Source organism: Hemicordylus capensis, chromosome 6 (genome assembly GCF_027244095.1).
Source record: "Hemicordylus capensis ecotype Gifberg chromosome 6, rHemCap1.1.pri, whole genome shotgun sequence".
In the NCBI taxonomy this organism is placed as follows: domain Eukaryota; kingdom Metazoa; phylum Chordata; class Lepidosauria; order Squamata; family Cordylidae; genus Hemicordylus; species Hemicordylus capensis.
In genome coordinates, this window is record NC_069662.1 from 102,756,155 (window position 1) to 102,827,839 (window position 71,685).

Below are 71,685 nucleotides of genomic sequence, written 5' to 3' on the forward strand. Positions count from 1 at the left end.
AAATTAACCATAGAAATATGCCAATAGTAAATGCCTGGTATTTAATTGTAATAACAGCCACATGCTGGGACCACGGATGTTCAGTAGGAGAAAGAAATTGATCTTGAGAAAACAAGAGCCTGGCAACCGCAGCTGGAAAATCATCTGTGGAGTTTCAAGGATGGTGCAGAGTTTTCAGGGATCATGGGCCAAGGTGGAAAGTAATGAAGGAAGACAGAAGGTGGCTGGTGCAGGGGGGAAAATGGGGGCTTGAAAAAATGGCATTTGGGGGCTGTTATTGCAAGTGGATGGAGAAGCAGCAAGTTGATTCAGTTGTGCTACATGTTTGCATTTTGAGACTATGGGCTGAAGCTAACCCAGAACCTAACCCTACCTCCAGCCCTAACTTCAACCCTAAGCCCAAGCCCAACCTCAACACTCACACTAACCCTAACCCCAACACAAAGCTCAACCCTTGTTGGAAGTGAAGGACTTTGCGCTTTCTCTTGTCTCAATGACAGTGGAGGACAGACTAGTGAGTCAGAGGGCTAGAGGGTCAAGACACTGGTCATCCCTTCTCTACTGCTCTGACACTATCCTTTTGGAATGTAGATTGCTACTCTTAGGGACACTTCCTTCCTGCCTGCCTTGTCACTTCCTCTCTCCCTTTTTCTTCCCTTCTTTCTACCTTGCAACATGGAAGCTCCTCTCCCCTGCACCATGTGTGCAGAGATGCAGAATCCATCTGCATCCAGCTAGACAGATAGATTAGAGATCCTATCTCCTCACTTTCCTATCTAGAGTGGAGTTCTCTAATAAATACCATTTATATTGATTTGAAACTATGAATTGGCTCCAAGTTACTTTACTCTCAGCATACATGCATGGCTAACTAAATACCGCTGTGATGTGCCTCTGTGCACTTTGCTATAATGAATAAGGGTTTCTCCTACCAGAGAGAATTCCCAACAACCCTTACGTTAACATGAAGCAAAATGGGGCAGAAATGACGTACTAAAGTCCTGAGGTGATAGAATGAGCCATACTACTTCAGATGGCAAGACGAACTGCATTTTTGAATGATTCCCAATGTAAAAAAAACAACCCACATTTTTCCCCTGCAAGTACAAACTGGTACAGCAGGGAGTAGGCTCAGCCAGAACCTTCCTCCCTGATGTTACAGGCTTGTTCCTGCAGATAGTTTTTTTAAAATGTCGGGGGAAGCATTCACAAAAATGACAAATTCTTGCTCTCTACAACCTTAGAATCCTACCACCTTATTTGGCTGCAGGTTTAAACCAGACCTGGGCTACCTCGAAACCCCAAGATGGGGTCTTGCTTATTTGAAAGTGCCATGTCAGAAACCCTATTCACAGATTAAAGCCTACTCATGAGCAGCCTAACTCAGGTTAGGGCAGCCCAGCCTAGGTTAGGCTGCTCGTGTGTAGCACCAGGATCTACACGGATCCCGGTGCTGCCCACCCGTCTGACCCAGCTTTTTACACCAGTCTTTTATTGAGGTTAAAGGTGCAAGTGACAGGCACCTAGAGCGACCATCTCATGGGGGTATCCCCTATTGCACTGTGTTCATTGTGCAGTGCATTGTGGGATACATGGAGGCTGAGACATGTCGTCCTGGCCTCTGGATCTGTGCTGCGTGCAGCAGTGCGGATCACCTGGAAGTGCGGTCCATGCTCCCAGCAGCTTTTCCTGGATCATCTGGGGGGAAGGTAAGTTCTGCACAGTCTTTCCCCCGCCTACCCGCCTGCCCTCCCCACTTCCTGGCCGTGTGACTAACCTTATTATGTCCAATGCATTTACAATGAATGTGCAGTGTACACAAGTACAGATCTGTACACACATACAGCTTATTCATACATTATGCTCAACCATGTACAGTAGAATGCTTCCGATCTATGCATTTGAAATGGCCTGTACCTAGGTTCATTGTTTAAATGAAAGTGGCACAGCCAGGAAATACTTGACTAACAGGCAGAAGGTTGCCGGTTCAAATCACCGCTGGTACTATATCGGGCAGTAGCAATATAGGAAGATCCTGAAAGGCATCATCTCATACTGCATGGAAGGAGGCAATGGTAAACTCCTCCTGTGTACTACCAAAGGAAACCACAGGGCTCTGTGGGCGCCAGGAGTCGAAATCAACTTGACAGCACACTTTACCTTACATTCATTCTCACAAAAATATGTGTATGTGCACAGACACCTGTATGCACATACAATGTAGTGTCAGGATGGGACTAGAGACTCAGTGCATGTAGAAACCTAAGACCTCAGCAGTCTTTGGAGTTAGCCATACAGCAAGTTTGAAAATTCTGCACAGATTATTGGTCCATTTCATTCTGGGTTCTGGCATCACTGGGCAGCTGCTGCAGGTCCAGAGTCCTCAGAAGGACCCTTTGCTGATCCTTGAGACCACATCTGCTCCATAGCCTTTGAGTGGCAGCAACAGAATGACTCTCTTGAGACCCACCCAGGTAGGAAGGGCCCATGGAGGTCAGTTTCCTGAGGGCCCCTTGAAAAACTTGAAGCCAGCCCTGTGAAGGCACTTGATGCAGCAACCTTGCTGAAGGAAAACAGGTTTGTGTTTAGCCAGTGCCTGGATGGGAGAATCCCAGGAAACCTCAGGTACACTACCTTGCATTCCATCATGAAAGAAAGGCAGGCCATAAATGCTATATATTGATATCTGTATATATAGTTCTGGACACAGTTCAAGGAGGAGCTGATTTTGTCCTTTAAAACCCATAAGAACAGACCTGCTGGATCAGGCCCAAGGCCCATCTGGTCCAGCATCATGTTTCACACAGTGGCTCAGATGCCTCTAGAGAACCCATAGTCAAGAGGTATGTGCATGCCCTCTCTCCTGCTGTTGCTCCCCTGCAACTGGTATTGAGTGGCATCGTGCCTCTGAGACTGGCCCATAGTCACCAGACTAGAAGCCATTGGTGGACCTATACTCCATTAATTTGTCTAAACCCCTCTGAAAGCTGTCCAAACTGGTGACCATCATCATATCCCATGGCAAAGAATTCCAAATATTAATTGTGCTGTGTGAAAAAGTACTTCCTCTTGTTAGTCCTAAATTTCCTGACCTTAAGTTTCATGGGGTTACCCCTGGTTTTAGTATTGTGAGAGCGGGAGAAAAATTTCTCTCTGTCTACTCTCTCCACACCATGCATAATTTTATACACTTCAATCATGTCTCCCCTTAATCGCCTCTTTTTCAAAGTAAAGAGCCCCAGATGCTGTAGTCTTGCTTTGTAAGGAAGGTGCTCCACGCCCTTGGTTATCATGGTTGCCCTCTTCTGCACCTTTTCCAGTTCTACAATATCCTGAAGATATGATGACCAAAACTGTACGCAGTACTCCAGATGTGGCCACACCATAGATTTATACAAGGACATGATAATATTAGCATTTTTATTTTCAATCCCCTTCCTAATGATTCCTAGCGTAGAATTGGCCTTTTTCATAGCCATGCACTGAGTCGACACTTTCAATGAGCTATATTGTGAGAGAGGGAGTACCACAACCCCAAGATCTCTCTCCTGGAAGCTTTACAGACAGGACTTTTATTTCAAATCCACTCTCGATTGAAGTGTGCCAGTCCACATCTTAGTTGGATTTACCCTGAAGTCCCTGCAGGCTATCAGGGACTAGGACAGACAGGACTTTGTCCCCCCCCCCCCCGCAAAAAAAGAAGGCTGCACATTCTGGCTTAGCTTGGAGTATGTCTGGCTTTAAAAAAAACCTCTAGTTTCAAAGGCTTTTGGGTGTGTGTGTGAAATCGGGGCTTCTCTTATGCCCCACAGTTTCTCTGTTATGTGTGGTGTGGTCATGCCAGTAAATTGGCATTTTTTCAAAACTCAGTAAAGGGGAGTTTGACAGCTGTTTTGGGTATGGTTTGCTCTAAGTGATTTGCAGTTGTAAGCATTGGGGGGTGGGAAGGTGTTGTTGCAGATCGGTGATACTCTGTGGAGGGAGTTCAGATGGGGAGGGGGAGGGAGAAATCCCTGAGTTTAACACAAGCACAAACTGCAAAATGTGTGTCTTCCTATGTTTTACATAGGCTTTAGATATGCAGAATGGATGTAACCTGAGCCCCTTTTTGTCTGAGCTGATTCCATTAGGTGTGTGTGGGGGGGGGACATGAGGTGATGAAGACAGTCACTCACAAAGGCAAGGGTTAAGCATCCTGCTGTTTGATCCAGCTTGGCAACTCATCATGCTGTCCTTCTGCTCTTAGCTGTCAAACTAAAAAAAAACCCAAAACCACTCTCTTGCCCCTTTCTCTGTGGCGTGATTTGTGATTGATTGGAGGAAAAACACAGAGCAAGTAGGTGGGAACACACAGGAAAAAGATCTGCCAGGGAGTGCGGGGAGGAGTCGACAGCTATGTGAACTGTCAACAATTTAATCCACCGAATTAAATATCTTGTGAATCTGCTGTGAAGCAGATTCGCTCTCCATTTACCCCGTGGCATGAAGGCATGTGTGAATAACTTCCTGGTCAGTCACTGACAGCTCAGATCCCATTAGCGTATATGTGAAGTTGCCCCCCCTCCAATATGCATCACTTGCTTACATTGAACCACATTTGCCCACTTTGCCAGTTTGGAGAGATCTTTTTTGAGTTCCTCACAATCTTTTGTGGATTTCACCATCCTAAATAGTTTAGTGTCATCTGCAAATTTGGCCACTGCTGCTTACCCCAACTTCTAGGTCATTTATGAACAAGTTAAAGATCAAATTATGAACAACCCTAAATGGTCTGGGTTGTGCCTACTCCCACATGAGGGCTCCCTCCTTTCTGGTGCTCTGAGTAACCAATGAAGTCCATTGCAATCCTATTATGACATTATAGCTCTATTCAGACATTATGTTGTACAAGTGTACAGATGTCTGTACACTCATACACATTTTTGTGTGAATGACTGTACCTGAGTACATTTTAAGTGAACCTGTGTTTAGTCCCCTCAAATTTATGGCAGAGAAAGGAACTACTTGTGTTCAGCATAACATGTGAAAAACTGTACCTGTGTACAAATCTGTATCTGTATGCACTGTACACTTATTATACAAGTGTTGAGCATAACGTGAGATTAGGGCTTCAGGATCCCATAATGTAAAGAACCAGATGCGGCAGGGCTTTCTCAGTAGTGACCCCATAGAGAACTCTGCAAAAACTGGTTGCCTGGCTCACTCACTCCTCATATTTAAAAAACTAGTGTTAAAAAAAAAAAGTATTCCTGGAAGCTCTGGAGCTGGGCTGGTATAAGTGCATTTAATTTATCAACTGTATCGCAGTTGCGGTTGATATTTATTGTTTTGCTAACATTTTTTTTTTGTTTTAATTGTTTTTAATGACACTATTTATTTGGGTAAGCTGCCTCCAGCAGGACCTGTTTGGTTGAAAGGTGGCCTATCCATTTATAAATGAAACAATCAAGAAATAAATTAACCAGCTTGTGTTGACGTGTTAGTGTTCCACATGGAGGGAGACGTCGAGGTAGATGCCTCAAAACAACCCGACCTTCAACGTACACACAAACAGCCCTGCATTCCAGAAGTGGTACAGTCCCATCAGGCTACTACCACAGTGCCTCCCTTCAGGGCTGAATCATTTCCCGTGTCTGGGAAATGCCATGTATGAAACGAGGCAGAGGAAAAAGAGGGGACATCTCAATATAGCTCCAGCCGGTTTCCCCTGATTAAGGCGAACTGAAGCCTGGCAAAAAGTGTATGAGGTGGTATGGGCGGTACCAGGCGTCCAAACAACTGTCGCAGCACGCACTAGCAATAAATAAGAAAATAAAAATGGGGGCGGGGGTGCACATGTGCATTGCCACATTAGGTTAGATTTCTGAAGCAGAAATGGGGTGGGGGGAAGTAGTCTGAGAGGGGCGCTTCTTGCCCTTGCCTCCCTCCCGCCCCCCCCCCCGGCCTGGCTGGTGCCACTCAAGCGACGAGGGCAATCCTTCGCAAAAAGCAGAGAGCAGCAAGCAGAGCAGCAGAGTATAGGGGGCAGCGAGGGATCCTGCCTTCCCGCCTTCTTCCCTCACTGCAGATCTCTAAGTTCAGGCTCCCTTTCAGGCCCGCAGCAGCCTTGCCTGCCTGGAAGAAAGGCGGCTCCGAGGGCTGATCGGCTGGTCCATGAGCGCAGGGCAAGCGGGGTGGTATAGCCTCCCTCCCGTTGCTCTCCTCTTCCCCTGCAGCCTCAGCGGCAGGCACGAGGGGCAGGGGCCGGGCGCCTGCTGCCCGCCCGCGCCCATCCCCACCCCCCGCTCAGATCTCTTGGCGACGGCAGCCACTCCGGGAAGCTGCGGAGGGAGGGGCCAGCTGGAGCCCGGGGCGAATTTATAGCAGGCGGCAGGGCAGCTTTGCGCCGAACGTTGGAAGCCCTGCCGGCTGGGCGCTGCTGGGGGCAGCCACGCCAGTCTCCTTGTTTGTACTGCCCCCGCTCCGGTGCCTGCATTCCTGGCTTGGCGATGAGGATGAGGAGGAGTCTCAGCTCGGAGCAGGGAAAGCTCCCTTCCAGGAGGAGGACGAGGACATAATCGGGATCGAGAGAGGGAGCTTTCCTTGGAGGTTTGGCACGGCGGGATCCAGGGGCACTCATGTAGGTAACTGGCCCTGGGGCAGCCGAGGCTCTCCGTGCCAGAGAGGCAGTTGCTTTTAATGTGGTTTGGGGTTATGAATTGTTTGCATGAGATGCGCAGTGCTGGGTTCGAGTGGGGCTACATGTGGGCATGTTTGCCGTGCTGCAGGATTCCTAATCCGTATCATATTGGCTGGAGAGAGGTGTAAGGTGCTGCACGTTTAGACATCAAGGGGCGGGCAGGGGATTCTTTCCATGGATGGAAAGAACGGAGCAGAGAGATTTCCGTGGGCACAGCTGAGCATGGGTGTAAGGAGGGAGTATTCATCTGCAGCCTGCCTGCCTGTACTCCTTTGAGTGTGTCCATTCAATCTGAGGAATTCAGGCTCTCTCCCTAGTGCTAGGGAAAGCCTCCCTGAGTGGCTGGGTGGGCTACCCGCTAGGGTGGGCGGGCTACCCGCTACCCTTATGAGAGGGTTAGAACAGTCATCTCAAAGGATGTGCCTGCCGACAGAGAACAGAGGCCAGGAACATATGAGCCAGAGACCCTGAAAAACCTTCTCAGTGAGGCTGAGTAGTGGTCATGTAGCTTTACACAGAGAACATTCTAGATAACTTTAGGTTATTGAACATGTTTTAAATGAGCGTGCACTTGGGTGGATCTTGACACTTTAAAAAAACCAAGAGCTGTGTTTTTGTCTTTTGCATCTTTTGGTTTAGACTGAGATAGCATCGTGGCTTAAATGCTTTCAGCTCTGTCTGTGCTATATTTTACAAGTTACAGAACTCGGGTGTAGGCATTGTTTGAGCACTGTTGAGAGCGCTTTGAGCAAGAACTAAGTCCCTTTGAGCAGAGTGCTGGGGCAGCAGGGCTGCAGCAGGGGGGTTGTACTGGTCCTGCTGCCTAGGACAGTCAAAGCCTGATGGTGCCCTTCTTGCCACCTGAAAGGAAGTCCAGAGTCTAGTGCTTTGCAGAAACAATCACATACCTAGGGCTGCAGAAAGGTAATCTGAGGCCTGGGAAAACATAGCTTTAGGGACCTCCTCCTGCACTCCCCATGCTGTCAGTATGATGAACCAATGTATTGGGGACCCACATCTTTTTGGGATCCTGGGGCACTTGGTCCCATGTGTCCCCGTCTTTGCACCCCTGCACACACCCATATATCTTTATTTCTTACACCCCCACCCCCACTCACTGACTCTCCACATATAATGTGTACAGAGATATTTCTAGGCATGCCCTCTCCTCATCACATGACCTATGTTCTCTTTCTTCTCGACAGTTCCCACAAACAATATGCATAATTAGGACCTGAGATTATAGACATGTTCAGACACTCTGTATTTAGCTTATTTCCATACAAACTTCCAAAGGCATGAATATGCACACAGTGAATGTGTGTCTCTGTCTCTGCTGTTTCATACATATTCTATGCATATCTTTTGTGCTTCTTTCTGTCCCCCAGCCCCCGCCACACCTCTGTGAATGCTCTCTGTCACCTCCCTACGGCTAATCTTCTACCCCTTCTACAAAAAAAAAAAAAAAAAAGAATGAATTCTCACGTTATATTTTGCACTTGGGTATGGATACCTGAGCACCAATGTGTGCATCTCTTGTTGCATCACGTGTATACACATAACAATTGAATGTTTCACACATGTCTTTAAAATGCCAGGTATGGTGACTGAGCAGAGGTGGCTTGCTGCCTTTTGGCGCATGATGTGCTGATGCTACTACCTCTCATCCCCCTTTCCAACCTCACATTTCTGGACACGTGCTCTGTCCTCAGGTTGGTGCCAGTACATGCTGCTTCAGGCAGCAGTGTCCAGCTGGCCCCAGTGTCCTACTGCTGCTTCTTCCAAGAACTGTCTCTCGCTTTCCCGTTGTCACTTCCCTCCAGCTCCAAGCTTGGCCACTTCATCTCCTGGACACAAAGCAAGTATGTGCTTGGTGCTAGAAGGAACAGACAGACCGCGGGAGAGAGCAAGCCTGGTGCACTCAGCACCTGAGGCTGTCACCTCACCAGGCCTCATGGGAGCACCACCCCAGTGAGAGAAAGGATTAGGCCCCTCGTTCTGAGTATTTTCAGGAGCACACTTCTGACAAGCACACGTTCACTTCATGTTTGATGAGAATTGCCTGCAATTTTGACTTATTTATTTATTGCATATATTTGTATACCGCCCAAAACGCAAGTCTCTGCGTGGTTTACAACAAAACAATAAAAACAATAAGTAAAAAGCTGAAAACATTACAACACAATTTAAAACTTAAAACAACGTTAAAACTATTTAAAATGATCAAACTATAAAAACAGTATCTAATTAAAAGCCTGGGTGAACAAATGTGCCTTGACTGCCTTTTTAAAAGTTGTAAGAGATGGGGAGGCTCTTATTTCATCAGGGAGCACATTCCGAAGCCTCGGGGCAGTAATGGAGAAGGCCCATCCCCGAGTAGCCACCAGACGAGCCAGTGGCAATTGCAGATGAACCTCTCCTGATAATTTCAGTGGGCCCAAGCTGTTTAGTGCTTTATGGGTTATAACCAAGACCTTGTATTTTGCCCGGAAACTTATTGGCAACCAGTGTAGATCTTTTAATATAGGAATGATATGGTCTCTCCGAGATGACCCAGAGACCAACCTTCAAATGTGCTCTATGTTATAATCTGTCGGATTCGAGTCAAGTCTTCCTCCACTTGCACTTCAGTCGTCTACTTTGCTGCTTCAGCCCTCATAGTTCTTCCGTGTACCAATTTTGAAGTGGGTCAGAGGATGCTTAGGAGCTATCATGTCTACTGCCATGGTGAGCTTACTGTCCCAATTCTCCACCAGGGCATCAACAGGATCACCAACACTAAATCCCTCCAAAGCTTCTTGGAACCCTACTGGATCCAATAACCTTCTTGGGCAGACCATTCTAATGGTCCCCTTGCCCCTGCGAAGATGGAGTGTGACTGTGAGTCCAACCTAAACAAGATGGTGGTCCATCCATGACAATGGGGAAATCACAGGAGTCCTCACCCATGGAACACCACCCTGAGCAGAGTGAAAGGCCTGATCAAGCATGTGACAAGCAACGTGCATCGGTCCCAAGACCCCTTGAGATAGGCCCATAGTTGTCATAGCCACTATGAACTCCTTAACCACCCTGGACATATTGGTCCCAAAGTGGACATTTAAGTCCCCCAGCACCACAAGTCTAGGGGACTCCAATGCCAAACCTGAGACCAATCCGTCAGCTCAGTTAGGACTCAGGACTCCATTGGGCAGCGTGGCAGTCAGTGCACCAACAGAAGTCCCAGTCTATCCCTGGTCCTCAAACTTAGGTACACACATTCAATATGGTCAGACACTTCAACAGGGATCTTATTCAGGGAGAGTTTATTCTTGTAGATCACAGCCATTCCCTCTCCCCGCCCACATCCCCGCAACTGCTTCTCAACAGAGTACCCTGGACGGAGAAGCTGGGACCAAACTGGGCCACCAGCCTCCCCCAACTAGGTATCTGTGATATATACCAGGTCAGCCTCTTCATCCATAATCAGACCATGGATGATTTCCTATTCATTCTGGACAGGCCTGGTATTACAGAGGAGCAGGGCGAGGGTCTGTGGGAGGTTGGCACTACTCCCCATGGCCAAAGAGCTCCCCATGGCCAAAGAGCTTGCTGAGTGTCCGAGCCTGTCTGTCCGGTGTTCATCAAGGTGGCTGTCAAGGTTGGAGGCAGCTTCTTAAAGTCCTCCCCGGTCTGCAAGAAAACACAAGAGAACACTTTACTGGAAGTATCTGGTTCAGACAGTCTCCCCCACCAACTCAGTCCACTCACCAGATAGCACAGTTCCAGAGCAAAAGGAGTGTAAGGTGTCAGGACTTGGTCAGGTTAGCAGAGTAGCAGCAGGAAAAGCCTAGGTCTCTAGAGGCCAACATGAAGCTGGGGTTTCCTCTGAGTCAGAGGCTCAGCTGTAGCAGGCTCAAAGAGACCTGTTGCTTCCAGCATCTAACTGCAGCCGTCAAGCTCGATTTATAGCCGGACTTAATTGCTCTCCACCTCTGGCCAGCTGACACAGATTCTGGATTTATTTGGTTTGTAAAGCAGCCGTCTGCTTCTTCTGAGTTCTTCCACCTGTCCTGTTGTCTGCGTCTAATCAGTCTCATCTCGTGAGGATGCAAAGGTGCCTCAGTGTTCTGCTTTCCATTCCCTGTCTCTGCTACCTCTGATGGTCCCGGTTGTCCTGAAGCGTCAACTGGACCTGCCTCAGGTATCTGTTGTGGGCTGATAGCTGGGCTTTGCCCTTCAGGTTCCCCTGCAGCTGCTGGCAGACTACCAGCTTCCCCTTCCTCTTCGCTACCTGAGGACGGGGGCATGACACTTGATCAGGCCCAAGGCCCATCTAGTCCAGCATCCTGTTTCACATAGTGGCCCACCAGATGCCACTGGAAGCCTACAGCTGGAGTTGAGGGTATGTCCTCTCTTCTGCTGTTACTCCCCTGCAACTGGAAGGGGAGCTGGCAGGATAGCCAGAAGGGGAAACAGCTAATAGATTTCTGACTTCCCTTCCCCTGTAATTACTTGCTGACCTGCCAGCTATACTTCTTCTATTCCCCATCACCACCAGAATAGCCACCCCATAATCAGTGGACAAGCCCCCTTTCTCCCCATTCCCAGACAAACCAAAACACATCTGAAACACCCAGTACCTAAACAACAGAAGCCAAAATAATGCCACCTGACCCTCGCCCTCATTGTCCCCCAAAGGGGCAACCCCATTTGGTGTCATCCCTTCGGTGATGACCCTGCCAGTGGTGGGCCCGCTGCCACAGGGCAGCAGCCCTTTTATAAGCCCAGAAAGATGGCTGTTCTGGGCAGATGGTCCTCAGGAACTGCTGACTCACTCCCCTGGCCCTGATCCCACACAGACTCACCCACAGGGCAGCAGCCACAGCCCCACAAGTTAGGGGGCACACAGGCTGGCAGGCTGACAACAGCAGACAATAGGCTGGCAGGCTGGGCAGCAGCTAAATCTGGGAAGCAGATGTTAAGGCGTCTTCCTCCCTGCAAGGCTACATTTTGACTTGGCTGTGCACTTCCAAAATGTAAACTGAGAATGGGTTCTTGGCAGCTGGTAGAAGGTTCATTGACAGGCAGTGAAGCCCCTCTCTTCCCTGTGTGGTATATCTCTGTAAAAGCTGGCTAAGAATTTAGAGGTGTTGCACTGTGAAGTGGACACCCTGATAGCTTCACCTCTCTCTCTCTCTCTCTCTCCTGTGTTTCATAACATTGGTGACGTGTTCCTCCTCTCCCCCCCCCTCCACTTTTTGTGAAACTATGCTTGGCTTTCAGCTTCTTGCAGGCCTAAAGATGTGTTACAATCTAAAACTGTATCTTGTATGACATGTATTGTTTTTCATAAACTAATCTCATGTAGAATGTACATTTCTCCTACTGTATAGTTTGAACAGAAAGAGATGTTTACTGCACTGTCCCGCCAGTCTTGCGAACAAACAGGTTAGTATTTACAATTATTCAAATGTTCAACAAGATATATTTCCATTTTTGCTACACATTTTATTTAAGGAGATGTATAGTTAAGAAATATGCCACAGACTAGTACTTGGTAGGGTTGCAATGAAGGCCTTGGAAAGGATATTTAGAGGCCGTGACGTGTCTACACCTACAAAGAATAGAATCGTTCGGACAATGGTTTTCCCCATGACACTCTATGGATGTGAAAGCTGAACTCTGAAGAATCAACATAGAAAAAGCATTGATGCTTTTGAACTTTGGTGCTGGAGAAGACTCTTGAAGATACCATGGACAGCCAGGAAAACAAACAAATGGATCATAGAACAAATCAATCCAGAATTTTCACTCGAGGCACAAATGACCAGGCTCAAACGATCATACTTCAGACACATTATGCGAAGATCCTGCTCCCTTGAGAAGTCCATAATGCTGGTAAAAGTTGAAGGAAAGAGAAGATGACCAGCAGCAAGGTGAATGGACTCGATTATGACAGCAATGAATGCACCACTGAGAGACATAAAGGCCAAGTTGAAGACAGATCATCCTGGAGAGAATCTATCTGTGTGGTCACTAAGAGTCGACACCGACTTGATGGCACTTAATCAATAAATCAGTAGTTAAGATGGCTTGCTGAACATTGGTGTTATGAGGAGAGTTATTTGCTGAGCCAACTTTATTTGAAGTGTCTCTTAATTTCCAGTAAGCTATTGGAAACAAATAATCCTGTGTGGTCTATCGCATGTAACTGAATTAGGACTTGTTTGCTGATTGTATTTATTTTATCCCTTGCTCTGGAATGATGATGTTCTAATAGTGAAATGCAACTGCAGTTTTTCATTTCCTCAATGTCTTCTTTTTTTAAAAGTAGCTGTTGGTTTTTTTCCTAGCTTCCATGAAGTAAGGCAGATGGCTATTAAGTTAAATAGCCTGAAAAACCTGTCCTTCATTCCATAACCCCTTCTGTGGCCTCTTGCAGTGTCTGCCAGGAACACCTTAGTTCTTCCATCTGTGTCCTTCCAATGAGAGTAGGCAAAGAAATGATCTGAGGCTGCCCCACAAGTGTGTCACTCCCACTGGAGGCTCCTCCTAAATCTGTGCTTGAGAAGCCTTGAAAATAAGTCCAAAAAAGTTACTACACAAAGTTTTTTACTTGCTTTCCTGTGTTAGTCACTTGTTAGTCCACCAATGGACTAAAGAACCAACACCCTTCTGGTCTACAAAGTCTACTCCCTAAATACCCTGGAGGCAACTCTTACTTGCCTCAGATTATTTGGCAAAGAACTATGTACATGCCTACGCTTGAATACATTTCCGGTGACTTTATTGTTTGGCCTAGGTTTTATTGGCCAGGGTTAAGCTGGTATGAGGCCTTTCAAATCTAAGGTAGTATTTTAAATCTGCTTGTTGTGTTTTCAAAATGTTGTCCTCTATTAAACCCTTAGAATGGATTGAGTTAGAAATCAAAACTGAGTCCAATTCTGTTCATATCCATAGAACTTCATCAAAGAGATGGGGCCCTACTCACTTTGATGTGATGTCAACAAGGTCACTAAATGGGGTAAAAGCTGTTCTCTTTCATGCAAGGGTAGAAGACCATGACCTTGTTGGATATAAACTAGGAGACCACGTTGCCCTGTGGTTTTACTCCAGTGTCATGAACCTTTCGTAATCCAATTACCATGTAGTTAAAATGTTCATCTGATACGAGGGCATGGGGTGTCAAAAAGCTCGTTGCTGGACCTAGACTTAAACAGGATGTGACGAAATTATAGCTGGCAGATCTAGATTCAATGATTAATGCTATCAGGATGAGTTGCTTGCATGATATATACTTCCTATTTAAGAGGCTGCATTAAAGTTCCTGGATGTTTGCCCTTGCTGCTGTTCTGGCAGCAGTAAGACGATTTCATGCATGACACTAAGGTTTCATTTTGATGTTACTTTTTGGGCTAGTTTGGATGATGCTTGTCTGATTAGCCTGAGCACATGTCATAAAGGCTTGTGTGTGCTGTGAACATGCATAGCCTTTTCCCCTCCCAGGACATTTGTCTCTAGTTGCATGAGGAGAATGGTTCATTTGAAATATAAATTAGTGTGCATAGCATATGTAAAGTAGTATTTCTACCGCATGTAAAGGACTGGTTTGCCCTCGTGACTAGGGAAAGGTGTCCTGGGCACTTTCCAGATTAGACCCTGCAACAGGGTCACAACGTATCTCCAAAGTGTGCTTCCACACTTCCTGTGTTGTGAAACCACAGTCCATATGCTGACAGCAGGGTGCAGTTCACATTTCCTATGCCTTGTTTCAGATTTAATTGCTGCGATTTATTGCTTTAGTGTTGTATGTCCGGCATAAAAAGGTCGCTGTATTTTCCGGTTGTTAGTTTTCGCAAGACACTGCGATGCTTACAGTTTGCACATATCCTTATAGCATGTGCTTAGGCCAGTTAGTTAGTTTTTGTTTGTTTATCTATCAAATTTGTACACTGCTCCAAACTTTCATCTCTGGGCAGTTAACAATAGTATAAACCCAGTTGAAAACATATACAACAAACTTAAAAACAATTTAACAATTTAAAAATAAACCAGAGATTGAAACTCCAAAAATGTAGGAAGCTGAGAAAGCTTGGGCGAAAAGATGGGTTTTCAGATGTTTTTGAAAATTGTCAGAGATGGGGAGGATCGTATCTCAGCAGGAAGCACATTCCACAATCTCGGAGCAGCAACCGAGAAGGCCTTTCTCTGTGTAGCCACCAAAAGAGTTGGCGGTAACTGGAGACGGACCTCCTCAGATGACCTCAGTGGGCGTTGGGGCTCGTAGTGAAGAAGATGCTCTCTTAGATACACAGGGCCTAAGCTGTTTAGGGCTTTGTAAGTTATAACTAGCACTTTGTATTTTGCCTGGAAACCTATTGGCAGCCAGTGTAGCTCCATCAGTAAAGGAGTAACATGGTCTCTCCAAGATGACCCAGAGACCAACCTGGCTGCCGCATTCTGAAACAACTGAAGTTTCCGGACTATGTACAAAGGCAGCCCCACATAGAGTGCATTGCAGAAGTCAAGTCTGCAGGTTACGAACAAATGTACCACTGTTTTGAGGTCACTGATCTTGAGAAACAGGTGCAGCTGACGTATCAGCCGGAGCTGATAAAAAGCAGCCCTGGCCACCGCCTCAACCTGAGAAACCAAGGAGAGGTGTGAATCCAGAAGTACTCCCAGACTGCGAACCTGTTCCTTTTGGGGAAGTGTGACCCCATCTAGAACAGATAGATTAAACTCGTCTCTAGAGTTCTGACCCCGCACAATAAGTACCTCCGTCTTATCTGGATTCAGCTTCAGTTTATTCTCCCTCATCCAGGCCATTACTGCTTCCAGGCAGGCATTTAGGAAGGATATGCCAGCTCCTGAAGAAGTTGACATGGAGAAGTAGATCTGGGTGTCATCAGCATACTGGTAACACCCAGCTCCAAATCCCCTGATGATCATTCCCAGCTGTTTCATGTACAGTGAGGGAAATAAGTATTTGATCCCCTGCTGATTTTGTCCGTTTGCCCTCTGACACAGAAATGACCAGGCTATAATTGGAATGGTAGGTTTATTGTAGCTGTGAGAGACAGAATAACAACAAACAAACCCTCAAAAGCCCAGTGCCCAAAAGTCAGCAATGGATTTGCATTGTAGTGAGGGAAATAAGTATTCGATCCCCTATCAACCAGCAAGATTTCAGGCTCCCAGGTGTCTTTTCACTATATGCAGGTAACGAGCTGAGATGAGGAACACCCTCTGTAAGGGAGTGCTCCTAATCCCAGCTTGTTACAGTACCTGTATAAAAGACACCTGTCCATAGAAGCAAGCAATCACTCAGCTTCCAAACTCACCACCATGCCCAAGACCAAAGAGCTGTCGAAGGATGTCAGGGACAAGGTTGTAGACCTGCACAAGGCTGGACTGGGCTACAAGACTATCGCCAAGCAGCTTGGTGAGAAGGTGACTACAGTTGGCACGATAACTTGCAATTGGAAGAAACACAAAATAACTGTCAATCTCCCTCGGTCTGGGGCTCCATGCAAGCTCTCACCTCGTGGAGTTGCAATGATCATGAGAACGGTGACAAAGCAGCCCAGAACTACACGGGGGGAACTTGTCAATGATCTCAGGGCAGCTGGAACCATAGTCACCAAGAAAACAATTGGTAACACACTACGCCATGAAGGACTGAAATCTTGCAGTGCCTGCAAGGCCCCCCTGCTCAAGGCAGCACATGTACAGGCCCGTCTGCAGTTTGCCAATGCACATCTGAATGATCCAGAGGAAAACTGGGTGTTGTGGTCAGCTGAGTCCAAAATCAAGCTCTTTGGCATCAACTCAACTCGCCGTGTGTGGAGGAGGAGGAATGCTGCCTATGAGCCCAAGAACACCATCCCCACCGTCAAACATGGAGGTGGACACATTATGCTTTGGGGGTGTTTTTCTGCTAAGGGGACAGGACACCTTCACCACATCGAAGGGACGATGGACGGGACCATGTACCGTCAGATCTTGGGTGAGCACCTCCTTCCCTCAGCCAGGGCATTGAGAATGGGTCGTGGATGGGTATTCCAGCATGACAATGACCCAAAACACACAGCCAAGGCAACAAAGGAGTGGCTCAAGAAGAAGCACATGAAGGTCCTGGAGTGGCCCAGCCAGTCTCCAGACCTTAATCCCATAGAAAATCTGTGGAGGGAGCTGAAGGTTCGGGTTGCCAAACATCAGCCTCGAAACCTTTCTGACTTGGAGAGGATCTGCAAAGAGGAGTGGGACAACATCCCTCCTGGGTTGTGTGCAAACCTGGTGGCCAGCTACAAGAAACGGCTGACCTCTGTGATTGCCAACAAGGGTTTTGCCACCAAGTACTAAGACATCTTTTGTGAAGGGATCGAATACTTATTTCCCTCACTACAATGCAAATCCATCGCTGACTTTTGGGCACTGGGCTTTTGAGGGTTTGTTTGTTGTTATTCTGTCTCTCACAGCTACAATAAACCTACCATTCCAATTATAGCCTGGTCATTTCTGTGTCAGAGGGCAAACGGACAAAATCAGCAGGGGATCAAATACTTATTTCCCTCATTGTAGATGTTAAAAAGCATTGGCGAAAGTACAGAGCCTTGAGGGACACCATACTTAAGCTCAGATTTTGAAGAGTCTCCAGTTGACACCATCTGTAATCTGACCGAGAGTTAGGAGCAGAACCACTGTAAAACAGTGCCTCCCACCCCCAACACCCTCAGACATTCCTGAAGGATTCTATGGTCGATAGTATCGAAAGCTGCCGAGAGATCCAAAAGGACCAACAGAGCCACACTTCCTCTGTCAATTGCCAATTGGAGATCATCCATCAGGCCAACCAAGGCAGTCTCCACCCCATAGCCTGCCCGAAAACCAGTTTGTAATGGGTCTAGATAATCAGTTTCCTCCAAGGCCACCTGGAGCTGAGAGGCCACCACCCTCTCAATTACCTTGCCGAGCCATGGGAGGTTGGAAACAGGCCTATAATTGCTCATCTCCAAGGGATCTAATGCAGGCTTCTTTAGAAGAGGTCTAATGATTGCCTCTTTAAGACAAGGAGGCATCCTGCCCTCCCTCAGAGAAGCATTTATGATTTCTACCAGGCTGTTTACAACAACCTCCCTGCTAGATCAAACAAGCCATGTTGGACAAGGGTCAAGAGAACAAGTGGTAGGCCTCACCGCTCCAAGCAGCTTGTCCACATCCTCAGGAGTCACAAACTGAAACCGATCCAGTCGAATCACATAAGAGGAGTTGTTGGGCACCTCCAGCTCAGACATCAAATTAATTGTGGAGTCTCCATCTAGGTCGGCTCGAATCCGAGAGATTTTATCTGCAAATGTTTGCCAGGTATTGCTCAAATTGGCCTGTTGGTGGATGGTGGTGCTGATAAATGTAGGGCCATCTCTGTACATGACACTTTCTAGAGTAGTGTCCTGAAAACAGCTTAAGCAAACAGATTCACAGAGCAAATGTCTCAGTTCTAGGGGAATAAGGCAGTTTAAGTGCATGTATACTAGTATACATGGTTTACGGACTGCAGTAAAAAAACTATCAGGCAACTCCCAAGTATGCCCATTGAAGATAACCAGGCAATTGCGGGCTAAATGGAAAATCGCTATTTAGCTCTCTAAAGTTATGCTGTCCAAGCACCTCCCATGCTTTAATATTCTTAACTGTGCAACAAGCCTTTAAGGTATGGAAGTGTTGCTAATGCTATTTCCACTGAATCATGAAGAGATGACAGAATGTCCTTTTGCAGAACAGGGAACTAACTTGAATCTCCTGTATCCTAAGATGGCATTGTTATGATTGTCTTCGTGTGTGTGTGTGTATTTTTTGAGTGGGTAAATGTGTATCTCCTGCCAAAAGAAAGGGGGGCGGGAAGAGTCAGTCTTGCATATTTGTCACCAGAATTCCAGTCCTTCCCTGCCACTAGTACTTAAATATAAAACTCAGCTTGTTTTCATAATATGCTAGGGTGGCTGAAGGTTCCTGGGACACGTACGTGTGTGTGTGCGCGTGCGCACGTGCTAGCCCTGGAAAGGGCCAGTCTTTTCCCCTCTCTCACGAGGGATGATGGCCAGCTGGCAGGCCGAGGCAGTTTGCAAAGAGCACAGAGGTCTGGGAAGGAGCGCAGGCAGCAGGTGACTGCAGCAGCTGTCACATTGCTTGATGAGAAAGGCAAAATTCATGTTTTAACAAGGCAGGCTGCAGCTTTGAAAAAGTTTAAAAGAGAAAGAAAAGGGAAATGTCTTTCCTCCCGAATATTAATTTAATTTAATTTAATTTAATTATCATATTTTTACACCGCCCAAAACTTACGTCTCTGGGCGGTTTACAACAAGATTAAAAGTAAAACATTAATTTAAAAAAACAACAAAAAATTTAAAAGCAAGAAATTTAAAACACCATTTAAAATTTTTAAACAAAATTCTAAAAACAACATTAAAACAATCAAAACAAAACCAGTTAAAAGTCTAGGTGAAGAAATGTGTTTTTAGAGACTTTTCAAAAGATGTCAGAGATGGGGAGGCTCTTATTTCACTAGGGAGTGCATTCCAAAGCCTCGGGGCAGCAACAGAGAAGGCCTGTCTCTGAGTAGCCACCAGACGAGCTGGTGGCAAATGCAGACAGACCTCTCCTGATGATCTCAGTGAGCAGTGGGGTTCATGATGAAGAAGACGTTCTCTTGAAGACGTTCTCATCCAGTCTGGAGGTTACCAGCAGATGTATATAGCATATATATAGAATATAGCATTTGGGAATTCCCTTCCTCCAACCCCTACCCCCTCTTCCAGTTAAAATAAAAATAAACATCATGTGAAAAATTAAACTAATCAATCACCATCATTATCAGAATTTTGCTTACTGGAACTTGGTTGCTTCAGTGGATCTCGAAGCTCTCCTCAACAACCACTTTTCATAAAAGATGGAACACCAACATAATATGCTCTGTCGAATAGGAATGGGGCTTTTTACTTCTTCCCATCCCATTTCAAAAACTGTGCCTGCCTCTAGGCACTCCTGTTTGTAGGTCAGGTAAACCAATCATAGCTGAGCCTTAGTTTATTAGCTGAGGCTCCTGGAGGACCTATTCAGCTTTCGACAACAAACACACACTGATTATTGCCTAAGATGCTTGATAATATTAAAACTGGGGTGGGAATTCTTATGCTAATGTTGTCCATCAAGGACACAATCCCTGGAATCCACCATAGTCACACAAACTGCAGGTCCTGGAGCAGCAGAGTCCTGGTAGAAAGAGGGGATGCATATGTTACTGAATTCAAAATGGTGCCTGGAACATAGGAACATAGGAAGCTGCCATATACGGAGTCAGACCATTGGTCTGTCTAGCTCTGTATTGTCTTTATAGATTGGCAGCGGCTTCTCCAAGGTAGCAGGCAGGAATCTCTCTCAGCCCTATCTTGGAGAAGCCAGGGAGGGAACTTGAAACCTGCCCTTTCCAGAGCGGCTCCATCCCCTGAGGGGAATATCTTACAGTGCTCACACTTCTAGCCTCCCGTTCATATGCAGCCAGGGCAGACCCTGCTTAGCTAAGGGGACAAGTCATGCTTGCTACCACAAGACCAGCTCTCCTCTCCATAGACCAGCTCTCCTCTTATAGTTAGATAAGTAAAATGGCAACTGCAGGTGGAGATCGTTAGGGGGCTATGCTTATTTTGCTCAGACACAGCAGCCACCCCGGTAATATGAATAGTTCTATACAATCAAAGCCAAATTTGATTGTATGTGTTGAGTGACTTTTGCAATAAAAAGTGGTAAGAATATGCAAAGAGATGTTTAACACTTTCAAATCTGTGTGATAGAACATTTAAGCATCAGCTTCTACCATGCAGCTTGTTAGTCGATATACTCCTCGTTCTTAGTGATCGTAAAATAGTTTATATTTAGAGAATGGGTTGATGGAGTTTTCCCCATAAAGTCAAGAAAACCAGTAGAATTGTACCCAGCCCTTAATTTCTGGTGTTGGGCAGAAAAGTGATGTTTGAATCTTGGGACCATTTCCAGAATGGTTCGTGTTAGCCTGCATGGAAAGCCAACCAGGAGCTTTGTGGCACCTGAAAACTAACACATTTATTGTTAGTATAAGCTTTTGTGGAGCCCACAAAAGCCGATGCTACAATAACTTTGCAGATCTTTAAGATGCCATGAGATTTTTGTTGTTGTTGTTGTTGTTGTTGTTAGAACCATGACTTAGATGAGAGTGGGGAAGTCGTTCTGCATCTTGGTGTTGCAAGCCTTAGTCTTGCACCAAGCTTGACACTGGTCTCCAGCCAAATGGTGATAGTCAACATTGATATAGGAAGTGCCCATCTGACTGCACTGGAACTGGGGGCCCTTGATTATCCCTAGATCAGTAGTGAGAGGTGTTGGGGAGATGAAAGTTGCTCTTATCTTTCCCAACCTTTTTAGTTTATCTGATGTCAGAGGGCAGAGATCTCCCAGCAATCAGCATTCCTTTAAAGTTTCCTTTTGTGTACTCTCATGAAAATATGAGAGCAGGAATTCCTTCCCGCATCTTCCAAAAGGAAGTGAGGATTTGTCCCCTGGGATCCACAGAATGTTCACAAACTACGTGCCTAAATCCAATAAACTATTTATTTAGTCATATGTACATAATAAATATGTACATAATAAAAACAGAATAAAATAGTTCTTAAAACAAGTTTTTAAAATTAATAAAATTAATTCTAATTAAAAGCCTGTGAAAACAGGAGTCTTGAGGGTCTTCCCGAAAACAAACAGAGAGGGAGATGCTCTTATTTCAACAGGGAGCATATTCCAGAGCCCTGGGGCCGCCACAGAGAAAGCCCAGTCCTGGGATGCCACCAAGCGAGCCGGTGGCAACTATAACCAGACCTCTCCAGAAGATCGTAACAGGCAGCAGGGTTCATGACAAAGGAGGCACTCTCTTAAATAGCCTGGACCCAAGCCGTTAAGGGCTTTATAGGTAATAACCAGCACTTTGTATTTCACCTGGAAACATATTGGCAACCAGTGCAGTTCTTTTAAAACCGATGTTATGTGATCCCTTCGTGTTGTCCCAGAGACCAATCTGGCTGCCACATTCTGTACCAATTGTAGTTTCCAGACTATGTACAAAGGCAGCCCCACGTAGAGCACATTACAGTAGTCAAGCCTGGAAATTACCAGCATATGTACCACTGTTTTAAGGTCATTCATTTCTAGAAATGGATGTAGCTGATGTATCAGGCAAAGCTGATAAAAGCGCTCCTGGTCACCGCCTCAACCTGAGAAACCAGGGAGAGCTCTGGGTCCAGGAGCACTCCCAAGCTACGTACCTGACCTTTCAGGAGGAGTGTAACCCCACCCAGAACAGGCAGATCTAAACCATCTCTTGGGTCCTGTTCCCCCCGGTCAGTACCTCCGTCTTATTTGGATTAAACCTCAGTTTGTTATCCCTCATCCAGCCCATTACTGCCTTCACGCAGGCATTTAGGGAAGATAAGCCATTTCCTGATGAGGTCAGCATGGAGAAGTAGATCTGGGTGTCATCAGCATACTGATAACACCCAGCACCAACACGCCTGATGATCTCTCCCAGTGGTTTCATTTAGATGTTAAAGAGCATTGGAGACAGTATGGAGCCTTGTGGGACTCCACACTTCAGCTCTCGTGTAACAGAACAGTCTCCAAGCGACACCATCTGGAATCTGCCAGAGAGGTAGGAGTGGAACCACTGTAGAACAGTACCACCCAATCCCACCTCCTTCAGGTGGTCCAGAAGGATTCTATAGTCAATGGTATTGAAAGTTGCTGAGAGATCCAAAAGGATCATCAGAGTTACACTCGCTCTGTCAATAACCAGTTGGAGATCATCCATCAGGCTGACCAAGGCAGTTTAGACCCAATAGCCCACTCGCAAGCCAGTTTGAAATGGGTCTAGATAATCTGCACCATCCAAAACTGCCTGGAGCTGAGAGGCCACCACCTGCTCAACCACCTTGCCCAACCATGGAAGATTAGAAACAGGTCTGTAATTAGCTCACTCTGAGGGATCCAGTGTAGCTTTCTTCAGAAGCGGTCTAATAATAGCCCCCTTAAGACAAGGAGGCATATTGCCCTCCCTCAGAGAAGCATTTATAATATTTACCAGTCCCTCTCTGATAATATGATTATCAGATGAGATAAGCCAAGTTGGGCAAGGGTCAAGAGAACAAGTTGTAGGGAGCACAGTCCGAAGCAGTTAGTCTACTTCCTCAGGAATCACAAACAGAAAATTTACACAAAAATACTAAAAATAGCACACAGGCTCAAATAACACACACACACACACACACACACACACACACACACACACACACACACCCTAGTAAAAATACAGTAAAATTCAGTTTTAAAACCCGATGACATAAAATAGAATTAAAATAGCATACAAGCCCAGGGAAGTGGGCAGGAGGAGGCAGTGACAGCACAAATCTCCCATCTGGTTCCCCACCCACAAAGGAACATCCCCAGGAATTTTCCCATTTGTAGATGGAAAGTGAGTGGGAGAAAGCCAGTGGTGGAGTGACAGCAAAGGGAGAGCAATGACAGGGATTTCTGGGACGAAGGCTCATTTTGCCCAGTCCTTTCCCGCCCGCAAGAGTCCACAAGATCTGGAAAGTGCTAGCAGCACAAGACAGCTCCGTGGGAAGTTGATCTGACAGCAGTCAGAAGCAGACTGAACGTTCTGCTATTTCTCTGAGCTCAGATGACCCCTCCTGGGCTCGGCCTCCCTGCCTGGAGAGTGGGCTTTCCCTCCTGGAAAAGGGCTGCATTCTGGCCTGGCGTCTGGCCCTCCCCCACCTCTGGACCTGACCCTCCCTAGCCTGTTGCTGGCTCTGATGTGCAGATATCAAGGAGTAGGATGGTGTGGGAGGGCCTGCTCCTTAGGGGCTGCAGGTTCCAAGGGTGACGCTTTAGGAGGCTCCAACTCCAGAGCCCGCTCAGACTCCAGCAGCCTAGTGTCAGGACCCAGGCCTTGGCCTGGTGTTGCCCCTGCCTCCTCAGAGTCAGAGTCACTAGCCAGGGTGGGAGTCATGGGGACATTGGAAGCTGCCTTTATACCGAGCCAGACCCTTGAGCCATCTAGCTAAGTAGTATCTGCATACTGACCAGCAGCAGCTCTCCAAGGTTTTAGGCAGGACGCTTTCCCAGCCCTACCTGGAATTGCCGGGGAGTAAACCTGGGACTTTCTGCATGCAGAGTAGACACTCTACCACTGAGCTATGCTCCCCACCCCTGCACCATGATACATCTGTTGAGGGAAGGGGAAGAGAACTCACAGTGGCAGCTTCTCCCCTTCCGTGTATGGGGTGTGGCGGCAGCAGCAGCAACTCTGTGTCTGCTGGGGCTAAACACAGCCCCAGCGAACACGTGAGGGTTAAGGGAGTGCTTGCTCCGTTAACTTCAGCTAACAGCCAGGTTTGAAATCAGGGCTAGGCGGTGCTGCCTTGCCAGGATCGGGCCTGATCCCAGCAGTTCTCCCGCACAGCTTAACCCGGGCTGGATGTCCCTAGCCCAGGTTAGGCTGCGCGTGAGAACAGCCTCCTATATTTTATTTATTTATTATTTATTTAGAACATTTATATACCGCCCCATACAAAAGAGTCCCTGGGTGGTTCACAGTATAAAACCATTACTTCTATAGGCTGTGTATTCTTTTTTTTTTTAATTTGCTACATTGATGTTCTGCTTTTCATTTAAAAAAACAAGCAGACCCCACAAATCAGCTTAGAATACAAACAATGTAAAATACACCCACAAACTATAAGAACAAAACAGCAGTACAGAACAAATAAAAACCAAGACAAGATCAGTTCAGCACAGTATTAAAAGCCTTTCAGAACAGGACAGTCTTCAGCATCTCTTTAAATGATGATGAGAGGGAGTCAGTCTGAACTCCTCCTATGTAGGCAGTTCCACAGTTCACTCACTCAGACTACCAATAAGACTTCTTCTTTGTTATCCCAAGCAAATGCAGAGCCTATACTTCCTGAGCTGAAATGGAGTAAAAAAAAAAAAAAAAAAAAGCAATCAGCCCCTTTAAAATTAATGATGTAATTTTTCCCTTTCTTATTTTTAGGCTTCCGAGTTCTGTACAAAATGTCAGCCGTTATCACTTTCGTGTTTCTGCTTTTAAGCATAGCAGTCATCGTTACTATTACTCTCATCCAGGTGAATCAGAAAGCAGTCCTTCCACCAGGTCTGAAGGTATGTTTAAATGGAGTATCTGCAGTGACTGCTTTTTAATTTGAGCTAAGTTTCCAAGCCTGTTTAGAGTGCCAGAGCTTGCCTCTACCAAAAAGTGTGTCATAACAAAGAAGAGTGCTCCTGAGCATGTGGAGAGTGTTTTCACCAGTTCAGGAAGTAGCTACAGCCTGTCCCTATACATGTTTGATTAGATTAGAAAAAGGGGTGCCAAAGAGTGTTTGGAAACCCCTATATTAAAGCTCTAAGCTTCAAATGTTAGGCTAGAAAAGTTCTTTTCATCAGCACAGTGGTGTTTAGGGTAGGAATTATTAAGGGATTAGATAATTAATGAGAAGACCTCTGTGAACAGTTACCTGCTTAAAGGCTGGATTCTACCCCCAGCCCCCATGAAAACAGCTCCTATGGAAAGATATCTCTTGGCTCTACATGCCTTTCCTCAAGGCAGGATTTAGGCCTGATGGGTGTAACTGCCTGCTTGCCCCACTGGTTAGAACATGTTGACAGTATTATTCTCTGCTGATTATATTAATATCAAGGGGAAAGAAGCAAGTAGGGGGAAATCTTTAAGGAATAAGTTCAGTATTTACTTTGAGATGCATTGCTGATTTAAAAAATCCTTGGAATTCTGTTGAAGTATTGGTATTTCAACCAAAAGTAATGGAAAATCTTATTTTAAAAAGTTTTCTCAGGCCCCCAAGGAGTTTACTGCTTATCATGCTACTGGGAAGTTAGACCCTCTCCAACTGCAGCATGATCCTGTGAAGTGGATAAACTGCAATGGAGGAGTGTGTAATCTGTAACCTAGAGGTCCTTCTTAACTGAGAGAAAGAACTTGGCATTAGAGGCATAAGTGATGCTTAGAAACATCTGACTGAATACTTTTAAATAGGTGGAATGTGTGGGAAGGCTTATGTGTGTTGCTCTTACGTTAATTTACTGCTCATTACACCCCAAAAGGCTTTTCATTATTTTATAATAAAACATATTTCATACAGAGGGCACACGCACAAGATCACACATCTGTTCAAAACTCCTTTTGCAACATGACCTTTTGGAGTTCTTTTAGTTGTAGATGACCGAACTAAGCACATCAGTATGTTTCTGCATTCTAAAGGTAAACTTCAGGGCCAACCTTTACACAAACTAGAGGCAAAGTTTCTTATGGGTTCTCTTTCTAGTGTTTTTGCTTCTTGGATTATTGTCAGTTTCAAGCTTGTCAGATTGACTGAAGGCATCTGATTTCTTTCCCGGTAATCCATGAAGGATGTTCTTGCGTGTGCTTTCAGGCTTCAGTGCCGAGAGGGTTCATGACTCATCCCCATGGTTTAAAATAAAAAAACTCAACGGATTGACAGAAGACTTTTGGTAAAAGGCTTAATATGGAACTGCACATAATGGCAACAGACCCCTGTCATTGAAAGTGGGTTGCCACCAAGCAGCGACATTAAAGCATCAGGCTGGGGGGAGCAACTGCCAGTGGGGAGAATGTGGAGAAGGGCTGCTGAACTCTTTCCCTACCAGTTGTTCCCCCTGCAGACTCTCTCCCAATCAGGCTTAAGACCAAAAAGAGGTTGTGGAGGAAGTGGTGGGCAGACAGAGATAAGAGTTCAGTACTCTTCTGTTTGTCTATCATATTTATTTCCCACTCCTCCAGTGCAATTCTGCTTGGTACAGCTTACAACAAATCAAACCAAATACTTTGTTACAACCACAGACCAGTACATAATGATTCACACACACAAAGGCTAAGCTTACAACAATAATAGGTAGGCCTCTCTGTTAGAAGAGAAGAGCCACTCCTCGGGTGGAAATTCCCCACCACCACCGTCACTTTATTGTCAAACAATAGCCCCATTCACATGTTGAACAGTCATACAATGAGTGTGTAGTATACACAGGTATAGAAGATCTGTACCTGTTATTCACATGTTATGCTGAACACAAGTACTGCAGTCCTGTCTGTACCATGCATTTGATCAGCCTGTACCCAAGTTCACTTTTAACATTAATGCTGTACAGTCATTCGCACAAACACATATATGAGTGTACAGATCTGTACACTCATACAGCATAATGTCTGAATTTGACTAGTGTGTCACTTGTTTGACCTTCAAGGACACAGGCCTGCTTTGCCTTCATATGTAATTCTGCCCTTAGATCTTAAGAATCCCAAATACTCTCAAAAGGTGGGGCATGTGGGAAAGATACCTGGGAAGGTGCTTGGTGGATTATTGAAGCCAATGGAGCCATGTGGAGGCGTATATATAGAGAGAACAAAATATTGTCAAATTTTCTCTAAGGGGGCCCACCATTCTAAATAATCATATAACACATTCTGCAGAACATGAACTTAATTTTTTATTTTTTTTTAAAAAAATTTATTTCCAATAAAAGAAGATACTTGTTTTGATTCTAAAAATGCTAGTGTAAGGCTTCAGAATTCTATGGGCCAGATTATTGCTGGAGGATGGATGAAAATGATGATTTTTCTAGTTTGTTTATTTGATCATACGTGGAATGATCTTTTCATCCTGTATCAGTCACAACGCTGAACAGTAAATAGCCCAAGTGTACGTATTTGCTCTGTCTGAGGAGATGGAGCATCCTAAAGTATTCTGATTTCATCAAAGTTCAAGTCTGTGGCTAGAAATAAAAGAACCGTGACACTTGTTCTGTGAGCATAAGGAGGCATCAGTCTTGTTTTTTGCAAACAGCAACCTGCTTTCGAAATCAGTTTGTGATTTGGTATGGCAATAAGGTGTTCAAAGAAAAACAACCAATAATTACACCAGACTAATTCAAAGAGCTTGAACAGCTCTTACAATCCCTGGCCACTTTTCTAACACTTGCATTTTGTTTGATTGTTTCCAAAAAGAGATCAGTGTTGGGCTGTAACCTTCCTATGACCTTTCTTTCAGTATGGAATAGTGCTTGATGCTGGATCATCTCGGACCACAGTCTATGTATATGAATGGCCAGCAGAAAAAGAAAACAACACAGGAGTAGTAAATCAGACCTTCAAGTGCAAGGTGAAAGGTGAGGAAGAAATGGGGAATTGAGAAAGAGAGAAAGAAAGGATGGTATTAAAATAAATACCAAGAAACATGTCATTGATATGCCTCCAAGTGATCCAAAGTGATTGAAATGAGCTTCATGACTGAGTGGGAGCTTGAATCTGGGTCTCTCCCTGGTCCTAGTCTGTCAATCTACTATGCCATACTGGCTCTCATGACTAAGCCTTTCATAAAAGGCAGGATCCAGTTAAACCAGGCTTTAAATTTTATTTGTGCTGCAGCTTTTTTGGTGGTTTTTGTGTGGAGGAAGGTGGATCAGGCTTTTTTTAAAGTCTTGTAGTCTTTAATCAAAGGGTTTCGTATAGTAAAGTGAGATTTTCAATAGATGGGTATAAACTTACGGACACTTCCTTTCATGTGCACAATTTGGTAGTGCTGTCATTGTGGCTGCATCTTATGTTCTTTCTAAACATGTTATATTATAGAAACTTGAGTCTGCAAATAGAATTCCGTCTGAAAATTATTGGGTTCATGGGACTGTTTTTGTGACTAATGAAAGAGGGTGCATGGCTCACTATAATCTAAAGCAAAGTTCTCACCCTGATTGGCACATGTGGTATGGATTTTTAAGTCAGAGGGCCACACGTTTGAATTTTCCCCATGCAAGGTGGGGGGAATGCTCCTTGCTGGTTTTCATCTTTATAGCTCATTTGCATTGGTATGCTCACTGAGTGAATACAGATTCACATTTTTAGACCAGTGGTAGTGGTTTGCAGCAATACCCTCACCATGTTCAACACAAACAAACCCTTTTCTCCCCCAGGGTAAACTCGGAAAATAAATGGCTCTGCAAATGTACAGTTTGGATTAGGAAAATTATGGCTATGGAGGTTACCTATTGGCTAGAACTTATGACATTATAGGAAATCCTGGAGCACTTTGCAACTTAAAAAAAAACAGTTACAATTTGGGGAGATAAAGTTAAGGATGGACATATATGCAAATAAATGTTCATGTGCTACTTAAAAAAAAAATTGATGGGCAACATTCCTGATGCACAAGGACGGACTTATTGTTATATATCTTATGTAATTCAAGTTGTAAAGCTGGGTTCATACCCCAGCTGAAGATCCACTGTGACCACTATTACAATGTTGCCTCTCTCTTTACTTTACCCATGCTATCTCAAGCTACATATGGATTAGTTTCTCCCAGGTCTGATTCACTGCTGTACACCAGACATGGAGGGTAGAGGAAAGAGCTCCAGGGACAAGTACAAACTAGGACAGGATTTCTGTACTACAGGCTCTCTTTTTTTAGATCGTGCCTCCTAGATTTCTTCAGCATGACAGCTGGCCAGTTCTCCATATGGCTCATGGGCCTGGCAGTGGGTCAGTGAGCCTCCTATTCAGCATCTTCAGTGTATGGAATTGTCCAACATCCTCTGAGTTATTGAAAGTTGCTCACTGTCTATTGTTTGTGGCAGACTGAATCTGCATAATAATGGCTTAAAAAGAAGGGTGTTGAGTATACACTAGGGATGTGCAAGAAATGGAATTTGTGTTTTGTTTTAAGCTCGAAACAAAATACAGACAGCCCAAATGTTTCATTGAAACAGTGGTCAACCCGGTTGTTTTGACGGAACAAACCCTGAAACATTTTGAGTGTTGTGACTATAGGGAACAATGGGAAAACTCAAAACACCCCATTGTTCCCCATGAGTACTCCTACGGACACCAAAGTGGGTTGGGTGGTAGGGCATGATGGGTGCTACAAAACAAATGGGCAAGCAGGCCATTTAAAACAATTTTTTAACCTTTACTCCAAACCTCCATAGGATCGGAAGCCCGTGCCAGAAAACCAAGCAGCAAGAGAAAAACAGGCCTCCAAAATGGTGCTCGAAAAGTTTCGAATTGAAAAAGGCCTTTTATTTAAAGAGCATTTTGTTTCAAGCTCAGAACACTCAAAACGACCCATTTTGAGCTGAAATGCTTCAGCGTCGAAACATTTAGCACATACATAGTATACTCCTTTCTCTTTCAGTACATGATATTGAACCACGCCTTTTGTGTGCTTTTCAACCTTACAGTTCTGTCAGGCATGTAGGTTTAACTTTGGTAATCCATTGACAGCCAAGGTCATGGAAAGGTTCACGAGCAACTCACAACACTGGATAGGTGTTGTTTCATCACCTTATTTAGCAATGGGGCCACTCCCTAGCATCGTGGGTAATCGTTCCCACTTCCCTCTGTGATACAGTATGTAGACAACCAATGTTGTGTAGTGGTTAGAGTGTTGGACTAGAGTGGGGAGACCCAGGTTCCAATTTGGTTGACCCTGGGCCAGTTGCTGTCTCTCAGAGTCCTCTTACAGAGTTTTTGTGAGGATACCATATGGGGGGAAACGTACATGCCACCCTGGAGTTGGAAGAAATGCAGAAATGTAAATAATAATAATACATTTCTCCAATGACTGTTGCTGGTGTCTCCTTTGTGTGTTTAGATTGTGAACCTTTTGGGGGATAGGGAACCATTTTCTCATATTTTTGCTCTGTAAACCTCTTTGAGTACTATTTTTTTTTAATGCAGTATATATATTTTTAATACTAATATCTGACCATGTAGGTTTATGTAATCCTGTATACAGACTTCTGTCTTCAAATTGATAGGATGTTACTATTGACTCTCAGCTGGCAGGTGAAGAATAAGTAAATGTCCTACTCTAAAGAAAAGTCCTGCTCTAGGGCACTGGAAAGAAGGCTGGCCTTGAAAGATGGCAGAGCAAGCTTAGCAGAGTTTTAAAAAACAGAAGTCCAGCAACAGTTGGTTGATTGTGGGGGGCAAGTGGGGCAAAATAATCAATCTAGTTGTAGGGCAGTCAGGAAAGGGGTTGTGGGTCAAACTCATCCACTAGCACAAATTGAATGCAGTGCTACCTAAGAGCCCTTACTTGTGGTGGTTCTCCATAAACATGGCTATATGCTTCTTTCCCCTTGCCTGTCCACATACAGGGCCTGTATGCTAGCAATGTTTGACCTGGTGTTGGCTGCAGTAGTGTGTGAATTTAGTCACATTTACATCAGTGAATCTAAACCACCATATATTTAAGTCTTCGTGGTGATTGACTATGATTAGATCTGAGAAATGTCCTCCTTTCAGTAGGAATATTGATTTCTCTGCAGTGCTCAGACACTTGTAGAGCATTAACGTAGCAGTATTGGCAGCTGAATGTATATACAAGATGCAGGGATCCAAGAGTAGGCCTTGAAAGGAAGACAGTGCTTTTCACAGCAGTCTTGCTTTTTAAAAAAGGATCAATTTTTGGCTTAGACAACATTGGCTTAAAACACAGTTGAATAGTCAAAAGTCTGTTATCAATCTTTTACGACTGGATTTAAAATATACTTGACAGAACAAAACTTTAATTACTTTCTCTTAGGTCCTGGGATATCCAGTTATGGGAGTAACCCTCAAGAAATTGCTACGCCCATCAATGATTGTATGAATAAAATCAAGGAGAACATTCCACATCATTTACATAGGAGTACACCTGTTTACCTGGGAGCCACAGCTGGCATGAGGCTTCTGAGGTATGATGGAAAACCACAGTAACTCCGGATATGTGTCAGTAGAACAGAACTGTTGCATGTAATTCATCCATTGTTACAATACGGAGTGCATTCTTTGATATGTTTCAAGGAGCAAACAGACTTTCAGTCAATGCACAATAATATATACATGTGTGTCAGACATATGTCTTGAAGGAGAATATTGCTCTTCCCTGGAGATGTTTTTTGTTTTTGTTTTTAAAAAGACCGTTCCCACACACTGAAGTGATCGTGGTAATTGATGTATCTTAAATAAGGTGCATCTTAGGTGCATCTTAAGTATTCATTAGTATTTCATAATAAATGTGCTATTGTTCTTTGGTGAGGTTGGACAAACAAGGCCCTTGTCACCTGTGCTATCACATTGCATGACAGGCAGTCACAAGTGTGTGCAACCAAACAGGAGGACAAGTGAACTTAGTTTATGCTGTGCACACCACCTGTATTTGTTGCAGTGCATGGACCCATTGCTCTGTGTGTGTGTTTTTTTAAAGTGCATGAGCATAGATTTTTGAGGCATGCCCAGCACGAACCAGTTCACTGTGCGTATATGGTATGAACCGTTTGCCATGTGACACTGGTAGAGTTCCCATGTAGTCTGCAACACAACATGCACCCCAGAACAGGTTAAGTTTGAGTTTGGATTGGTTATTTTTTACTCCATTGAAAGGAAATGGTGGCTATGGTTTAAAAACAAACACACCCCAAAGCAGAAATTATTCTTTTGCCTTTGTATCAATGGTAATTGAGTACACATAAGTTATGGTTAATATCCAGCATAACTCTGAATTTATTTATTTTTAAAGGCTGACATCCAGGTTAATGTTGCATGCCCTGGAAAATGTTCCACCTGTGCAGTGGAAAATGGGCAATTTTTGCCAATCTCCCCTTCCTTCTGCAGTCGTCTTGCCTCCTGGAAATAAATCCCTGTTTTGGTCTAAGACCATAAATAAAAATTTGAAATTTGAACTCTATCCCTGAGGCACATTTTTTGGTACATGGACAGTAGTCTGGATATATATCTCAGGGAGTTGTTCACATGTGCATTTTGAACATCACTGGATGTTGACCATTAACTCTGATATATATGTATAAATATGATCCATAATATTTTTCACGAGATTTTGCAAACACTCATTCAATCTCTCTACTGAATAAGCATTTTGGCATAATACATGCCATATTTATTATTAATAGCTCCTGTAACTTTTAGATTGTGCACATAAGTGCTTAGCTCACTTGAAATATTTTTAAGTAAGGAAGAACATACATGTTTGCTTTAAATTGACAATTTGTAACTGATTTAGTCCAACTGGTCGATGTCTCGGGGTTGTTCACATGTGCATTCTGAACATGACTCACTGACCTTGAAAACTTGGAAGTGTGAATAAATGGTGTCCTCCCAAACACAATATTCTTCAATAGAGACAGCTCACCCACTTGACTGGGTGATCAAGCATTGAGCAATGTGCATTCATCTATGAACAAGCCCTTGATTGTTTCTTATTAAAAGGCTGCTCCTTTAAGTCAAAATTAGAAAAATCATCAACTTTTCTTCTAGTCACTATATTTGGCAAATGATGAAAGGTTAAATTTCTCCTTTCAGACACTCAGCATGTTGTGTTCTGTGAATTGCTTAGGTTGCAAAATGAAACAGCAGCCAATGAAGTCCTTGAGAGCGTTAAAAACTACTTCACATCCCAGCCCTTTGAATTTAGGGGTGCTCAAATCATAACTGGGCAAGAGGAAGGGGTGTATGGATGGATTACAGCCAACTATTTAATGGGCAATTTCTTGAAGGTGTGTGGAAAAACCTGCATGTTTTATTATATACTTTTGTTTGAAAAGTCACAAGTTTTTGATTGGATGATTGCTGAGATTAGCATAACCTGCACACTTTGTGCAAGAGAAGATCACAGTACAGTTTTGTTAGCACTGCAGTACAGTGTGTATATATATATATATATATATATATCTATATATATATATCTATATATATAAAATGAAGTGTAATAACAATACTTCTAGAAATGTGTGGATGGGAAAGGTTTCATAGGCACAGCAGTTTGTAGTTCTAGCCAGCAAATTAATCTCTTGTATTGTTGATATGATATTCCATAAAGTAATGGCTCTAGTCATGTTTATATGTTCTCAAAAAATGCCCTTTTAAGAGAGTCATTAAAGTTAATCTTGCTAGATAAGGAAACTTCTTATAACAAATAATTTAATTACAAATATAATTATAGTAATTAAATACTATTATTTATATTACAATAATTGAAATTATTCATTATATTTAATATAATTACTATATTAAATGACATTATAATTAAATAATAATTTAATAAATAATAAAACCGGCTTTTATTTCACTAACACTTTAAACTGTAAGCAGTATTCATTCCAGAATAAAACAAGATTTTTTTTAAAAAAACCAAAGCCCCAAATACAGACTGATAACGTATGCCCAACCAGCTCTATGAGCTGCATTCCGCACTTCACTGTCTGTGTGGGGGAACCTGGAGGTTTTTCACACATGGCTCTATGCCTCGGGGTATCAGAACAGCGGCAGCAAATTTGAGGAATTAGATGGATCATTCGCATAGCCATCAACATCTTCGGAGAAAGCAGAAGCCCAGGAGTTTTCCCCGCCAAAGCTACTGGAAATAGAGAATTTTTTTACCCCAGGCATACCTTGGGCTAAGCCAGAATTTGCAGGCTCCCTTCGGAGAAGAACAAAGCCTTGTCTGTCCTGGTCCCTGATAGACCACAAGGAGTTCAGGTTAAATCCAGCAAATATGTGGACTCACCTACTCCAATCAGGAGTGGATTTGGCGATGGGGAAGCCCTGTCTGAAAAACCTCCTGTATTCAGTTCTGTGCATAAGGCACAGAGCTCTCCTATCTTACAGTGTGCCTTTTAAAAGAGACATTCTTTTCTTCTCGTTGTTTGATGTTGAAACGCCAAACTAGGAGCAGTTAAAACTTGTATACGGGGATGCCAGTAGGATTTTCTGGGCCCAGTGTACTGTATATGGATTGCCACCTCCCCTTGTAACAACCTGCTGGCAAGAGCTGCTGTGCAGTGGGCTGGTGATTCTTCTCTTAGTGTGCAGGTTTTTCTGCCACCCTCTCCTCATCTCCCTGCCCTAGACGTCTTCCTCATGTGCCCAAGAATATTGAACAGCTTTTCTCACCTCTAGCCTAGATCATTGCCTGCCCTCCCTCTCCTCCGGGGGGGGGGGGGCTGCTTTGCCCTTTCTGGCAGCAGCACAGACCCTCCTCATACTTTCCTTCTGGTCCAGTCACCAGAGTACTGGCCTACAGCATCTCCAGGAAGACACTCTAGGCCAGAACTCCACTTCCTTGCGGTGGCACAGGGTGGGCAGGAAGGCATGGTAGTGTTTCTGGGCCCCTTGCTAGCTCCTAGTGCTTTGCCTGGCTCTCAGTGGCCCTTCTTGAACTGTAGGTTTGTCACTTTCTCTGTAGACAGTGCCTCTTTTTTTCACAGCTGTTTGACAAATATTGATCCCTTTCTCATGAACAATGAGAAAGGGCTAGAGCAGTGATTCTCAAACTTGGGTCCTCAGGTGTTATTGGACTTCAACTCCCATAATCCCCAACCAAAGGCCACTGAGGCTGGGGATTATGGGAGTTGAAGTCCAATAACACCTGAGGACCCAAGTTTGAGAATCCCTGGGCTAGAGGGTTAGCAGGGAGGAAGCCTTAAAAAGCTTACCTCCCTGCAGATGATCCAGGGCTCCCTCTTCAGCAGGCAGCGCGCCCGCCCAGACGATTTCTGGCTGCTGCCGGTAGTTTGGGAGGGTCAGGGTGTCAGGACGTGTCTCCCTGCGTTGCCTCACACACACACCCCCCGGAGCACTCATAATGCACTGCGCAAGTGTGCTGTGCATTATGGGGATTCCTCCTCCCTGGAGCTGGCTGGGATCCCCGCAGTCTGCCACCCGTGGCTGCAAGCTGGGAGTGTGCACGGAACTGGCTGGTCCGGTTCAGTTTGAGTTTGGACTGGACCCAAACCAGGCCAGGCCAGTTTGGTCCGGCACCCCCTTGAACCCCCCTGGTTTGGTTTGGTGCAGGGGAGGTTTGCAAACATTTTTTAAAAAACGTTTTTAAAAAAATACATTATTTTTTTCTTACCCCCTCCGGGGGAGTTGTTGGAGGCAGTGTGTGTGCGGGGGGTCTGTGGAGGTTCTCCCTCCTCCCACAGGCCTCCCTTGATGTCCATACTGGCCAGCTCTTGGGCCCATTTTGGCCTTCCTCCTCCAGCGCGGCTGCCATTTTGGAGGCTGCTGTGCCTGCGCAATTGGCCTCTTCATGACCCAGAGCTGGCCAGACAGCTGGCATGGGCATCAAGGGAGGCCGCCGGGGGGAGGAGGAACTTCCATGGACACCCCCCCCCACCTCCAACAACATCCCCAGAGGGGGTGGGTAAGTAAGCAAATAAACAGTGAACCCCCTGAACGGTTGGGGGGAGTTCGGTCCGGGGTTGGACCAAATAGGATGGTTTGGTTCAACCCTGAACGGTCAAACCGAACTGGTTCAACGTCAAACACGTTCAATATCAACCCTGTTCGCACATCCCTACTGCAAGCAGCTGTGGCTGGCAGGCAGTCGCAGAAATAGAAGCGCATTCTCTCCTAACCTCATTTCAGTGGGTGGCTGCCTAGTCGGGTTTGTTGCCGAGGTGCCACCGGGATCGGGCCTGATCCCAGCGGTGCGCACGTGCAGGCAAAACTGGGCTGGTCTTTCTTAGCCTGGTTTTGCGTGCGCGTGTGAATAGCTTCATTATGTCTTCCTCATCACTGCATTTCAGTGCTGAGAAAAATGCCACCTGTTGAACTCCATGTAATGACACCCCATAATGATGTCAAAAGCGCATAGGCTGAAAATCAGTCTATACATTGATATAATATAGAATATTATTCTCCTCCATTGTGTGTATCTATCTACTCACTCTCTCACTCACTCAATGAACAATCTCCCAAAGCCGACTCTTTGATTTATATATGCAGTCATTATGCGCTTTAGGAGTTTTCTGGCTCTATGCAATAATATCTGAGAAGTGTGATGCCAATGCAGTTTTATTCTAACAGCAATTTATCTGCAATTGCGGAAATATAGTTCTCTAGATGGGCAGATATCAGGTGAACTGAAAAGCTCTTGAAAAAGGAGGTTTATTTGCCAGTAAAGGATTACACATGTGCTTTTAATAAAAGAAAACATTTTAGAAGAGTTTTGTCAACCTTTTGAATAAAATGCAATACCTCACAAAAGTCCTGAAATTTAATGGCTCTTCCCCTGCCCAGCTTCTATTACAACAAATTTCTTTTACAACATAAATGTTGTATGGGAAAACTAAAATGGAGAGTTTGAGTCACACGATCACGATCAAGGAATACGCACTGGTGGAACCCAAATACAATTTTAAGAATTCCAAAGCACTCCAAGTCCTTTCATAACTAAGTCATGCTTAAGTCAGCTGCAAACCTGTTTTTAAAAAGGGTTTAAAGGGAAAGAGGATGCTACTCACTGGAGACCAAGCGTCTGAACTCTGCAGGCTATAAAACTCTTCTCATGAGCAGCCACGCCTGGATTTGGCTGCCCGTGAGAACTACCGGGATCCACACAGATCCCAGCACTGCCTCACCACCAAACCTAGCTCTGTAGCCCGGTTCTTAGCCAAGGTTAAGGGTGCAAGCGCACCCTTAATCCAGCTGCCAGGATCGTGTGTGTGCTCGGGCTGCTTGCCGCCTGAGTGCCCGCAGAGACAGGCACCTAGAGCACCTGACTGATGGGGGAATCCCCCAATGCCCTGTGTTTGGTGCATTGTGAGACTCCCAGAGGCCGGGACAGGTCATCCCAGCCTCCAGATATCCATACTGTGCCAAGTGATCCGAACCCTGCACTCCAGGCAACATTTGTCTTATTGTCTGGGGGACAGGTTGGTGGAAATCTGCCTTCCCACCTGCCCAGTAGATTGTGTGAATACCTTTTATGTCTCATACATTCCAAATGGCTGAAGTAGTGCAGAGTGGTGGTATTCCATTTGGATATAATTCAAGTTTTAATCTGTTTGTCCACACATTTATTTATTTATTTATTTGTTTTTCCAAATCTGTAGACCACCCCAAACGTCTGCCTCTGGGTAGTTTGCAAAAATATAAAAAACAGATTAAAAATGAAAACCTTGAAACAATTTAAAACTATGATCCAGTTAAAAAAAACTTGGGTGAAAAAATAAATCATTTGAAACTTCAAAAACATTTTCAGAGATGTGGAGGCTCTTATTGTGGCAGGGAGCACATTCCAAAGTCTTGAGGCAGTAACAGAGAAGGCCCATGTCTGCGTAGCCACCAGATGAGCTGATGGCAACTGCAGACGAACCTCTCCAAATGATCTCAGTGGTTGGTGGGGCTCATAGCAAAGATGTTCTCTTAAATACCCAGGGTTGGGAGGTTACTAGCTCTCATCCTGGTCCACCATATAGGGCTATTGAGAGGTCAAAGTTCTCTCTAACCCAACCAACTTACTATCACCTCTCTAACTCATGCACTGGAGCAGCTATGGGAATATCAAAAATAGCAGAAGATTATATGAAATGTATTTGTATTGATGTTAAGACTATTCATGGGAATAAATGTTTTAGACCAATGTCCAAATCTTCTAATTAGTCAGGGGTGTGTATGTGTAGAACACATTTTAGGGTACAAAGCTTTGTCGGTCTTGTGCAAAGTGGGTTAAGACAGAACTGTCCATTGAGATTCATGGCTGGGATTTAACTCTAGGTTTTCCACATTCTGCTACTGTGTGATGGGCCCAGTTAACTCCAATGCAGAGCTAGTTATGGGTTGACACCTCGGTAATGGCACCGAGTGGGGATTCTAGCACTTTGATCAAATCTATACAAGGTGACCTGTATCCCACGCCCCTGTGGATACAGTCTTTGTACTCCTTCAAATGTATGTTAGAATATTCTTTCATGAATATTTATTCTTGAAAGAATATTATAACCAGTAAGACTCCCACAGACAATCTGGGGAAAGCTTTTCTTCACTGATCTGAGAGCTACAGGTGAAACTCGGAAAATTAGAATATCGTGCCAAAGTCCATTAACTTCAGTAATGCAAATTAAAAGGTGAAACTGATATATGAGACAGACGCATTACATGCAAAGCGAGATAAGTCAAGCCTTAATTTGTTATAATTGTGATGATCATGGCGTACAGCTCATGAAAACCCCAAATCCACAATCTCAGAAAACTAGAATATTACATGGAACCAAGAAGACAAGGATTGAAGAATAGAACAATATCGGACCTCTGAAAAGTATAAGCATGCATATGTATTCAGTACTTGGTTTGGGCCCCTTTTGCAGCAATTACTGCCTCAGTGCGGCGTGGCATGGATGCTATCAGCCTGTGGCACTGATGAGGTATTATGGAAGACCAGGATGCTTCATTAGCGGCCTTCAGCAATTCTGCATTGTTTGGTCTCATGTCTCTCATCCTTCTCTCGGCAATGCCCCATAGATTCTCTATGGGGTCAGGTCAGGCGAGTTTGCTGGCCAATCAAGCACAGTACACTGTATACTTTTCAGAGGTCCGATATTGTTCTATTCTTCAATCCTTGTCTTATTGGTTTCATGTAATATTCTAGTTTTCTGAGATTGTTGATTTGGGGTTTTCATGAGCTGTACGCCATGATCATCACAATTATAACAAATTAAGGCTTGACTTATCTCGCTTTGCATGTAATGCGTCTGTCTCATATATCAGTTTCACCTTTTAATTTGCATTACTGAAATTAATGGACTTTCACAATGTCCTGGTAAATATGAAAAGAGAATTTGAGAGAACAGGATAACCTCACAGGTGATATTTCAAAACTGACATCTTTACTTTTAGAAAAACCCCTGGAATGCCTGGATCCATCCCCATGGAGCAGAGACTACAGGTGCGCTTGATTTAGGAGGGGCCTCCACCCAAATCTCATTCATCCCTGAGGAAACCACACACAATTCTAACAGCACACTACCGGTGCAGCTCTATGGTTATGAATACAGCGTGTACACCCACAGCTACCAGTGCTATGGGAGAGATGAAGCAGAGAAAAAACTGCTAGCATCAATACTAAAGGTATGATCAAAGAAAATTATTCTCTTAGAACCTAACCTGATGTCACCTGCATTTTGTTTTTATATGGTATTGTTTGTACTCAACTCTGGAGCTGCAGGGTCCAGGCACCTTACTCCCAGCAGCACCCAAATAATGGCCAGAGAGGGTAGTGCAGAAATTTAGCCCTACCAGACTAGGTGATCTGGGGAACCAAAAGGGGACCATATTGCTTCAGGCATGGTTCTTCTGTCTGGATAGAGCTATCTAGATAGGAAGTTGCCTTACACCAAGTCAGACCATTGGTCCATCTAGCTCAGTATTGTCTATACAGTCTGGCAGCGGCTTCTCCAAGGTTGTAGGGAGGAGTCTCTCTCAGCTCTATCTTGGAGATGCCAGGAAAGGAACTTTGAACTTTCTGCATGCAAGTATGCAGATGCTCTTCCCAGAGTGGCCCCATCCCATAAGGGGAATATCTTACAGTGCTCATGCATTTCGTCACCCATTCAAATGCAACCAGGGCAGACCCTGAGCCATGTGTGTGCCGATGCTGATTGGGGCTGCAGGAAGTAGCACTGCAGCCCTATGTGTCTCTTGAAAAACCAAGTGATTGGGTGGGGGCAAGCAGGTAAGAAGCTCCTTACCTGCTCTTTTAAAGGCAACCCCCTCCCCGCCAGTCGAGCCGGTTTGAACACTGGCATTCGAGCCAGCTCGGTTGCTTCCTTTTGGAAGCGCCGATCTGGCTCGTGCACATCCCTATCCACTGGTGCTTGCCATAGTAAATATGTGAAGTACCTTTACACAAGGAGAGAAACAAATTGCCAAGCAGTTGAGGACATACAAGAAACAGTGTTGGGAGAGTTTGTTAATCCAAATGCCTTATGAACTGAACGAAATACAGGAGATTTTACAGACAGGGTCTTCCCCCCCCCCCCGAATCTACTCCTGATTGGAGTGTGCCGGTCCACATATTCGCTGGATTTAACCTGACCTCCCTGCAGGCTGTCAGGGACCAGGACAGACAGGGCTTTGTTTTTCTCCCAAAGGGAGGCTGCAAATTCTGGCTTAGCCCCAAGGTATGCCTGCAAGGCTGCTTCTTATTGAGGTAAATGGACAACAGGGAAGGCACCACACCAAAGTCAGCAGAAGGCAGAAAAGAGGGCGCAACAATAATATATTACTGAAACAAGTCCTGACACGTTTCACAAAAACCAGAGATGAAATATTAATCTGAACAAACGTTATGAACTTGTTGCAAAACTGACAAAACAATCAACAGCACAAGAGTAGCCGGGCATAAAGAGAGCAGTCTGAACTTGAAGGACTAACAAAGCAAGAATACAAGTCCATCCAAACATCCTAAAATACAAGTCCATCCAAACATAAGCAAGCTATCCAAATAAATCAAATCAATGAAAATAAGCATAAATTTTAAAAAAGTGTTTAAGTTTTATCTTGTATATGTTTCATGTTTTTTCCAGTTTCCAAGGCCAGTTTATGCCTCTACCAGGTTTTTTTGGTGTTCTTTTTTTGGCTATTAGCAGATTTGACTTAAGTTTGTTTTCTTATCAAATGAGGCATGTTACTTTTCATAGCAGTTATTCACTGTAGAGAATCTTCTATTTTTCCTTTGCATGTGAATATTTTTTAGTATATCCACTTTTTACTTGCTTTGCTTTATTAGTTCTTTGCTAGCTTCTTTATGACCTGCTGGTCTTGTGGTGTTTTGTCAGTTTTTATGTGATTTTTATAACACATTCATAATGTTTGTTCATATTTATATTTTTATCTCTGGTTTTTCTGATTATGTATCTCCTTTTTATATTTTAATACCTTTATGTTTGCATTATATAGTTCACTGAGGAAGAGGCTTCTGCCTCGAAACGTGTCGGGACTTATTTCAATAATAAATTATTGATGCAGTATTCCTCTTTTCATCCTTTTATTAAAGAAACTTTAGGAGGAGGAAGTTGGAACATAGAAGCATCAGAGATGTGTACTTAACCATTCCCTGCACACAGCGTTTATGCTACCACCCCTCTGTCTAACTGCTTCCAGATCTGTGATTCTGAGTGCAACATACAAAAAGTACAGGACAATATAAAATGATGTGTTTATAATTAATGCCTGCCTAAACTTCTTGCTAATGAAATACATCATGTTTTTTGTTCACCTTCAGCATTCAGCTGATAACTCCAGGATCAATAATCCATGCTATCCTCAGCATTATGAAACTGTTTTCACAATGAAATATTTATATGGAAGCCTCTGCACAGAGTTTCTAAGACCTGAGAAATACAATGCAAGCCAGACTGTACATGTGAGGGGAACTGGGGATCCAGCTCGCTGCAGGGAGGCAGTGTATGGATTATTTGATTTCAGAGCCTGCTTAAACAGGGAAGATTGTTCATTTAATGGAGTATACCAGCCAAGGGTTAAAGGGAAGTTTGTGGTAAGTTGTATACATCTGCTACTTAATGTGTTAGCGATTTACAAGCTTACTGGTTTTCTCTGATGTTAGTTGTGTGTTTTTAAAAATTTGTTTTGATTCTGTTTTAATATCTGCCACCTTGAAGATCAACTGGTAGCTAGGCAAAATTTTGAAAAATTATTAGAAGGTCTTCAGATGTTATATTCCTACAGTCACCATTACTTCAGATTTAGAACCATAATTGTGAAATAACTTTCATCTGTCTTATTCACAGGCCTTTTCGGGATTTTACTACACAAGCAATGCTTTGAATTTAACTGAAGAATTTTCATTAGCTGATTTTAATTCAACTATGTGGTCTTTCTGCAAACAGAACTGGAGCGAGGTCCGTATTACTCTTCTGTAACTGCAACATGAAAATATCAGTACAAAGTTCTCACAACTATGTAACACCAGACTATCTTAATTCATGAGAGTAGATTTTGCAGTGCAATGTTTCCTAATTTTTTTTAAAATAACAAATTTCACTCTAGAGCTGTGTAACAGAGCCTATGCGATATTCCATATTATACCCATTCTGCAACATCTCTGCACTTGCAGATCAGGAGAGATTTAAACGGTCGATCATATTCTCCAGTTCAAATCTTTGCACTATGGACCTCCTTTGAATTACCAGAATATTTTGGAATAAGCTGGAGTTGGGTGGTAGAGTTGTTCGGACTGCCATTTTAACCCTTTAAATGGCAAAACTTAACCCATTAAAAATAAAGGCAATTCTTTGCAGAATGTACATTCTCCCTATCCAGTGCTGAAGGGCACATAATATATCTTGATGGTTTTGAAAGTACTTTCCAAAAGCATTATCTCCCCCAAGCAAGGCCATCTCCTTCCACTATGAAGGCAGAACAGAATGCCACACTATAGATGAACACTAATATTTATATACTGCTTTTCAACAAAACCCCCCAAAGTGGTTTATTTATTTATTTATCAGATTTGTACACCACCCCAAACTTTTGTCTCTGGGCATTTTATATCATAGATATAAATAAATAAAATGGCTCCCTGTCCCCAAAGGGCTCACAATCTAAAAGGAGACGTAAGATTCACCCCAGCAACAGCCACTAGAGGGACGTTGTGCTGGGGCTGGATAGGGCCAGTTGCTCTCCCCCTGCTAAATAAAGAGAATCACCAGTTTAAAAAGATGCCTCTTTGCTCAGTTAGCAGGGGACTTGGGTTACACTTGAATTACACTCATGCTAGTGCACTGTTAGAAAAAGAATAGTTTTCTATAGTCTAGAAAGGCCCCAAATTAAGCTTACATCACTATTTTCAGGCCACTGGGACACAACTGGCACAACAGTTGTCTGGTAGGGCCATTTACTAGCCGCCTATCGGCTTCCATCGTTGAGCACCACTCAGTGGGGGAGAAGCAGCTCTTTGCTCAATCACCTGAAAGTAAATCTAAAGTAGGAGGGAACCAGAGGTTCACAGCGAGTGTGTGCTCTCAACAGGTGTGTCATCTGAAGCCACCAATCACTGGTTCCCACACCGCGTTACCAAGATTGTACCGACTTTTTCAAGCCAACTTTGAAACTCAGTGACAGAAGTCGGCAGAATCTCAGGAAGTCCAGCTGGGAGTCGGAACTGTTGGTGGCTTCAGACGACACACCCCTTGGGAGTGCATGTTTGCTGGAAACCTCTGGGTCCCTCTTTCTTTCTACTTACTTTTGAATGATTGTGCAAATCCATCCTATGTCAGCTGCTGCAACCCATTCACCAGTGGTGCTCCTGCATGATGCTGAATAGAATAAGCAGCCATGGTGCTTCTGCTATTTCCTTGCGCTGTCCTTCAGTAAAGGCACTGAGTTGCCCTCTCCCACTGAGCAACGAAAACTGGTGCTCCACTAAGGTAAAGTGTGCTGTCAAGTCGATTTTGACTTCTGGTGCCCACAGAGCCCTGTGGTTGTCTTTGGTAGAATACCAGAGGGGTTTACCATTGCCATCTCCCGCGGAGTATGAGATGATGCCTTTCAGCACCTTCCTGTATCACTGCTGCCCAATATAGTACCAGCGGGGATTCGAAGCGACAGCCTTCTGCTTGTTAGTTGAGCATTTCCCCACTGCGCCACTTACTAGTAAACTGCCAAAGGTACTGCTGGGTGCCTTGCTAAAGATGCTCATTTATACAAATCATAGCCATTATCATGTCATCTCATATACTCAGCCTACAGGTGGGGCATACAGTGGACAATCTCAGGGTATGTATGGATTTCAATTTGGTCACATTCATTTTGATCATTTCTGTATTCTAACAGGAAGATAAAACTTCAAAATTTTCTTCTGTCCAAACACTACTTAATGCTTGTACACCATTTTCAAAGTCTTTTTGGGTAGGTAGCTATGTGCTAGTTAATGTAAGAGGTAGTGTCAACCTTCTCTTCCCTTGTTAGCATCGTTTATTCTAAACTCAATGTTCTGGTCAGATTGGTTGATATGTACCTGCTCTTCCCCAATATCATGTGTTCTCTCTCTCTCTCTCTCTCTCTCTCTCTCTCTCTCTCTCTCTCACACACACACACACACACACACACACACACACACACACGTTTTATCAGTTTCACTCAATTTCATTCAAACACTCAACCTAATGGGAAAGGGAAGAGTGTTTTGCAAGTATGTGAAGAAGTTGTTTTTTCTAAAGATTCCTTTGGCTTCATTACCATTATAGACAACATGACATGTAGTGTAGATTCAGAAAAGCAGTAAAAGAGTTTGTTAGAAAGGTAGAATATAAATAAATCCTACAGTTATGTACTAGAGATTGCTAGGAAATGTGCCCTAGCAAATTTATCTGAACAGATTTTTCCATGCAAAAATCATATATCTGGAAAATCCATTACCCCAGTTGTTTCCAGAGAGAACTCCATGTTCATAGTCTTTACTTACTCCCCCCCCCCGCCCCACCTTGTCTGCCTTGTCTTTTCTTGTCTGTCTTTTCAGAGTTAATCACACTGGGCGTTTTTCCTCTGGAATTCAAGAGGGCATTTTGTTAAGGCATCAAAAGAGAATCCAGATATATACATATATTTTAGTATAATTATAAAACTAAACCCTTAGGGAACACAGTTCAATTATGTAAGGAGTTATAATAATCAATAAAACTATATCTACATACACACAACATATCTATATATCTCTGAGCAGCAGTTGCAGGGGAGTAACAGCAGGAGAGAGGGCATGCCCTCAACTCCTGCCTGTAGGCTTCCAGTAGCATCTGGTGGGCCGCTGTGTGAAACAGGATGCTGGACTAGTTGAGCCTTGGGCCTGGTCCAGCATTGCTGTTCTTACGTTCTTATATACAACATAGTCATTATAACAGTCTATATACAATACTATATCTATATACAACATAGTCATTAAGATGATCTTTGAATGTCATTTTTTGTTTTTCAGCTTCCATTTCTGCTACCTAAATTTGATGAAACATATGCAAGATCATACTGCTTTTCAGCAAACTACATCTATTACCTGCTTGTGCATGGATATGGGTTCAATACAGAGACTTGGTCTCAGATACACTTTCAGAAGGAGGCAAGTTTAATCCCAACCCCCCAACAAAGATATGATGAATGTCTTATAAATTAAAAGTCAGTAGTTATAGATGCACTTTTGAAACAATTCTCAATAACTTTTCTTAAAGTTGTCAAAACTCCCCCACACACAAAAATAGAAACAGGGTTGGATTTACCATGAGCAGAAGTGGCCCCAACCATGAGGCAACGTTTGGTGGATATGGTGTTCCATTCATGCCAATGGGGCATGCACAGAACCTCATGTGGATTGTGTTCCATGTTAACTACGGATGGAGTTGCCATTTGGATTTTAGCATCAGGCTGGCACCAACACGTTTTGTGGGGAATCTGACCATGAGTTGGTGTGCCATTTTTCTGCCTCCAATCTCTGTGATGTTAAAAAAATGATCGGGGGAATGCAATTTTGACTTTTCACTTTGCATATGAAACAGCTTATGGCGTGTTCTGACATTACTTTCACAACTTGGGAACCACTGCAGAGTGGCTCCTTTCTAATCTGTGAAGTTAATGTCAGAAATCCCCAGATCACATGGGAGGAGTCTACATGATATGGTTCCTGTGTGTGTGTTGCCTGGTTCAAGAGGGGTGATGTTGGCACCTCAATGAGCTGCATGTGGTGATCACATGCTCTTCCCATGTGGCCTAGGGGCTCTGACATCATCCTTGGAGTGCAGGAAAGAGCTGCACTGCACTGGCTTCTCCAACACAAAGGTCACATTAGAACTGGGCAGCTGGGCTTGAGACCAATACTTGATCAGGAGCTAAATAAGGACTATGTATTTACTTTGAGAAGTAAATACATAAGTCAACTTAGCAGCAGCAATTTTTACAAAACAGTGCTTGAAATTGTTTACGGATTCCAAGGACCCTTTGAGCAGCCCACGCTAAGGAAGAGGTATTTGTGAGAAAAGATTTGAGTAAAAATGTTGGGGAAATAAAACCAAATCCCAGGGGGAAAAGTTGTAAATTTTCCCAGGGGAAAAAGTTGTAAATCAGAGGCAAAGAAAGCTTTCCTAATATTCAGGCAATATGTAGTCAAAAATATATGCTGACTTTAAAAAGAAAAAAAGATATGCCCACCATCTGCAACAGTGTCTCTCCCTCCTGGAATCAAATTACTTCCCATCTATTGTGCAGAGATGGGAGACTGTGCTGTTTGCACAAAATCAGAGGCAACATGAAGACAAGCAACAAAATCTGGTTTCCCATTTTCTGAGATGCCCCCAAGTTTCCATGGCCATAGATTCTGATGCAGTGTTCCTTTTCTGTTTTAGGTTGGTAACAGCAGCATAGCCTGGTCCCTGGGTTACATGCTCACCCTCACCAATATGATTCCAGCAGAGAGCGATCAGATCTGGTTACCTTTGACTCCCTCTCTGTTTGCCGGACTTCTTCTCTTCTTCACAGCAGTGGCATTATTGTGTCTGATCTTCCTTGTGTATTTTTGTGTTGTGTCACGCATGCGAAAGAACTCCTGTCATGTTGAACATGTATTTGCGGCAGAATAAATAAGCTCCTAACGAAAATCTGAACTTGTACTTTTTAAAAGAAGCCGTGCTTTAAAGAGGGAAGAAAGAAATAACTGCACGGCAAGATAAAATAGCATACTTAAAGGACTGAATTAGTCTTAGTTCTCTTCAAGAACTTTGGGAATGTAGCTGTTTCAATGCAGCAACGAGTGCAGCAGATGTTACTTCATTTGCTAGGAAATATATCCAGCAAAAAGACCCAGCAAAGTGTGGAGATAGTTCAAACACTTACTTCTGACCTTCCCCAGACCTCATAATGCTCAAATTTTTGTCCTGCAGCTTTAATGCTCTTTCCTAAGGTAAATATTCAAAATTGTTTATTGCAGACCAGTGACCACCCTGCCCCTGTATTCCCAGTCATGGAAGCGTCCACCATTATGGATACAGTGTTCACCTCTTCAGAGAAATGCTGCTGTAATCATGAGTAGTATGCTACCAGGGATGACTGGCAGGGCCAGGGCAGGGTTTACGTGCTCACCCTCCCTCACCAATCTGATTCCAGCAGAGAGCAATCAGATCTGGTTACCTTTGACCTCCCTCCTGCTTTAGATGCTGTACAGGAGAACAGCAGCTTTCCTAAAACATTGGAATAGGTCTAATATGTGAATAACTATGTCCATTTGCTACAGAGATTTTACATGTGTTAAAGGTAATGTTTGAAAGGGCTTTTGTTAACATAGTATAGGTTTCAGTTCCAGGTTTAGTTCATGACTACAGAATCCAAGTACAGGTCAGAAAGCAAAACAATAGGGGTGTGCATAGACCAGTTCAGTTGAACCGGACCACCATGGACTGGGCCGGTTTGAGCATGAACCGCTTCAGACCAGTTCGAGCTGGCTTGACTGGCTAAGCCAGTTGGTCCAACCAAACTGGTTCGTGGAGCAGTGATTTGGTCCGAATTTGGACCAAACCGATGCACACAGTCTGTGCACACCCCTACAAAACAAGCTTCAGGAAAACATGTTTGTCACATCTGTAGATAATACTCCTCATGAGCCATGAATAGCCTACACAAAATCCTTCCGGATCTCATAATCAAGATTATTTTAGAGCAGTGTTCCCTCTAAGGCATGAACATGCACACATTTTTTAATGTCAGCTCAAGTTGAATTAGGAAGGGCCCAATCTGAATGCACGTGTGCGCACAATGCCTTGATACTGCTGCCTGGAACAAAACTTATTCCGCACATAGATTAAAAAAATTAGAAGGAACATGGTTTTGGAGTCAATTGTAACACATTTCCCTATGGGACAAAAACATGCAAATTGGGTTATAGCTAATCATGAACACTTCCTCTTTGTGGGCCATAGAAGTAAATTTTAACATGCAGATTATTAACAAGGAAGCTAAATACCTTTTGAGAGGGTTTTATGAAAGAAACCCCACAAGATAGCTCTTAGGCTGATCTAATATAAAAGCTTGCTCTAAAATTTGTCTAAACCTGAACTTAATATAGTGTGCAATATTAAAAGAAAGAATAGGGAGGGAGTTGTATTTACCTGAATAATCCAAGATTAGTTTCCCCCCAAGTTTTTTTATATTAGAAATCAGGAGGTCATCTTAAATTCAGAGTCCTGCTCCTTTCAAGTAAATGCAGGTATCACCTGTATTTACCTCTTCTTTTTAAGGGAATTCAGAGTATTTATTTATTTATTTATTCGATTTATTCGAATGCCCTTCCAAAATTGGCTCAGGATGGTTTACACCAGGGGTTCTCAACATTGGGTCCCCAGGTGTTATTGGACTTCAACTCCCATAATCCCCAACCAAAGGCCACTGGGGCAGGGGATTATGGGAGCTGAAGTTCAATACCATCTGGAGACCCAACGTTGAGAACCCCTGGTTTACACAGAGAAATAATAAATAAGATGGATCCCTGTCCCCAAAGGGCTCACAATCTAAACAGAAACCTAAGACAGACACCAGCAGCAATCACTGGAGGTACTGTGCTGGGGGTGGATAGGGCCAGTTACTCTCCCCCTGCTAAATAAAGAGAATCACCACGGTCTTCAGTTCGGGTCAATACAGTATTTGGTGCTGTTTCAGGCAGCAAAATGTCATCAGCAAGCACTAGCTACTTTTCAGAAACGTATCTGATAATATGAAGCAATAATATGGCATAAATACTTAACGTATATAGTGATGCATAAGTCCATAGAGAGAAACACTTGCAGCAGCCCGTACTAATCATACCAACCCTGCGCTAAATGTGTTTCAGTCGGGAAGAGCTTACTACAGGCAAGCAGGCAGGCGGATTAGCCAGTAAGTACACTGTGTGGGTGGGGCATATATGTATTATGCCAAAATGATGCACTACGAACACAAGCCACCACCACCGTCTTCATTCCGAGCCCAAGTTGCCTGCTTTCCTGGCTCGCACAGAACGCTTACTACGCATGCGGAGAAAGAACCTAAGGAAGCGGGAATACAGACGTATATTAAAAGTTGGACGGCTTCGGCGAAGATAAAACGCATGCGCCCTACTTGCCTGCTGGAATTAGTCGCGCCTGCAGAGATAGCTTTCACGCATGCGCCTTGGCGGCCCTGTCTCGTCTTCTTTCTCAAACCTCATTGGTACATTCCCTGCACAGACAAAAATCTCCTCGTCCGGTCCCGCCTCGTCTGCCTGTGCGCTTGCGCAGCATGATGTTGGCGGAGGTATCCGGATGGTAGCGGAAGCGGCTCTTTCTTTTTTTGTCGGCTCGTGGGGTGGCCATCATGGTGAGCGCGAGCGTGGCTCAGGCCTGTTCTGTGGAGCTTCCCTCAGCTGCCCTTTCCGGGATGGGAGTTCTCAATTAAACGGCCGGCGGAGACCATCCTCTTCTCATAGGGGATGGCGGCGGGGAGAAGAAAAGAGGAGGAGCGGGAGCCCCTGGAGGAGGGCAGAGGGGAGCCCAGGAGGAGCCGCAACGCTCCTGGGGCTGTAGGGGAGGCTGCGGCCTTGGGGGCGGGTGGCTGTGGAGGCCGCTCTTTCTCCTGTGGGGCTGGTGGGTGGCAGAAATCAGTCGAGATGGGCGGGAGTCGCGGTCGGCCCTCACCGGCCCCTTTCCTAGACACAGTCTCCTGATGCCTAGGCGCTCTCGGCGGAACGAGGCTGGTGCTTGAGCGCCACCACCTCACCCAGCCGACGGAAAGAGGACTCGGAGCGGGATTGGGGGGGTGGCTATAAAACGTAGGACGGAAAGAGCCGGATCCTGCACCAAAATGCTTCACTGTGCGGCCCTCGGCTCTCCGCCACCTTCGTGGTCCAGGCCCTCCTCCCTGGTTCCTTCTTACAAGGGTTCACTTTCCTGTCATGGTGCTATGAGAAGGGTTGATAGCTCGTGAATGTCGGGTAGTATGTTGCTCACTCAAATCCGTTCATGATCTATTCCATTAAGGTGTTCAAGCGCTATGTTGAGATCGGTCGGGTTGCCTACATTTCCTTCGGTCCACATGCAGGCAAGCTGGTAGCAATTGTGGATGTTATTGATCAAAACAGGGTAAGTTCGAATGCTTGGACTATGCCTTTAATTGCTGGGTTACTCTCTTTCTTTTTCTGTTAGTTATCTGGAAGAAATAACTTCTGGGGCAGTATGATCTGTGTTAGCCATTGAAGATACCAGTTTGTATTGTCCTGGAAGATCTCATGTGTGCACACTGTCTTGCTGTATGTTTAATTCCTTCTGGTAGTGTAAGTAATATAACCATCTGCTCTAGGCATACCCTGTGACTGCTAAGGACCTGTTGCAAACTAAGCATAAGAAAAAAATGTTGGGAACTCCTCAACTGATGATGGTTTGAGTGATTTTGAATGTCCGTGTTGTTTAAAATGATCTTATATTTTCCTGCTATTGAACTTATATCGGGTGCAGGGAGTCAGCGGTGGCAAAGAGAGGTATGTGGCTTTCAAGAAGATTCTACTTGCTCTTGTTGCTAATGGAGATTATGCAGGCCTAGAGGTAGCTGAATTGGTTCAGGTTTCCTTTTTTTTTTTCTGAGGTTGAGTTAAAGGACTATTTGAAAAATCTACTATCTTAAGAAAATCTACACTTTTCCCTCACCTCTAGGCACTAGTAGATGGTCCCTGCAGTGGTGTCAGAAGGCAGGCTATGCCCTTCAAATGCATGCAGCTGACAGACTTCGTTCTCAAGTTTCCTCACAGGTTGGTTATCCTGGTATTCCAAAATCACTGCTTCTTTAACTTAGCTTAGGCCAACATGGAAATAGCCTGCATTATTACTGCACTTTTAAAAAGGTGATACGGTTTGTCAAATTTGAAAGCTTTTCTGAGTATGTGCAGTGGGATAAGGCTTTCCTGCATCACAGATGATCTGTGTTAAAGATTTTGTGTGTGTTCAGAATTAAAATTAAAAAGGATGGTGTTCAAAACAAGTGGGGTAAATATATATTGTGTGGAGTTCATGCTGCTAAGCTGAAGTTCTGTTCTACTTAATACTATGTACGTTGTTCAAAACAAAGCTGTATAGCTGTATCATCCATGCTGGCATGTATAAGGGGTGCATGGAATGCTGTCAACAGCCCATTTTAGGATGCCAACTTAAAAAAATCTGAATAATGTACCAATCAAAACTTATGGTATAAATCTGTTCGATAGCAAGTCCTGTATTGCATGTGCTGAGATATATCGGACACTTTCTGGTAATTGTGCAGCGTTTAGGGGTTCTTCTTGAAAGACTTCAGTTTCCCAGGAAAAAACCATGATGGAGTCATGTTTGTGCAGAAGCGTAGCTATATATATATATCACAGATACTAGGGATGAGCTTATAGAAGAACTTGCAATTTGTGACCATGGCCCTCTTCTCAGGATGGAAATGTTTTTGCCCATTCCTTTCAGAGAAATGGTCAAACTGTGTAAGAGACTGAATGTTCTTTTTTTTTTTTTAAAGGACTCAACTTCTGCCCCACCTTAAAAGCTTGCTAAGTATTTGAGTATTTTTCTAAAAGCTGTTAATGACTCCTAGAACTCTGAAGTCTCTCTAGAATATTTTTGAAGTTACAAGCTTTTGATTAAGCAAGCATTTAGCATTCCCTGGAGACTGAAATAGGAAAATATAATGTATAATGTCTTTAGTACATTCTGCGTAGTTAAGACTAATCTGTAAATGAAAGTTGAAGTTGATTATAATAAAATGTTTCCTCTTTTAATTTAGTGCTCGTCAGAAATATGTACGAGCTGCTTGGGAGAAGGAAAACATTAATGAGAAGTGGAAAGCCACAAGATGGGCAAAAAAAATTGAGGCCAGAGAGAAGGTATGTTTTTAAAACCGCTTCATATATGTATCATGCTGAACTAAATTGGCATTAACTAACTAAACATTTACTTTTTTATTGCTTATAGTGCTTTTCAGGCCAGGCTTCTCAAGCAGTTTATGTTAAATGTAAAACCATATATTTAGCAATAAGGAAAATGAAGCCACAGAAAACTAAAACTGCTAACTGGGCAAAGAGGCACCTTTTAAAATGTGGTGATTCTCTTTATTTAGCAGGGGGAGAGTAACTGGCCCTATGCACCCCCAGCACAGTACCTCCAGTGACTGTTGCTGGTGTCTATCTTATGTTTCTTTTTAGATTGTGAGCCCTTTGGGGACAGGGATCCATCTTATTTATTATTTTTCTATGTAAACTGCTTTGGAAACGTTAGTTGAAAAGTGGTATATAAATATTGGTTGTTGTAAAGCCCAGATAAATGTTCTGTAAAACCAGAACATATTGAAAGTTCTGAAACATACTGGGCTCAATGCCAGGTTGAAGCCTGGCACTGAAGTGAATTTTTCAGAGTTGGGATGCCACAGCAGACAGTGCTGTATTCTGGGTCATCATCTGCCTCACCTCTGAGGGAGGGACCCATGGAAGGGCCCCTGAGGGTCTTATTAGTTGGATACATTCGTGTGAGAGAAAGCAGTCCTTGAGGTGCCCTGTTCCTAGACCTTTTAGAGTTTAAAAGTTAAAACCAGCACCTTTTCTTGGGCCAGGAAATGGCCTGGTAAGCCAGTGCCGCTGTGTTTTGCAATCTAGCAAAATGTGTTTTAGATTCCCCATTCCAATCATGAACCTAGCTGCCATACGTTGTACTAACTCTAGTTCCTGAACCCTTTTCAAGGGCAGTCTCTCATACAAGACATTGCAGTAATCCAAATGGGATGTTAGAGCATGATTGAATGATGGGGCAGCTGAATGCTTGGAGCTGATTTCAGTAGTAGAAATTTTCACTGCTGCAGCTGAAATTCAGTCCTGCCCCACTACCTCTTTGAAAGCCTTAATAGTGCCATGGTGCTAGCATTCCCAGGTGCTACATCAGTGGTACACTGTCAAGGCCACTCAATGCCCTTTTGACTTTAGCTCATGGGGCTGCGAAGAGCTCTGCTCTCCCCTTCTATTCATGTACTGTTTGACATTGCTGTGAGGCACAGATGGCAGAGGATAGCATAGGCACAGAGATGTTAACAGGAGCTGTTTTAACACAGCAGGCATAACATATAAAAATGTTTAAAAATAGGCTGAAAGTTTTAATTTTTTATCTATCTTCTATATATTTATTTCTCGAAGACGTACCCGTGGCTAATCCCATGCGTGGCAGCGCTCGTGAGAGTTCGCGAGCAGCTGCCAATTAGCAACGGGAACAGGGTGGAAAGGGCAGTGCATCCTCCCTCTCTGGCCCGTCTGCTGGCCAAAAGGCAAGAACTCTGACGGGGGTCGGGGGGAGAAGACAATGGCGGCAGAGGGGGTGGCTCAGCCTCCCTCTCCGGCCCACCTGCTGGCCACAAGGCGGGGGGGGCAACAGGGGCGAGGGAATGGGGGAGAACTAGAGATGCAGATGCGCTGCGCCTGGCCCAGCTAGTAGTAAAGCTAGTCGACTAAAATTTTAATTGTTTAATAGGGCAGATTTTAATTTGTGGGGTTAAGATTGTAGCGCTTGCATTTATTTCTGAAAGCAATTTTAGCTCTAGGGTATTAATTGTAGTAGTGAGTGGAAATAAGGCATAACATCTATATATATTTCTCTAAGGTGTACCGGTCGCTAATCCCATGCATGGCAGCTCGTGAGCGAGCGAGTGAGCTGCCGTCGGGGGGAGAGGAAGGCGTGGGCGAGGTGGGAAACAAAACGGGGGGCGGGAAAAGAAATCTGTGGCAGGCAGGGGAAACTAGAGGCATAGATGCTCTGTGCCCAGCCCAGCTAGTATATAGATATTCCTGCTAACTTCCTTCAGAATATTCAAAACTAAATGTATAGAAAGGCTTTGGTAATAAACTGTGTGAAAAATATTTAATCGGGCTGTTCTGTCCACCTAAAGGTAAAGTTGTGCTGTCAAGTTGGTGTCGACTCCTGGCGACCACAGAGCTATCTGATTTTCTTTGGTAGAATACAGGAGGGGTTTACCATTGCCATCGCCTGCGCAGTATGAGATGATGCCTTTCAGCATCTTCCTATATTGCTGTTGCCCTATATAGGTGTTTCCCATAGTCTGGGAAACATACCAGTGAGTATTCGAACCAGCAACCTCTTGCTCCCTAGGCAAGTTACTTCTCTGCTGCACCATTCTGTCTGTGTTCTGTTTATGTTGGTGGCTACATTCTGTCCACCTAGATAACTTTATAAAGAACATTCAGATCAGATTGTAGATATTAATAGGAGTGAAGTATGTGTGTGTTGAAAACAGTTTGCTTATTTCAGCAAGACATCAGGATCTTGAGTTACTTAATAAGGATGTTTACATATCTAGTAAATTAAACTTTGTCCAACCTGGAAAACCTTTTTGCAGAAATCCAAGATGTCAGATTTTGATCGCTACAAGGTCATGAAGGCCAAGAAAATGGTAGGTATATTGGGTATAACTGATTTATTTTGTTCAAAATAATTGCTTTCAAAAGCCGTGCAGAGCTAATGTACAGTCTTAATGTCCATTCTCACAGAGGCTTACCCTTCTCTCTGAGCATCCATACATGTCTGCAGTTATATGGATGATAGTATGTACATTAATATAGTCAGCAGTGATTTCTGTAGCGCTTTCCTTAGCCACCATAATAGCAGAAATTGTTGCAGCTGCATCCATGTGCAGCCCAGTTCTTGCTTCTGTTTGTCCAAGTTACCATTGCTACATGTGACCAAAATTAGGTAATGGATATTTGATTAGAGAAGCAAGTGACTATTAATGATCCCTTAAAAGGGGAAAATGGGATAGAATGCTTAATTCTGGCTTGAATTCCTTGCAACTTGTTAAGTCTGATTTGTTTTTTGTTGGCACTACTGTTGCTCAAGAAAACCACTTAAATACATGATTGGTCCTGAAGGTATTCTTTGTGTACAGCTGAAAATAATACTCCTTGAACTTTTGTGACTCAGTCATTGGTGCATTGATAAAATGTTATAAAATATGACCTCTTATGAAGGCAGTGGGCAAAGTCATTCCTGAACACTGCTTCTGAGGTAGAGCCTTTTAAAATGCCACATCTATTATCTAACTTCTGCTGCCCCTCCTGTACTATTTTCATTTCTATTTAGTAGGTGATCTGTTCACTATGCAAGAGGAAATTGTATATTTGTAATATCAAATATGTACCTATAAACAATTTGGGCAGAAGTATATACTTGAACTATATTCTTTTCTGTGTGGCCACACCAATATAGAAGGTAATAGTTTTATAAAATGAAAGCAGAAATGCTTGGCCATAGATCTTGTAAAATCCTCTCCATCAAGAGTACAGACCATATCCTTTCAGTTGCCCATATGTGACTAAGTAGGAATAATAGTTTGGAATAATAAAACTGGGTATTCTGTTAACTTTTAGTTCCTAACCATATACAATGTTGTCTGTTACAGAGAAACAGGATCATCAAGCATGAAGTAAAGAAGCTCCAAAAGGCCTCTGCTCCTCCCCAAAAGGCCTCTGCTCCTCCCAAAAAAGCATAAACTGTCAGCAGTCAATAAATTTTCTGTTAATGTACATCTAGCATGAACTTACGTTGTCTATTTTTTAATTTTACCAAATTATCCAGAAAAAACTAATCATTTTAGGACTCTTAAGAATGGTGATCCCAGATTCAACACCTGGCATAGTATTGGAAAAGGCCCCTTTCTGATTATTGTACTGAGCAAAATAGACTAATGGTCTGATCCAGTATAAAGCAGCTTCAAATTTCAGTCATGACTGCTTTAAATACACAAATGTGTACAGCTTAACTTACAAAATATATGTACTGCTAGAAATTGACCTACAAGCTGCTGCAACCTGAAGTATGACATGCCTGATATTTTGCCAGTTGAAAATTGAGAAGTTGAAAATATGTACTATTAACACTAGCAAATAAGAGAATTATTATCTGAAATTAGAAAGTCTTCCTTGGTCAACATTAGCTAGACTAGAAACAGAAAACTCATTTCCTGAGTGTTTTTGTTAGTAATTATAAAAAAGTAATGTTTAATATTAACAATATCCCTATAAACAATGAAGAATGGAAGCAGCCACTTTTAAGAAAATTGAACTTTGAAGCATTGGACTTCAAAGGGGTTATTTTGAGTTTGAATGTCTTTCCTCTTGACTCAGCTTAGGGTCAGTCTCTGTACTTTGCTGCCCATGAGAGTGTTTATATATCTAACAGCTTTTTTTAAAAAGCTAGAAGTAAAATATATACCATCAAGCAGCCTGCTGTGCAAATTGGTGGCACCTGTGAATTACCATGTGTGTCAAATGAGCACCCCACTTAGGCAGCCATCAGCTAATATGTGACTTGATGCCCACATGGATATGAAGGTCTGCACCTATGATGAACAGTGTGTTTTCCTCCTAGAAGCAAGGGTATATATTATAGTGAACTGTAATAAGGGCTTCTCTCCCATCTGCGAATAGTGCAAGGATCTACAGTAGATTTCTGTCTCCATCCCTAGTATAATAGGGCATTTGTCAGTTTGGAGGTCTGGACTGCATCTTCATTAATCCAGTACTTCGTGTTCTGGGGTGAGGGTGTTCTCTAAACACATCTGGGATATTTTACTATCAACCAATCTTTATTACAGTTATAGACCAGCATAAATTATAAGGATGATTACATGTTAAATTTGAGAGTAGATAAAAGCAATTACATACTAAAAAGACTAAAAATAGTAGATACGAATACACCAAAAGCATGAAGGCCTAAAAAGACTGAGAAGTGATAAAAGTCATAAAAGTGCATGAAAGGCATAAAAGGGGGGGGGCATAAAATGGATGTTAAAAGGTTAAGACATGAGAAGACAAACACATAAAAGGCTGAGTAATAAAACTGGAAAACAGCTAGATTATAGATAATTTCGGTCGCTAACCAGCTTAAAAAAAAATAGTGGTAACAGCCAATTAAATGATAAATTCTTTATGGGTTTTACAGACAATATAACAAAACTTGGCCACAGTGCAAGAAACCCTTTCTTTAAAATTGGACAGCAAATAATCCAAATAAAATTTGTCAGTGTGGCTAGGAAAATCCTTTAACAAAAGGGAAATAAAATTTAAACCAATATCCTTGTAAAAAGCACAACAGAGCACATGAGCAGTGGTTTCTATGTCACCTGAGCCACATGGGCAAAAGTGAGCTGAGTAAGGTATCTTTTTGAACTTCCCCTCTAGAACTGCAGTGGGGGAGTGCATTAAGGCGGGTGAGAGTCAGCTCTCCTGAATTTTGTTATTGATAAGTTGTTTTAAATATTCAGCAGGCCTAGTATTTAAAGGCTGATTGCCTATATACAATCCTCTCAGTAACTTTGCTATTTCATTTTGCAATGCCAGATTATACGTTACTAGCTGGGCTGGGCACAGAACATCTGTGCCTCCGGCCGGTCTACCCACTGCTGCTGTTCCCCCACCCCCAATGCTGGCATGCCTGGTTTTCTGCCTGGTCGGCCGCTCCCCCTGCCACCTGCTTCTCGGTGCCTCTCCCCCATGTTCTCTGGTGGGCCGGCAGGCTGGCCTGCTTCCTCTCTCCTGCACCCCATGATTTCTGGCTTGCAAGCCAGTAAGCTGGCCTGCCACCTCCTCCCGGCGGGTGGCCGGACCTGCCGCTGCCATTATCTCCCATCCCTGTCGCTATCCCCTAGGCAGCTGCTCTCGCAAGAGCTGCCGCACATAGGATTATGGGTACATTTAGGAGAATTAAATTATATAGATAGAAGATAAGGAACAGTAAGAAAGGGAGGCACCTGAGCAATTGTAGGGCCCATCCAGTCCCTGAGGGTCAGATTAAGGCTGATAGGACTCACTGCCTGTCATCCGCCGATGGATGCTGATCCAACCACACAGTACCTGGCGACGCTATATGTGATGGCATGCTTAGAGTCAGAGAGTAGCAAGGAGCTGCAGAATTGGCTTGGATGACCTGGATACTTGCTTAGCAATGGAAGGATGAGGGAGGTGTGAATGTCTCTATAGAACAAATGGAGGAAAACATGCTCAGTAGTTTTGACCTGCCCTAGGCCACAGGGGCATAGTCACTCTGCAAATGGGGTGCTTCTATAATGGCCTTCTAGTACTGCTGAAGGGAGGCCATGACAGCGAGCCAAAGTGAATGCTCTTCTGTGCTTTGGAACCTCCAGTTCGGTGAAATATGCTGCTGGAGAAGCAGAATATCTAAGCCCATCACTGATATGAAATTTTGGGACTGTGCTGAGATTGGTTTGGTGCTCAATGTCTATAATGTGCTGTTTGATGGTTGCTTTTGCCTGGCCGTAGCCCATGCTGAGCAAGGTCAAGGGGAAAAGGCCCAGGGTAGCTTTTTTTGTCTCAGTCAGTAATCATTGCATAGGGGTAGAGGGGGGCAAGACCAATTGGGCAAAAGGATAGTCTGAGCCAATAACAGAGGATGGTCATCCAAGATATTTTACTAATATTATCTTCAGACTTGGAAGCAAAGAAGAGCTGCTGAGGTTCATTTCAGGAAATCATTTCAATTGCATGTGTATCTTCTGGAATAGTTATACAAGTATGTTTAATCAAGCTCATATTTTTCCTCTTGTGAAGCTAGTTAGATGGCACTTTCAGTTACAAAGCAAAATTGTGAAATATACTACCTGGCAATACTTTTTCAAAAATTGCAAATATCAAGGTTCTTCACCACCTGTGACTTCAGTTTGGCTAGCTTTATGAAACAGCTGTACCGAATGAGTTTGATGGAGTAGACATGGGCTTTCTTTGCCAGGCACATTTATATGGGCTGTTAGGTATTCTAATAGGAAGCAAATCCATAAAGGTTTCTGTTTCAAAGATTTTTCAAAGATCGGCTTTCATGAAAAATGATATGCGAATAGAGTGCATTTTTCCATATTAATAAGCAATGCCTTAGCCATGATCTCTTGTTCATACTTGACATGCTTTTGTAGATTGTATCTTGCCTTTCTATATGCCTAATTGTTATACCTTGTATAATTCAAGTGAATGATAACTCCTCAAGGTCCCCCACCCCCATGCTGTTGTGCTACCTCAAAGCACATTGTCATGTTGCAGTTTTGGTAGTCTTTTGAATGCTTCCAAGCAATTGAAATAACATGTTTTAGCCTTCTAATTTCTTGCTACCTAAGCCAAGTGAGAAGGTGTAAAGATAAACAACGTGTCTGCTCTAAACGTGTTCCCCATCCTCAGTGTTTCAGTATCTGAAATGTATAAACCAAGATGCTACAAAGATGCCAAGTCAAATCCTGTAAAGAGATGAGACATGCATGGATGTATGGTATTGTAATTGTATGACATTCATTTTGGTCAGCATGCCTTTTTAAAAAATGGTATCCTGCAGCTCCAGTTGATGCTCAAGAATCTAATCCCATGTGGCTTGGCTTCAGCATCAGTAGTTAAAGATGTTGCTCTTCAACATGGGTTTTCTTCTTCTTAAGGTTTATTCTCAGGATCTAGACTGCAGTGAAAATGGGAAGAACCCAGAAATGTAGGGCTTGCAACTGCACCCATCCGACAACAAGCCCAGATCTGTGATCTGGGATTTGAAATGGAGTGGCTGTTCTGGGATTGATGTGGGCTGGGAGTGATTGCAAGCACACTATGTTTCTGGATTTCCATGATGCAAAATCAGGAGTGTACACGCTGTGTGGATCTAGGATTCCTGCTTTTCTGGGGATCTGGGATTCCTGTCCAGTATTGAGAGAATGCACTGTTAGCTGCTGCACCAAACTGCTATTGATTGCATTTAATTATCTAGTGATTTTTGGGCTGTGGGCGAAACCACCTGTGCCATGAGAAATAAAAGCCACAGAGGAGGCTGCCATATCTCTGCATTATTAACTTTTCTGGCCTTTTGTCCTTCCAGTCATCCTCGACCAGGACTGGCAATTTGCTGCTTCTGGGTGCAATCAGGTTATTCATGACAGAAACACAGTAGAATGATCTGTTCCCAAGAAGGCACACCAAGAATAATGACTAAGGGTATTTATATTTATTTATTAGTAAGTAAAACTTTATTTCGGCCGTAGACCAGCAATACAACAATATTAAAATAATGATGATAATAATAATAATAATAAGATGATAATATAAAATCAGACTACATTTATATGCATTTGGCATATTATATAACAATATTTGGCCATGATATGAATAACATCCGGATTAGGATTAGTGAGCAAATAGTTTAAATAAAAATCCTCTCCACGACCCAGAAAATTAATCAAAAGTGGGGCAATTGGTTGGCGTCTTATGTCTCTGTAATATTCACAATGCAGTAAAACATGAGCAGTTGTTTCAATGTTACCAGATCCACAAGGGCATAATCTTGATAGTATGGTATACCCTGGAATCTCCCATGGAGCACAGCTGTTGGGAGAGCATTTACACGGGCAAGTGTTAGAGCTCGTCTAAATTTTGGAATTAAGATGCTACTTAAATATGTAACAGACTTGAGCTCGGTACACTGACTACCTATGTAAATGCTATATATTAATTAATTTATTATTATTTATTATTAAAACTTTTATACTGCCCTTCCAAAAGGCTCAGGGCGGTTTACATTAAAACACCATTAAAATCAGTTAATAATTAAAACAAATTATAAAGCATAAAAACAATGATTAACAATTAAAAACATCAAAGAACAACAATTAAATAATCAGAACAATTTAAAAACAAGTTTTAAAAAGCTGAGAAAGCCTGGTTGAAGAGATGTGTTTTCAGGTGCTTTTTGAAAATTGCCAGAGATGGGGAGGATCGTATCTCAGCAGGGAGTGCATTCCACAATCTTGGGGCAGCAGCTGAGAAGGCCCGTCTCTATATGACCCAGAGTGGGCAGGCAGAGGAGAAGGCTGCACAAAACTTGCCTTCCTCCCAGGCGATCTCCATACCCTTCCTGCCACCTCCGGGCCACGCACAAGAGCAGCTGTCCCAGGAGCCACAGGGCTAGTTTCCAGAGACTAGGACATGCATCCTGGCCTTGGGAATCCCACAATGCACCATGTGATGAGTGCAGTACATTGGGGGATTCCCCCACGAGACAGGTGCTCTAGGTATCCATCTCTGTGACCATGGAACTGGGGTTAAGGGCATGTTCGTGCCATTAACCTTGAGTAACAGCCGGGTTATCCATTATTTACTATTTATTCAATTTCTATACAGCCCTTCCAAAATGGCTCAGGGCGGTTTACAATTAAAACAAAACAGTTAAAATCAATTAAAAATTAAAACAGAGATTATAAAGGTTTACAGAGCTGGGTTTGGCGGCACAGCAGCGCTGGGATCTGTGTGGATCCCTCCAGCAGCAAGTGCCAAAGAGCTGGAAAACCTGGTACAATGGAACTCCCCACTTCTCCCAGCAGCTGAAGATCGGGTGCCACCGTGTCCTGATGTAGAAAGAGGCACTTGCATGGCAGACTCCAGCTTGCTAGCAGCTCCAAACTCTGCTCATTGACTGTTGAAAGACCCTGGCTCCATAAAAGCAGTCTCTTGAAATATTGCTGGGTGGCAGAATAAGTTTGCAGATAATTTTGAACAGGATCTGAGAAACTTCGATATCACCTTTTTGCAGGAGACATGGTGCTAGGATACTTCTTTATTCAGCAGTTTTGCTCTACCAGCCCTCAAACAGGGGAGAGCAAGTGGAGGGCAATTCACATTAATCTCGGCGGAGCTTGAGGGAGATGTTAATTAACCAAAGGGATTGGTTTGACAGTGAGGATATATACAGACTGTTCTTAAAGCTAGCAAATATCTGTGTTCCATTCTTTGCATTAATGTATATCTATTCTAATTTGTGGCTCCAGGTCTGGTCCTCCTTACAAACCTTTCTCTGAACCTTGTTGGAGAAAGTTGAGCAACTGTTGCCAGATACTGATATTCTATTAGTTGGGGATTTCAATGCTAGGGTTGGCCAGAATATAAATAGTTTTATTAAAAGACGCAGGCTAGTTTAGCGGACTTGTGGTATCTCACACCTGGACCTCCTTAGGTAAGGTACTGAATAAGCATGGAGTTTCCCTCCTGAATCTGGCTTTCAGATTTGGACTTTACAGTTTTCATGGTACTAACCATGACAACTTGCATGGATTCTACACCCCTTTAAAATGCTAATTGGTGCCAGTGTCATAGATTACATTTTGGTATCTCTGACATTCTTTTCACAGGTTCATTATTTTGACATACACAATAGATCAGAGTGTGATCATCTGCCCTTGGTCATGACCTTTTCTGCATGTACTGTGCCCCCCTCTATAACATGCTATAAATTAGAGGGCCTTCCCAAGGTAAACAATGCCTTAAATGGAGTACTGCTTTTAATGAGAAGATCACAACCCTGTTAAACTCTTAGCGCTCACTAGGAAGCCCTGGGCCCTGCCAGCAAATTCTTCCCTCCAAGCAGCTGTGGCTCTCAGCAGCACTCCAGGTGGGAGACTGTCACAGGAACCAAGTCTTTGGGCAGATTGAAGTATTTTCCTGTCTGCAATGATTTTTCAGATTGTTGCCACGTAAGTTCCTAATGGAGCTTGCCTACTTAGAAGGGTCTACTGTAAAAGAGAGCGTGCAGTCTTTCCCACCCACAGGTGTTGTTTATATTGTCGTCAGGATCAGAGATCCAAAGCGCATGCTAGCTAGACTCTTTCATAGGACTATTATGAAAGAGTTATGGTTGCTACCAACTCGGGACCAGGCTTTCTTTGTGGCTGCCCCAGGGCTTTGGAACTCGCTCCCTGCTGAAATAAGAGCATCTCCTTCTCTGTTAGTTTTTAGGAGGACCCTGAAGATGTACCTATTTGCCCAGGCCTTCAACTGATACCAAAATTTTTGAATTTTAATGTGTTTATCTATTATGATTTAAAAAAAAATCTTTTATGAATTTTAAATGTTTTATATTTTATATAATGATTTGATTCTGTACACAGCCTAGAGATTTCAATATTGGGTGGTATATAAATTCAATTAACAAACAACATAAAATAATATTATCCACACGACTCCTGCACAAAGTGCAGTGAAAGTGATGTGTGAAGCAATCCTATTAACTGGTCAGATAGGCAAGGCTGGCCCTAGGATTTTTGGCGTCCTCGGTGAAGCATGGATTTGGGCCCCGCACCCCATTCTGTTAAAATTGTATTCTGTACTGTATAGAATATATATTCTTAACAGGATGCGGGGTGGGGGGAGGGAGCCAAAATCCTACTTGGCAGCTGGCATTAATGGGGGGCAGTGAGGAAGCTTCCACTTCATGCCACTGCTCAGATTCATGTGGAGTCTACGCTTGCCACTCAGCTGGCTGGTGCGCATGCACGGTGGGCATTTGAGGGGTCAGTCTGACCAAAGTTTTCACCTGGCTGTCCCCTCAAATGGCCGCCATGCATTTGCACTGACCAGATGAGTGGCAGGGTGCACAGTGGGGGTGGATTCTGCACAGAGTGGGATGGAAGTGATGGGATACTTTATGGATGCATAAATGTATAATCTGCTTCCTCAATGCCCTCCTGCCCTAACCACCACTGGAAGCCACTACAACTATTCACAGACCAGGGTGGGAGTGATGGTGCCCACTCTCACACCCCACCAAGATTTGGTGCCCCAGGCAACTGCCCAGGTCTGCACTTGTTTACAATCCTGAGATGTCTACATGTCTCATCTGTCCCCATTCGTTCCTTCCTTCGGGTTTGTGTTTCTCCCTGTCTGAATATAAGTTGCAATGGGACCAATTCAGAATGATTGATTAAGTGCCCTCAAGTTGGTGTTGACTCTTAGCGACCACATAGATGTCTGCTACTTGGCCTTTAAGGTCTCTCAGTGGTGCATTCTTTGCTGTTATAATCAAGTCCATCCACTCTGCTGCTGGTTGTCCTCTTCTTTCCTTTCCTTCAACTTTCCCCAGTATTATAGACTTCTCAAGGGAGCTGGGTCTTCACATAATGTGTCCGAAGTATGATAGATTGAGCCTGGTCATTTGTGACTTGAGTGAAAATTCTGGATTGGTTTGTTCTATGATCCATTTGTTTGTTTTCCTGGCTGTCCATGGTATCCTCAAAAGTCTTCACCAGCACCAAAGTTCAAAAGTGTCAATGCTTTTGCTTCTTGCTTCTTCAGAGTCCAGCTTTTGCATCCATAGAGTGTCACGGGAAAAACCATTGTCCAAATGATTCTAATCTTTGTAGGTGTAGACACATCACGGCATCAAAATATCCTTTCCAAGGCTCTCATTGCTACCCTACCAAGTGCTAGTCTGTGGCGTATTTCTTGACTGCTGGATCCTTTACTGTTGATAGCCGGTCCTAAAAGGCAGAAGCTATCCACCACTTCAATGTCTTCATGATCAATTCTGAGGCTGGTTGCTGTACCTGTTGTCATTAGTTTGACTAGACACTAGGGAATTCCTCCTAATAGTAGATTTTAGAAGCTGCTAGTCAATGGGACAGTCTGCTTTGTGCAGTGGTGGCCTCTCCTGGAAGGGAGAGGTTTGTCAGGGATGCTGTAGCAGTTCACTGAGCAGAGGTTGGGCTACAAGATCCCCAAGTTCCCTTCCACCTCTAAAAATTCTGTCTGTGTAGCCACCTAATGGCGCAGCGGGGAAATAACTTGCCTAGCAAGCAAGAGGTTGCCGGTTTGAATCCCCGAAATACCTATATCAAGCAGCAGCGATACAGGAAGATGCTGAAAGGCATCAATAGTCTGTATAAACCATTGGTTCCCAATCTGGGTTCCTCCAGATGTTGCTGAACTCCCATCACCCCCAGCCATAATGTTGCTGAACTACAGCTCCCATCATTCCCAGCTACAATTTCTTCTGGCTGGGGGTGATGGGAGTTCAGCAACATTTGGAGGAACCCAGGCTGGGAACCAATGTTATAAACAGAATCTTCTTCTCTGTTTAAAAACATGTTTTAAGTATGTGTACTGCACTTGTTTACAGTACTGAGATGTGTCTGCTTGTCTCTTTGTCCTCATATTCCATCCCCGTCCCTTTTTGTGTCTTAGCTGTCTGGATACAAGTTGCATATTTATTTGAAGTAGGAACTGGCCTGTAGCTTGACCATGCATTGATACAGAATGTGGGGAATGTAGGTAAAAATCTGGCCAGCCACAAGATGGTGCTGTTCATCCCTTTTTAAAAAGTCATTTTCTCGGCAAGGTCATAACAAAACACCATCCTGTTTAACTTCTTGTAGAAGAACAGGCATTGCAAAATTGTTTCCATGGAATTATCATTTAATTCAACTTGCAAATACGTTACCACTTTCAAATTATTTTTAGTCCCTCTGCTTTACTGATGGGCAAACAGAGAATGGGAGCTTTGATTATTGTGCAGAAAGAAAAGTAATAAGGAGGTTTGGAAGCAGCAACTGTTTTCAATATGTCCACAAATATGAATCAAGATAAGAAAATGGGTTCTAAAAGAGAAATGCAGCTGTCATAACCAGAGACTTGTGACTTCTGTAGCACAATATTCCAATCATACAGCAAGCAAACAGTCTGAATGGAAAGAGTTGCAACACTGCTGAAATGAAATACTGCTTGCTGTGACGAATTCTGCATACAGATATTCCATTAATTATCTGCATCATTGCTAGGGCCTCAAGTGGGAAGTGGCTAAGGGGAAAGAACATTGAATTTGTTCTGGCTGCAAAGGTAGATGGCCCTCAGGCTGTGATGCAGTTTATTCAAAAACAAAGTTTTTAAAACCCTGAATTTTATTGGGTGGAGGAGATAAATAAACACATTATTTTTCAGTTTATCCCACATTCCTCAAAAGAGCTCAAGGCATACATGGTTGGGCAGTTGTCAGGGCCCCAACAGGACCCATCTGCCATGCCCCCAGGAGTCTTCCCAGAAAGGATTGGATTTGGCCACTGACAGCCACCATTTTGATGGCAATTGCCATTCTTTCCTCTCAATGCCTCTGATGCAGTGGAAATGGTAGAGGGGGAGAAATGGCGGCCAACATACATAGATGCCATACTGTTCTGTCTTGCTATAACCACAAATCAACCAGAAACGCAGAGCAAGGAACTAAAAGACTTATTGCTATCAGGTGGACAAAGTAGGTAAATGTAGTTAGTAGGCCTGTGCGCAAGAGAAAATGTTGGTTTATTAATAGGGTTTATTAATTCATTTATCTTATTTAATCATTTTATATACCACCCTTCCTAAAGTGGCTCAGGGTGTTTTACATTAAAATAAAAAACACATAATGAAACAGTTAAAATAAAATAAACACTTAAACAAGATTAAAACTAGATATCATTAAAAGCCAGACTAACAAGATGGATCTTTAAGGCTCTCCTGAAGGCCTCCAAGGAAGATAATCCTCTTATATCCATGGGGAGCGCATTCTACAACCCAGGGACAAGAACTGAGAAGGCCAGATCTCAGACCACCACCAGATGAACTGGTGGCACTTGAAGACGGAGTCCTCCTGATGATCTTAATGAGCAGTGGAGATCTTGTAGAGAAAGGTGCTTTCTCCGGTAACCCGGACCTAAGCCATTTACAGTAGTTCTTTAAAGGTAATAACCAGCACTTTGCCCGGAAACATATTGGCAGCCAGTGCAACTGTTTAAGAACAGGCACAATGTGGTCTCTCTGGGATACCCCAGAGATCAATCTGGCTGCCGCATTTTGGACTAACTGAAGTTTCTGAACTATGTACCAAGGCAGTCCTACATAGAGTGCATTGCAGTAGTCCAACCTGGAGCTTTCCCAGACAGCAAAATTTACTGTGGGGTTTACTGAGAGGCTTTACTGCGAGTTGAAGTGGTCCCCCAAAAAACTGATGCAAAAAGTGGATTTTTTTAACCCCGAATATAAATTGGGTTACACTCTAATGCACAATTTTTTTAAAAAAACAAACACCCCAAATTGTGTGTGAAGTGCTCCCCGCAGAGACTTCAGGGTAAATAAATGACTGATACATGAACACACACCCTCCATTCTGGAGGAGATGTGAACTAAAATCAAGGTGTGGAAAATGTCCTGGAGGTTACCAGCTGGTGTACTACTGTTTTCAGGTCATTCACCTCAAGAAATGGGTGGAGTTGTCGAATCAATCGCAGCTGGTAAAAAGTGCCGTAGCTCTGGCTAACTGATGGGCCCATGAGACAGCTTTACGATGCTCTATCACATCCTTGGAATGATCTGGGGAAACTATTCTCTGACGTGAGAACCATTTTCTCCCCAGCAAAGTTCTTCCTTCTCACATGCTCTCCGTAGAATGTCTTCTTTAGTAGGAAGTCACAAGGATTTGACAATTAATATCTGGGGCCTCCCTCCCAGATGGAGTAGTGGGATGGGGGTTCTGTGAACGATTGCAATCTCTAAGACATCGTCCTCAGGTAACTGCAGGAGGTTTTGGAGAGATGCAATAAAGGTGGAAGGGCAGGAACAAGCTTCCTGTATTTAGGATTATGGTCTTGAATGAATGACTGAGCTTCACAATAATAACAAATGTTTCATCTTTAAAAGTTGTTAATGGAACTGCCCTGGGGTGATTGGTGAACACTCCAAAATTGCGTTCAGGCTTTGTGTGGGGAAATTAGCTCAAAGTGGAACAGTTCCATGTCAGAATAATTCTTCTTTCTTGGGGGGGGGGGGTGTATGGGGGCAATTTGGGCATGTTGTTGCAAAATATAAATTGTTATAAAATGTTTAAAAACATTAAATAAAAAGAAGAAAAGAATAATTTTTGTGCAAAGGAAAATGAACAGAGAGAGAGATTGCTGAAGCTCAAAAAACAAAGGTTTTATTTGAGGGTAAGGGGTACAATGGAGTAAGAGAGTCAATTAAAGCAAAATTATTACTAAAAATATGTTACAAGATTAACCAGATAACTGCAAAGAGGAAATTTAGCTTAGTGTCCGAATTAAAATAACTTCTAGGCTGGCCAGAGAAAGGAGGCCGGAGAAAATCAGGTTTTTGGATGTAAGAAGAGAGCAGGGATAGGAAGCCCAGAGGGGCGCAGGAATTACTACACAACCTCGTCCTTCCATTAGTGGGGGTTGGACCCTTGTGGCTCAGATGCAACCAAAGGACCTCTTTCCTCAGGGATGGACTGGGAAGCAGCAGACAGGAGCAGGGAGCCAAAGGCGGTTAGATGGCAAAGACAGATCCAAAAAAGGGTCTGTTCTTAGCCAACTTCTGATGGCAGCAAGGCTGCCTGGGCAGATTGGGCTGGACAAGAGGGCCAGTCTGGAGGCTGGAAGCATGACTGGCACAGAGAGCAAAACACAGCCAAGAGTAATAGTGAGTGTTAGGTCTAGTGCCCAAATTGTGGGTGACCCGGACTGGGATCCAAATGGAGCACACCAGGGAGCACATGGGAGGGGAGCACACTGGCTCAAGGAACCCAGGGCAATTAAAGCCCAAAGCATGTCCTGAGGCAACATTCCAGTTGCTCTTCCTTCTTGAATAGTATAGTTCTGGGGAATCTCAAAAGGTTCCATTGTTTGTGTTTGCGGTCTTGCACTAGAAAACAATGCTCGAATGGGTCAAGCGTACCCTGTTATGTAAATTGAGGGAATGGATGTGCAAGCACGGTATCTCTTCAGTCGGAAGGACCTAGTAAACTAATCAGTATTTTAATGGGTACATCTCTGAGTATCTATTGTCCACTTTAGCTTTCTTCTGATAGGAAAGGAGTTGCATCCCCTGATCTCTCTAAGGTGCATATGTGTGCATGCGTGTGCACCAACTTCCAGGCCCCTGTGCAGTGGTTTCAACCAACAGCTAGGGATGTGCCCTAATCGGCTCGGGCAACCATGAGCAGGGCAGGGATCCGTTCATTTTAAAAAGAGATAAGGAGTTCCTTATCTGCTCGTCCACCACCCCACCACTTTTCCAAGTGCAGCACCCACTTTCCAAATGGCCGAATGTGTGGTGTCGGCACTCACATGGCTGCCACATTTGCGCTGTGTGCTCATGGCCAATGCTGTGCACAGGATGCTGAGAGCAGCACTGCAGCCTTTTGGAAAGAGGGCGCTGTGCCTGGAAAAGTGGTGGGGCAATGGAGGAGCATGTAAGGACTTGCTTAACTAAGTTTTAAAGGAACCAATCCCCACTCTGCCGAACTGGTTCAAATATGGGCTTCCAAGCCGGTTTGGAACTTCCCTAGGAGGCGCCGAACCAGTTTGGGCACATCCCTACAAGCAGCCATTTCATCTGAAAAGGGAGTTTTCTGCAACTCCTCCTGCTGCAGCCTCCTTCCTTCCATGAACCATGATTGGCCAGAAAAGATGCCAATCAAATTATCCTGTCTTCTGATTATTTGGGGGCTTCATTAAGCATTGTCCATCCCCAAAGAAAAAGATTAGGAAAAGGTAAAGTGTGCTGTCAAGTCGATGTTGACTCTTGGCACCCACAGAAATTTTTCTTTGGGAGAAGTTTACCATTGCCTTTCAGCACCTTCCTATATCGCTGCTGCCTGATATAGGTGTTTCCCATAGTCTGGGAAACATACCAGCAGGGATTTGAACCAGCAACCATTATACACAGGCTGTGGTATTCATCGCCCCCACTGCCCCCGCTTCAGGTGACTAAGGGTGAACAAACACCACCACAGGCTGTTGCAATCAGCCTGTGTATTTTCCCTTGGTGGGGGGATGTTTAGGGTGCCCCCAATCAATCAGAATAGCCTGATTACTACTTATTCTGGACAATCAGGGAAGAGAGATGCCTACAGTAGCACCTTCTTAACAGTGCTGAGGGGGTGTAGAGCCCCCCCCCCCCGCATTACTGACCAGCCCTGCTTCATAGATTTGCTGACCCAATTCTGAAATGTAGGTTATTACATTAGGCTTCACTGCAGATTATTTGTGGTGCAAGTCTTGTGTTGCAGCCTGGGTGGGTTTATCTAGTTCTTTCTATGCTTCCACCACTTTTTGCTCTGGTTAATGAGCAAATTATTGATTGCTGCTGTCAGTGGCCAAGAATGACAAGCTATTGTTTTCTTGCGATATGTGTTTCAGAATCCTCTTTGAAGGGATCCAGAAGCTGTTTGTTGCTCTCTAATATTGATGAAGGCTTGGGTGGCAGTGGCTATGTGAGCTTTGATGAAAAAGTAATGTTGTTTCTATTGCAATCATGCAGAATATTATTGTGTAAAAACAGGAGGTTTACCTAAAGGCATCCACTGTGAAACTCGGCACTGAATATAAGATGTTGCAAACAATAACAGTGTCAACCAAGGCTTTTTCAGGCAACACGTTGATTATGAAAGCCAATGAGTGGCTGATTATGAAAGAATCCATTGCAATAAAGTGATGTTTCAGATATATTTAGGAAGGAAGGAAACACAACTCCTTCCTCTTCTAACTTTCCTGCTCAAATATACAGCTTAGAAAGAAGATTGTTTTATTTCAAATATTATTACTTTGCTGTCTTATTTCAAATATTGACAGGTGCTCTTCTGTTAAAAAGTACCTGAAGTGGTTTACAATAAAAACCATCCAATTAAAAGAAGAAAAGCACACAAATATAGTCAACAAAAAGGCATCAGAGTTAGTAGACCAGTTTAAAAATCGGGTTAAAAAACCACAGATGACTCATTTGGAGAATAAAAAGGCCTTCATTTGTTGCCAAGATGTTGGTGTCTTGTGGGTCTGCCTGGGGAGGGCATTGCACAGACAGCCATTGATCAGACTGCCATGTAGGAAAGTTCTATCTATTGAGTGGGGAGGAGGAGATTAGCCACAATAGCTAAGAACTGAACTACGACAACGATGGATATTTATATACTGCTCTTCAACCAAAGATCTCAAAGCGGTTTACATAGAAAAATAAATAACACACAAATAAGATGGTCCCCTGTCCCCAAAGCAGGGCCGGCTCTAGGGGATCTGGCGCCCAGATGCAACACTCTGTTGAGCGCCCTTAGTTATCGTGAAAAATAAAAATTTGAAATACAATCAGTGTGTATTCAAAATTTAATGCACAAAGATTTTATGTAATTATGTACATAACATTGTATATAATATAATTATGTATTTTAATTATTATTTTAATTTTATTATTATTTTGCATTTATAT

General features: G+C 43.6%; 2 protein-coding genes across 4 annotated transcripts; both read left to right on the forward strand.

Moving 5' to 3' along the window:
• Positions 1-5,954: 5,954 nt before the first annotated feature.
• ENTPD3 (ectonucleoside triphosphate diphosphohydrolase 3) lies at positions 5,955-47,227 on the forward strand. Of its 3 annotated transcripts, none has more exons than XM_053265744.1 (11): positions 5,955-6,588; positions 12,055-12,109; positions 24,795-24,922; positions 27,841-27,958; positions 31,375-31,525; positions 33,184-33,343; positions 39,468-39,698; positions 41,854-42,126; positions 42,380-42,490; positions 45,562-45,699; positions 46,976-47,227. In XM_053265744.1, exons 2-11 carry the CDS (start codon positions 12,070-12,072, stop codon positions 47,207-47,209), a joined length of 1,584 nt encoding a protein of 527 aa, XP_053121719.1. In that variant the 5' UTR covers positions 5,955-6,588; positions 12,055-12,069; the 3' UTR covers positions 47,210-47,227. The 3 variants fall into 3 exon arrangements, with proteins under 3 accessions (XP_053121719.1, XP_053121720.1, XP_053121717.1); XM_053265742.1 differs by having other exon boundaries at positions 5,956-6,619; XM_053265745.1 differs by lacking the exon at positions 12,055-12,109 and having other exon boundaries at positions 5,955-6,619.
• Positions 47,228-49,799: 2,572 nt separating this feature from the next.
• On the forward strand, positions 49,800-56,184 carry RPL14 (ribosomal protein L14). Its single transcript, XM_053263858.1, has 6 exons — positions 49,800-49,952; positions 50,612-50,713; positions 51,281-51,375; positions 52,386-52,485; positions 54,996-55,049; positions 56,055-56,184. The coding sequence occupies exons 1-6, from the start codon at positions 49,950-49,952 to the stop codon at positions 56,142-56,144; spliced, it is 444 nt and encodes a 147-aa protein (XP_053119833.1). The 5' UTR covers positions 49,800-49,949; the 3' UTR covers positions 56,145-56,184.
• Positions 56,185-71,685: the final 15,501 nt, after the last annotated feature.

What these genes read in the sequence shown, in the direction of transcription:
- ENTPD3 (XM_053265744.1), top strand. Translation starts at nt 12,070, where the DNA reads ATGTTTACTGCACTGTCCCGCCAGTCTTGCGAACAAACAG. An exon ending in GCTGGCATGAGGCTTCTGAG is followed by an intron (nt 31,526 to 33,183) that starts GTATGATGGAAA and finishes TGAATTGCTTAG; the next exon opens with GTTGCAAAATGAAACAGCAG. An exon ending in TAATGGGCAATTTCTTGAAG is followed by an intron (nt 33,344 to 39,467) that starts GTGTGTGGAAAA and finishes CTTTACTTTTAG; the next exon opens with AAAAACCCCTGGAATGCCTG.
- RPL14 (XM_053263858.1), top strand. An exon ending in GTTCTCAAGTTTCCTCACAG is followed by an intron (nt 51,376 to 52,385) that starts GTTGGTTATCCT and finishes CTTTTAATTTAG; the next exon opens with TGCTCGTCAGAAATATGTAC. An exon ending in AAATTGAGGCCAGAGAGAAG is followed by an intron (nt 52,486 to 54,995) that starts GTATGTTTTTAA and finishes ACCTTTTTGCAG; the next exon opens with AAATCCAAGATGTCAGATTT.